Source organism: Chenopodium quinoa, unplaced genomic scaffold, assembly GCF_001683475.1.
Source record: "Chenopodium quinoa cultivar QQ74 unplaced genomic scaffold, ASM168347v1, whole genome shotgun sequence".
NCBI classification, from domain to species: Eukaryota; Viridiplantae; Streptophyta; class Magnoliopsida; order Caryophyllales; family Amaranthaceae; genus Chenopodium; species Chenopodium quinoa.
The window spans coordinates 1897534-1969622 of record NW_018743285.1 but is presented as its reverse complement, the minus strand read 5'-3'; the positions used below and the strand labels follow the sequence as shown (position 1 = coordinate 1969622).

At 35.8% G+C, this 72089-nt stretch overlaps 8 protein-coding genes and 1 non-coding gene across 9 annotated transcripts in view; 5 read left to right on the top strand and 4 right to left on the bottom strand.

The window, feature by feature from the left end:
- The window catches only part of LOC110735695 (protein SET DOMAIN GROUP 41-like), a 10773-nt gene extending 5521 nt beyond the window's left edge, over nt 1-5252 (top strand). The window contains exon 5 of the mRNA XM_021915882.1: nt 2543-5252. Coding sequence (XP_021771574.1) covers nt 2543-3499 — 957 coding nt within the window. The 3' untranslated portion in view covers nt 3500-5252. The remainder of the gene's footprint in view (nt 1-2542) is intronic.
- An 11936-nt stretch (nt 5253-17188) lies between these two features.
- LOC110735690 (glycine-rich cell wall structural protein 2-like) lies at nt 17189-18887 on the top strand. Its single transcript, XM_021915877.1, has 2 exons — nt 17189-17806; nt 18376-18887. The coding sequence occupies exons 1-2, from the start codon at nt 17294-17296 to the stop codon at nt 18568-18570; spliced, it is 708 nt and encodes a 235-aa protein (XP_021771569.1). The 5' UTR covers nt 17189-17293; the 3' UTR covers nt 18571-18887.
- An 8937-nt stretch (nt 18888-27824) lies between these two features.
- Nucleotides 27825-28945, bottom strand: LOC110735694 (abscisic stress-ripening protein 1-like). Its single transcript, XM_021915881.1, has 2 exons — nt 28646-28945; nt 27825-28116 (listed from the first exon to the last, which is right to left on the bottom strand). Exons 1-2 carry the CDS (start codon nt 28775-28777, stop codon nt 27940-27942), a joined length of 309 nt encoding a protein of 102 aa, XP_021771573.1. The 5' UTR covers nt 28778-28945; the 3' UTR covers nt 27825-27939.
- A 2436-nt stretch (nt 28946-31381) lies between these two features.
- On the bottom strand, nt 31382-32488 carry LOC110735693 (abscisic stress-ripening protein 1-like). Its single transcript, XM_021915880.1, has 2 exons — nt 32240-32488; nt 31382-31897 (listed from the first exon to the last, which is right to left on the bottom strand). Exons 1-2 carry the CDS (start codon nt 32375-32377, stop codon nt 31721-31723), a joined length of 315 nt encoding a protein of 104 aa, XP_021771572.1. The 5' UTR covers nt 32378-32488; the 3' UTR covers nt 31382-31720.
- A 4503-nt stretch (nt 32489-36991) lies between these two features.
- On the top strand, nt 36992-38243 carry LOC110735692 (abscisic stress-ripening protein 1-like). Its single transcript, XM_021915879.1, has 2 exons — nt 36992-37244; nt 37768-38243. Exons 1-2 carry the CDS (start codon nt 37092-37094, stop codon nt 37942-37944), a joined length of 330 nt encoding a protein of 109 aa, XP_021771571.1. The 5' UTR covers nt 36992-37091; the 3' UTR covers nt 37945-38243.
- Nucleotides 38244-49252: 11009 nt separating this feature from the next.
- Nucleotides 49253-51099, bottom strand: LOC110735691 (abscisic stress-ripening protein 2-like). The gene is made up of 2 exons (XM_021915878.1): nt 50719-51099; nt 49253-49780 (listed from the first exon to the last, which is right to left on the bottom strand). The coding sequence occupies exons 1-2, from the start codon at nt 50848-50850 to the stop codon at nt 49526-49528; spliced, it is 387 nt and encodes a 128-aa protein (XP_021771570.1). The 5' UTR covers nt 50851-51099; the 3' UTR covers nt 49253-49525.
- A 10185-nt stretch (nt 51100-61284) lies between these two features.
- On the top strand, nt 61285-62550 carry LOC110735689 (abscisic stress-ripening protein 2-like). Its single transcript, XM_021915876.1, has 2 exons — nt 61285-61645; nt 62184-62550. The coding sequence occupies exons 1-2, from the start codon at nt 61391-61393 to the stop codon at nt 62364-62366; spliced, it is 438 nt and encodes a 145-aa protein (XP_021771568.1). The 5' UTR covers nt 61285-61390; the 3' UTR covers nt 62367-62550.
- An 8751-nt stretch (nt 62551-71301) lies between these two features.
- TRNAH-GUG lies at nt 71302-71373 on the top strand. The gene has a single exon. It is a non-coding gene; the product is annotated as a tRNA-His (tRNA).
- Nucleotides 71374-71487: 114 nt separating this feature from the next.
- LOC110735688 (transmembrane protein 230-like) overlaps nt 71488-72089 on the bottom strand; it is a 4991-nt gene continuing 4389 nt past the window's right edge. Inside the window, exon 3 of the mRNA XM_021915875.1 lies at nt 71488-72089. This exon is cut by the window's right edge and continues 237 nt beyond it. The gene's annotated coding sequence lies outside the window, so the exon portion shown is untranslated.

Below are 72089 nucleotides of genomic sequence, written 5' to 3'. Positions count from 1 at the left end.
TCTTCTGTCTTTCATATTGTTTCTACTCTTTGTTGGCCCTTATGCAATATATATGTAAATATGTAATGGTCTCTTACATAAAATCTCTTGTCTCTGTTGTGAGGAGATATTTCTTCGCATCACTTGTTTTTTCTACTTTGGTCAAGCCCCCAAAAGTAAGCAAATGATGTTCGAACTAATGGATTATATAGATTGGTATTTATCTATCATCTATCACCGAGGATTAGATCCGTGGGGAGGGGGGTGTGATCATCAAGGACAGAGTATGTACTATGTAGCCATTGGGTTAGTGAGTGGTAAAAAATCAACACTAGTATGGAAGAATTTCAACACAATTACTTGAAGAGCAATCTTAGACAGTTAGAAAAATAGGATGGAAGTGGATAAGAAGAAACCCAAGTGGAACTTAGAACAGGTTTACCAAGACTTAGTGTGGTAATGGGCAATAGGAAACCTGAGCAGTCTGAGGAGTGACCCTTTAGCACTAGTAAAAGTAACAACTACAAGTAGAACTGTAGAAGTCAACTTTCACACAGTACAGTTTGGTATTAGGAAGAAAGTATGCTAGATTGTGTCTGGATGACTACCCCTTTGGTGAAATATGAGTGGAATAACTGGACTAATGGAGTTCCAAAGGAAATGGGCAAATGAGTTACAAAGGATGGACAAAATAGTAAACACCCCCATCTAAATTGGTTGTAATTTCTAACTGGGTGCTTTTCACCACAAAAATAGAATCAAATGACAAAGGGATTAGTGGTTTATTTGTTTTTTTCTTTTCATTTTGTAATAGCTTTTTAAACCTATGAAGGGGATGAGTTGATTTTGTTATGGTGAAGATTATGGATGGCCAAAAATTTGATTCAGTCTAACAAATGGTGCAAGTTGAGTTCTATAATTTGATAGGATAGAATGAAAATCACAATATATGTATATATACGATTTATGGTTCAAATTCCATGCATTAATTTCTAATATTAAAGGATCAGTCAAACAAGATGACTTTAGGTATGGAGAGAGCATGTAAGTACGTAATATTTGTATGCTGGATTATCATTAGAAATGAACTGAAGATGAAAATAAAATAGGAAAATTTGTCAAAAATAAGTCAAACTTTGCTCAGTTAGCTCAAAATAAGTCAACATTTTGATTAACTTAGAATAAGTTGATCTTCATGAGGTATTTTCTTTGAATGAGTTTTAACCTGTTGAAAACCTGTTAAGCAAGTTAATATGACAAGTGTTGCTATTTTATTGGTCTGACATTTAAAATTTTATTTTAATTTTTTTAACTTAATTTTTTAAAAATATTTTTATTGCATTTCAATTATTATTTTTTTATTCCTTTCTATCTCCTACTTCAACCGTCCCCTTCTTTCTCTTCCTTCCCTCCACCCATTTCTCTCTCCTCCTTAAAGCTACCATTAACAAAGGAGGCACTACTTAACCACTGGAACCCAATTCCTTCCCCCTCATCCAAAAGGACCAAAAGGAGGCAGCATGGGTAGGTGGCTATTACTTGCATTGCAGCGAATCAACCACGATTACCAGTGCCTGGCGACACAGGTGGTGGCGGCAGCCACAATGACAGTGGACAGAACGGCCAGGATTTCTTTTGGGGTAGAGGAGAGAGAAAAATGAGAGGCTGATTTCTGATTTGGGGATCAGTTTAAGGTACGGTTTTGGTGGTGGTGGCGATTTTGGGTAGCAGACCATATATTAAAGGTGAGAAAGGAAATTTGATTGACGGTTATGGGGTTTAGTGGGAAATTCGGGTAGTAGTGGAGGTCGATATCTAGCGAGGTAAGGTGGCCTGGTGACCGGGGTGATGCGGTTATCTGCATCTTTAAGGATTGACATACGGTGGTTGGATCACTGGATGGCTTGATGGTGGTGGCTGGCGGGTGGTGGTTCATAGGGGAGTGGAGGACTTTTCCCATAAAAAATCAAAACAAAAAATAAAAAAGATAGGAATGTGACTTGTTAGTCAGGTTCAAGGTTACTTGACTTGATTAAAAATAATATCTTATAAAGGTTAACCTACTCTTAGTTAATCAAAAGGTTGTCTTGTTTTGAGCTAATCGAACAAAGGTTGGCTTATTTTTGACAAATTTTCAAATAAAATATCCATACTTTTTATAATCAAGTATCAATCATTAAAAGCTGCTGTAAGGAGTGTGAGGCATGAGCATGGTTATAAACATAAGCCAATCAGATGCAAGAGTTGTTTGGTGTAGTACCTCTGTACCTGGATTGTCTGTAGTCAACCAATTAATTACTTAATTGAGTCATAGATAGTTGGATGTTTCATAACTTTTCTGGTTGAACTGCTGGTGTTTTACCAAATAGGCATGTAAGTAGTTTGTTTGAATTTCTCTAATGTAGTGCTATAATTTGCCTCTACAATTGATAGTGCTGCCTTACTTTTGAACTTGGTGGCACCTCCTTAGTTTCCCACTGGAGCTTTGCCTTTGTCAATTTTCCTTCATTTAGAAGCAATCATGCTTACCAAGGAAAGATTAAAGCATGTCTTACTTTTTCAGGAGATGTTTTGTGCCAATTTTACCAAAAGTTGCTCAAAAACTCCGGACAATGATTATAAGGATCAAGCGATTGAATTGTTGAGTGATGTGTTGGATAGTACTATAGAGGAGTATATGGAGGTAGGTGATCCTGTATCGTGCTGTGAGAAGCTCGAAGGACTCTTTTCTGAAGGCCTGTTAAATCAACATTTTGAGCAAACTAAAGGAGATTTTGCTATAGATGTCAAGTTGTCACCCTTTCATTATCTCTCTTTGAATGCATACACTACATTGATTTCTACATACAAGATGCGTGCTAATTTGAGTGGCAAAATGGACCACTTGAGCATTGACATGAGCAGAACTAGTGCAGCATACAGCTTGCTGCTTGCTGGTGCAACTCACCATCTTTTTCTGTCTGAGCCATCTTTGATTGCTTCTGCTGCGACTTTCTGGATAGATGCTGGACAGTCCTTACTATCTATTGGCTGTCCATATTGGAATTCTTTTGCAAATGGCAAGTTGCAAAATCTTTCAGCTGCTCCTGATGTTAATTGCCCTGGCTGCTCCTTGATGGATAACTTTAAGTCCCACTACATTTTTACTCAAACTCAAAATAAGTTTTTTGATGACATGACTCAAGAATTTCACAAATGTACATCAATTATCACTACACAGGTTTGGAGCTTCTTAATTCAAGGTTGCAAAAACTTGAAAGATGTTAAAGATCCCATTGATTTCAGCTGGATTCAAGTTAAGAGGAATTTTGAATATACTAGGTCACAGCAAGCTGAGTTCAACTTATGTCATGGAAGTGAGAACATTAGCAAATGTGTATCGGGCAACGAGTCCATGGATGTAAGGACAGCTACCTTTCAACTAGGTGTGCATTGTTTGTTGTATGGTGGCTTCTTGTTAAGCATTTGCTATGGTCATTCATATAGCACTCAATTGATACGAAATGTGATTCATATATGATCATTTGATTTCAACGCCAGTTATACGTATGACTACAGTGGAATACATTGAGCATTTTTGGATAGTTGATTGAGATTACTAGAACACTTCAGTCATGATTCCAAACATTCTACCCAATTTTTTGGTTAAACCGACATTATGCCCTAACGTAGACCAACCTAAGCAAATCACATTTGAGAATCTTTTTGTTGGAGCTTTAGGCTAAATTTTTACTTCCTCCGTTTATTTTAGATGCATTACTTTTTATATTTGCAAGTTTCAATTTAGATGCATCACTTTTTTTTTGGTTAATAAATTCTCTTTATCTCTCTCATATCACATGGGTCCACTTTTTTCTTTCTCTCTATCTCTTTCCTCTCCAAAAATTGCTTAGGAGTCTGTGAATTTAAAAGTGATGCATCTAATAAAAAAACGGAGTAAGTAGTTCAGTTACTATTCAAATTTGATTCCTCATTCGGATTCAAAATGAATAATGAGACGATGTTTATTGTGTCATACTATTTCAAGTTAGGGATTGGTGGATGCATGACACATTTGACACCTGACCCGGGGAATTACTAGAACATTGATCTGATGCTTGTCAAATACTCCTTTGTGCCTTTGTCATCTTTTATAAGGATTTAGCGTAATTCATACAGAGATTCTATATGTCAACTGTCAAGTAAAATCAGGGATTCAGGGCAGCAATGATCAAACTCAGAACTTCGGAGGAGCTGTGGATTTGTGTGGTTTCTGTGAGGTACAATCTACTGCATATGCTCACTTATGATAACAGTCTGCAAAAGTGTGCTAACTTCATGTTGAGTGTGTGTGTAGTGTGTTGGGCTAACCCGTAGGGTGGATATTATGCTCTATTGTGCTGTCCTCTAGCTGTAGCAAACTAGCAATTTGGGAAGCTGGTGTCTGTTAGAGGTCTTTCAGGAGTTAGAGGAGGAGATGAGAAAGCAGGTTAAGGTGTTATGTTGGGCCGTTAGGGGAGCTCGTTGCAAGGGTGTTAGAGAGCATGATTGGCGCACCCCCTCCGCTACTGCTGCTAATGATAGCTTATTGTTGACATGATCTCAACAAAATCTTCTTTGCACCTTCTTGCTACTCTGCACTTCTGAAGTGCTGGTCTGCCCCACCTGTGGGTAGAGTCAAGGTTAATGTTAATGCGGATTTACTCAGCTTGGTTGGGGTGAGTATTGGTGTCGTACTCCAGGATGATAGTGAGGTAGCTCTGTGTGCTTAGTGTGCAAATTTCAGAAGCTAAAAGACAGTCTTGGTGGGCATGAAACTAGCAGATGAGTTTGGTTATCAATTAGTGAAGTAGTGGTGATTGGTGAAAGCAATTAACAACTGAGAAGCCCAGATAACTCATTCCATCTTGTGTAAGATGTTCATTTTTGTAAGAAGGAAGGGCAATATAGTTGCTTATGAGTTAGCTTGTACATTTTCGTGGGATATGGATTGTAGTTGCTTGAGGATTTTCCCTCGTCGGTTTGTATTCTTATATCATACGATCATACTCGTATGATTTGCAGATAAGTATGAATAATTTTTCCCCAAGGAGGGCTTCTTTTGTATATAAACAATATTAAATCCGATAATAGTAAGGAATTTAAGATCAAACATCAAAGTATGTACAAACAATGCAAAAGTTAAACTGGTACCAGTTTTACAAAACAGTGGTTGTAATAAAATACCAGGAATAATAATGTTACCGAAAAAAGCAATTGTAATTGGGCCACTATGCATAGGCACGAGAAAAATATTATCTAGGCAAAGGGCATGAAGGTATGGCCTGTAATTCTGTAAACTTTGGCTAAACTACCAATATTGTTAAATTGGCCGGGCTGTCATTTTGTGTTGGGCATGATGGCCCTAAGCTAACTTAATTATGCTAACATAATGTTTTCCAAGTTCAAGTTTATACTACTACCTTAATTTTTTGTCTGATTTAAACTATGAAAGTTAATATGATGAAACCATAAACTAGACAAATTTGAAAAGATCTCATATAAGATAATTTAAGATATATCGATTAATAATCATAGTTAAATAGTTACTACGTATATTTCTACTCTATATTTATTCAAATGTAAATCTATGTAATAATTCAATTGGAACAAACATAAAGACGTAAAGAGCACAATTTTTAAAAGTTGGGCAAAAAACATTAAAATAGTCATACCGACGGTTTTTTTTTTTTTTTTTTTGAATGAAACTTAAAATGACTTTTATGAATATGTCCTACATTGCCTCTATTTTAAGACTTCATATGTAAGTTCACTTTAACTTTTAGTGGCTTATAATTTGTGAAGCACAAGTTCCTGATCCACTTAAGAAAAGAAGATATTTTAAATATCTGGTATCTAGAAGCTCTCTTATTACCATTTGTAAATAAAATAGAAAAGGGGAAGTTAGTTGGGTGAGTAAATGACGAAATAGATGTTGATACGCATTCACTTTATTTTGTGGGTCATAGGGATATCCGTTTAGCACAATAGCATCCTAGACTTGTGTTGTGCTCATATTTCATAAAAGGAGCTCATATAGCCATAGGCTAAACTGTTCAACATGTTGTGTCGTGTTATCGTTTCTCCTTAATTGTAACATTAGTTGACATGTCTATTGATTTATCATGCCGATAACATGTCAACTTTTGAAATTGATACCTCTACATGACCCATCAACATATCTCTTGTGTCGTGTCAACTTTGTGACAAACTATTGTCGGACCAAGTCAATTTTATGTCGTGCCTAATCGGCCCTTGTACCATACCAACCCATACACAACTTTAATCGTGACTTCGTTAGTATGATATTTTGGGAGTGCCTTCACGTCCATAGACGTGGCATCACGCCTCTACTTTCAAATGAATTGTTGAGTTCCCTACCACTTGAGAAAGCCAGGCCAGTATTCATGCAGTTTGACAGTTAGTTTCTTTATTTATTTAATTTGAAAGATACAGTTGAAAGTTAAGAAATTAAGACCAACTTGTATTTGCCGTATTCGTTACAATAATACAGGTGGATCCACGGGTTTGGACAATGGAGACATAGATTAGCTTAGCAACTGATTAGACTTTTATTATGTTTGTAATACATGTGGCAATACAAAATCTTCCATAATTTTTTATTTTGCTTTTTTATACAAGCATATCTTAATCAATGTAAATTCATTACTACATCCGTTTCATATTTTTTGCAACTTTAGAATATTTTATATCTCACAAATAATACCCCAAATTTGCAAAAAATATGAAACGGAGGTAATATATTTTGTCTTTTTGAAAGTATGATATGGATATAGATTTGTCACGTCAAGGATACAATTTGATCTCTTCATAATTAAGTTAGAGCTTTGATTAAATGATGAGTAATGATCCACCTAGATGGGAGAAAGGCAACCAGGGAGGCCCATAGTTTGGACATTGTAATATACTTCATTTTTTATTTATTTATTTTTTTTCAACTTTTTAGAAAATAATATGTTTAGTTTACATAACATGATCTAATTCTTAATAGTTTAAACATGCATTAATTATTACATTGCATATCTTTACTATTAGATCAGATATGTATAAGTAGAGGTGTCAATTTGGATAACCGGATGGAGTTTGGATCGGGTCTATTCGGCTCGGGTTTATTTGAGTCGGATATGTTTGGGTCAAAATTATTCTTTTAATTCGGATCGGGTCGGGTCAAATTCGGATCATGGTCTATCGAGTCCGGGTCGGATATGGGTCGGGTCAACTCCAGATCGGTTCATGTTTGGTTCGGATAAATTCGAATCGGGTTCAAAACGGGTTTGACCCGGTTAATTTCGGGTCGGATGAATTTGGGTCGGGTTGATTTTGGTTCGATCAAGTTCAATTTGATTTAGATAAGGTTGATCAGTTTTTGGTCAATTCCGATTCAAATCATTTCCGTGTTAATCTAGATTTTGGTCGAGTTGACTAAATTCAATATCCAAATAAGGTCATTTTTAAACTAGAGTAATTATTGAATTTTTATCTTATTATTGGGTCGATATCAAATCATTCATGTGCCATTTCTCAAATTGCGTGGTTAATTATTATGAAATGCGAAGAATTAGTTTTTTCATTCAACCAATTCTTGTGTAATATTTATCTTGGAGCCAAATTTAAATTGAATAATTATCGATAACTTATCATACCTACATACATAAGTGAGACGATTAGTAATGAACTAGTGATAGACTAATAGATTGATAGATGATAGTCACATATGGTGATAAACAAAAAAGAATGTCCTCTTTTTAAGGTACTACTCTTCAATTGTTTAATTTCATGAGGCTACAAGTACTATTAGTTTGTTTTATTACTAATTCAATTTGTATAAGATATTTGTTAGAGTTTTAGACTTTCTAACTTATTAATAATTAGTAAATTTGTAAATATATAGTAGTATAAGAACTTGGAAAAAAAAGGTCAATAATAGGATAGGTTTAAAATTATGGCCGGGTTATTGGATCAGGTTAAAATCGGACCGGTTTAAAATTGGGTCGGGTTAATATTAGTTCGGGGATCAGATTAAATCAGTTATTTGTCGGGTCATTTTCGGATCGGGTTGAGTTCAATTCGGGTCAAATCGGTTCGTTTCGAGTTCAAGTCGGGTTATATCGGAATCAGGTTGAGTTCAAGTCGGGTCAAACCGGTGTCGGGTTAAGTTCAGATTTGGATTAAGTTCACGTCGGTTACATATCAGATTTGGGTCCTGAATTTCTAGGGTCAAATCGAATCGGTTACAGTTTAAAACGGATGATTTTTTTCGGATCAATTCGATTTTGACCTCTATATATAAGAGCATAATGTCCGATCCATGTACCCTATGCTTCAAAATAAGGATTTTGTGGGCAAGCAACAAGTAAAAACCGCTATTGGCATATGAGGCTTCAATTTGCAAATATGCCAAAGTCAATTTCACTTGGTTACTTAGTTCGCAACAAATCCGGAAATTGTGATTGTGGTTCTTAACTAAAAACTGCTAATGATTATTGCAGTTCTATGCTAAGAACCACTAATTGTCGAACAAGGTAATATAGGGGAGTTTTGTTTGAGAGTTAGGGAAAAACAATTTAACACAAAAAACTAACTGAAACCTTATATATCGGTTGAAAGAAGGCTGAGAGTGAATTTTGAACCCAAAAGGCTATTTGAAGAAACTATGAGTGAGTGTTAAAAAATTAATTCAACTATAAACTTAAGCTAATGGTTGAAGCTTAAGAATATGTTGTATATATATATATATATATATATATATATATATATATATATATATATATATATATATATAATATATATATATATATATATATATATATATATATATATATATATATATATATATATATATATATATATATATATATTCCATCACACCCCATCATACAAGAGCTTGTTGAGCTTGAAGTGTAGATGTTCCACTTTCAAAGGAGGAGCAAATGAGATTGATCTATGACCTCTTTGTCACGTTGACTTCTAATACCACATAATTAAAAGTTTCAATTAAACCAAAAATTTAATCTAATACTTGAGGCTGAGAAATATGTTATATTCCTTATAATAACGTATACTTCGTATAAATTACTATTATAGCTAACAGTTGACAACTAATAGTTACCGCTATATTTACATTTTGTCGAACAACGCTTATAAAGCATAGGGTCGGAATATAGGGTCATAAATCAACCAAATAACTAGCATCAATTTATAGATTCGTTGACACATATAAATGGCTTGTTAAACTAGCTAATACAATTAATTAAAAGCTAACTATACGTGACGGAGTAAGTCAAATAACTAACCGCTAACCTCAAAGAAGGCGATACAATTTCGATAAGGCTAAACACGTGTGAACAACTACCTTTAACTATTTAAGAATACAATGACGTTGCATGTCCAAATCAAAATCCTAAATTCACAATTAATATTGTAAGATGTAAGTCATGTAACGCATAAGATAGTACGTACTATTACAAAGTTATACCAATTACAATTTGCTTTGGTGAAAGATCAGATGTTGCCGACAGTGGGCCAGTCACCAAAGTTCCATGAGATTGGGTAATACCACCGTCCAATTATGTCTTTTATTTGTGTTAAAGAGATTTGACAAAAAATCAAAGTTATACCAAAATTAAACAGTTTATGCCCTTAGGAATTTAGTTTGTTTTGCCCTTAAAATTATCTAATTTCAGGTCTTCCAAAATATCTTTGGATATAAAAGCATAGATTTATAGGAAATCTCGTGTCACATTTTCCTTGTTTCGTCGCTACTTTTTTATGTAGACCGTTATTATTGAAGAGGTAATGTATCCTACAAGGCTACAGTTATAAACCTTAGACAATTAAAGCATGATTCATGCTGACTAATTTACTTTTCTCACCGATAATGTGATAGCTATTCCAAAAAATAGAAAAAAGGAAATTATGTTTTTGTAAAAGATGAATATATTGATCAGGCCTCTATTAAGATTACTTGTATGTTGTTAGAATATGCCTTGAATCAATTTAGTTTGCATCAAGTGATTGTCATGGAGGTCATGTTATGTGGACTAGTAGGCCTATTTTTCTATCTCTTGCGTTTTTGTTTAGGAAATAAAATATATTACCTCTGTTAATTGTTATCTGCAACTTTGGAATTTTTTATATCTCACAAATAATACCCCAAAGTTGCAGATAACAATTAATGGAGGTAGTAAAAACTTCTATTTAAACTAATCACTATTCTATAATTTGTACTATTACCAAGATTCTCCATCCTCTCACTTGTATGCGGATATAATTAACCGTTAGAGATATGCTATGTAATTATTATGGAAAATATTATATTTCAATATTGATTACATAGCAATTACAATTATTAGCTAACACTAACGAAATCGTTAGTTAATTACTAAATACTCGTTTGTTGATTTTCGTTAATATTTTATTAATTTCTTGCATTTTTAATAACCATATGTCATTGAAGCCCTACTCTACTAGGGTTGAATCTCCCATAAGAGCGAGGGGGTGTTTTGAGACCATGAAAATAAAATTTTGATGATATCATACATTATTTTGAATAACCAAAATAATTTCATGCATATATTTATTGAAACCTACTTGTAACCAACAATAACGAATTACAACTAACCATCATTGGATTCATTGCATAGTGTAGTTTATATATCAATATTTCATATAATTTGGCCAAATTTACAAATTGGACAACTCAAGAGCATAAAATTAAAGGAGTAAAATTCAATCAAATATCCACATCCATTTGGTAGTGTACTAGTGTATACTTGGCTATAGATAAGGGGTACACTTGGATGTGAATAGCAGGAACGTACCAAACTAACTTAATCTTGTATGATAGCAATTGCCTCATTAGCTTAAACTTTACGACCGTTGATAAATCGTTTCAAATGATGGAGATTGTCGACGAAAGATTTGTTTCATGAGTTCATGAATCGTCTATGCAACGGTCCCTATTCCGATCTAGTTCACACAATAGGTGGCAAACAAATCAGTCAAATAAACAAGATTATACATTAATCACTGTCTCAAATTAATTACAACATTAAATTAAATGAAACTTGTATAATATAAGGTCTCGTTTGGTTGCATATGGGAAGTATTCCCATAGGCAATTAAAATTCATGAGAAATTAGAATTCCTAGGAAATGTTATAATTTTTTTTTTTTTTTTTGAATGAAAACAAGCACTCAATAATGTTAATCAAAGAGACAAAGTGTCCATGAGTACAAAAGGAGCGACTTCTTGGGGACAATGATTAATCCAAGATTGTTCATCGCCATAAGAGACTAGCTTAGCAAGAGAGTGAGCAACGCAATTTTCCATAGCGTTTTACATGAAAGTAAGCAACTGATTTATATCTAGTGCATAAAGACAAGATATCTCCCAAGACCGTATCAAGTTTAGCAACATACTAGCACCCTTTTCCAATCTATCTATGATCAGCTTGCAATCGGACTCAAGAATAATATCCTGCCAGCCCTGATTCAGACCTAAGCGCAAAGCGAACAACAAACCTTTGGCTTTTGCAATTTTAGGAGCCCAAAAAGCTTGTGACCTCCTTGTAGCTGCAACCAGCACCTTGCCCTCGTGATCCCTGGCCACCATAACGAGCCCAACCCAGCCTTCATCAGTTAGAGAGGCGTTTGAATTAATTTTTATAGTGCCCGCAGGAGGAGCCATCCACTTGTTTGGGCTTTTAGGCATACCCAAACCAACAACACTATAATTTTTTTTAGCATACAAACCTTATTCCTCAACATGCCTGAAGACATGCTCAATGATCACAACATTGGGGGTTGATTTGTCTTGAAACACTTTGTTATTTCTGTCCCTCCAAATTGACCGCGCAAGAAACATACCTCTTTGAATCTTTTTCACATCTAGCCAGCTGACAATCAGATCACACACCGAAACATGGGCACTCCAGTTTACCATCTCAGGGCAGAGAGCATCATCCCACAGCCCTTGAACTCTGCTGCACTCCACAAACGCATGGTGTATGGTCTCAATTTCAGAGTTGCACCAAGGACATAAGGCATTATCAATCATATGGCGATGTAAAAGAAGGCTCCTAACAGACAACGTGTTTGTGCATAATCTCTAGAAAAAGTTCTTTACCTTGAGGGTAACATCGGCTTTCTAGATCTCAACCCATGCTTGGTGGAAATTGTCGAGGTTGCAGCCCTTACCAAGAAGATAAGCAGATTTTACAGTATAATCGCCACTTTTTGAGAAAGCCCAAGTGATTTCATCCTGCTACCTGCTTTCACTAGGAGGAATGGCTAAAATGCAATGTGCATCTCTCTTTGTAAAATTCTCTTTAATAAATTCACTCTTCCACTCCATCCTTACTGGGTCAATAATATCACTCACTGTATTTAGGCCTGGGATTTCTTCACTGGCAATGAAACACCCACCATCATTCGCAACCCATGGATCATCCCATAACTTTATGCTTCTCCCATCACCCACCTTCCAAAATACTCCCTCTTTTATGATTGCTTTTGAAGACCATATACTCCTCCAGGGATAACTACCAGTGTGACCTAGGTAGGAATCAAGGAAATCAGAGTGAGGATAGTATTTAGCTTTGTATACTCGCCCTAAGAGAGAATCCAGAGCCTTCACTAGTCTTCAAGCCTGTTTTCCCAAGAGAGCATCATTAAAGACCGTAAGGTTCCTGAAACCCATACCCCCAAGACATTTCAAAGTGCACAATGAATCCCAATTCTTCCAGTGAATCTTTCGTCTCACCCCATCCGAACCCCACCAAAACTGTGCCATAGTAGAATAAATTCGTTGGATGATTGAGAATGGAAATTTGTATACTCCCATAAGATAAGTTGGGATCGCCTGGATTACCGATTTCAAAAGGATTTCTTTCCCAGCACGGGAGAGAATTTTTTACTTCCACCTTTGAAGCTTCTTCCAAATTCTATCAATTACAGCTCGAAAATTTCTCATGCCTGTCAACTTGCCTCATATTCAGAATTTCCATTAAACCCTCCCTTCGCTCAATAGATACACCTTTACTATAAGAGACCTCCGACTTTTCATAATTAATTTTCTGCCCGAATGCTTTTTCATACTAGTTGAGAATATCAACTATAATTTTGCATTCCTGTCAGGTGGCTCTGGTAAATAGGGGACTGTCATCTACAAAAAGAAGATGAGAAATTTCGGGGCCATTTCTGCTAGCTTTGACCCCATAAAAGATCACCCCCCCGTACTTTTTTCTGTAACATACTAGAAAACACTTCAGCAACCAGAATAAAAAGATACGGGGATAATGGGTCTCCCTGACGGAGACCTCTAGTGGGAGTGACCGAACCACGAACTCCTCCACTAATGACAAAGGAGCAGGAGATTGTTGAAACACAGTCCATAATCAAATTCACCCATCGACCATCGAAACTCATAGTGAGAAGCATTTTCCGTAGAAAGCCCCATTCAACTCTGTCATAAGCTTTACTCATGTCAAGTTTCAAAGCCATAGAACCTTTCTTACTCTTACTCCGATTTTTCATGGTATGGAACACCTCCAGAGCTATTAGAGCATTATCAATAATAAATCTCCTAGGCACAAATGCACTCTGATTTTCAGAAATAAGAGTAGGGAGCATGCTCTTGAGACACAAAACAATCGACTTAGACACCAATTTGTAAAGTACATTACATAAAGCAATAAGCCTATAGTCTACTGTTTTGGTGGGTTTCTGAATTTTGGGAATTAAAACAATGTTCGTATTATTCACATGATTTAAAGGGGAGGAACCATGTAGAACACTACAAACAAATCTAGTGATATCATCACCAATAATATGCCAGAAACGCTGATAAAAGATAGCATGCATACCATCCGGGCCGGGGGCTTTGCAGGGGTGCATTTGTTTCAAAGCTGCCAAAATTTCTTCTTTTGTGAACGGTCTTAGCAATTCCCTATTCATCTCATCAGAAATACAAGGACTAATATTTCCGAGTACCTCATGAATGTTACTGTCGGTTGGTTCACAAGAGGCGAATAAAGCCCTAAAATGTTGCGTGATGGTCTTCTCAATGATCTTCTCATTCTTTTGCCACACCCCATCCTTATCAAAAATCCCACCAATACGATTTTTCTTTTTTCTCTGGGAAGCTTTATGGTGAAAATAATTGGTGTTTTTATCGCCATCCCTTACCTCGGAAACTTTATTACTCCTTATAAACCAATACGCCTCAAGTTTGTCATTTAAATCATCCAGGTTCTTCTCAAGACAAGCACACTCTTTCACACTTTCCTCTGTGACAGCCTGAACTTTCGCAGCTCTTAGAGATTTCACTCCCTCTGCAATCTGCTTATCAAGCTTGTGGAATTTTTCACTACTCCACACTATTAAGCCCCTGGCAACAACAGTAATCCTTGCAACGATGTCCTCCCCCATTGCCTCCTCCCACGCCTTCTGGACAGAGAGTTCACAAGTATCATCAAGCAACCATCCAGTTTCAAACTTGAAGCTCTTCTTATTTTTCTTTTTCTTCGGTCTCTGAACCTCTTGGCGGAGCAAAATAACTGTACGGTCTGATTTGTATCTTACAAGGTGTTCACCATAGAATTCGGGAATATACAATGCTAAGCTCGAGAAACAAGAAAACGGCCGAGATGCTCTCTAACTCGATTACCAACATCATTCCCCCTCTCCCAAGTGTACCAACTGCCTTCATATCCCAAGTCTCGAAGCATACAATCATCCACCATATCACGAAAATTGGCCACCTCCCTTCTAGTCTTATCCTCCCCTTCCTCAATTTCACCATAACTGAGGATCTCATTAAAATCCCCTCCGAAAAGAATAGGGAGGTTTGTTTCTTCACAAAGATGACAAACTAGAGCCCACGTTTTATGCTTTTCTTCCTCCTTCGGCCACCCATAAACGCCTACAAACCTCCATGCACCTTGAAGACTCGAAACATCACCACAAATATGGTTTTGTGAAAACGAAACCAGATTGAAATCTATCTACTCCTTCCAGTATAAACATAAGCCTTCAGCCTTTCCTAAACTAGCAACACCAAACGCATTCTCATATCCCAAACGCTCCTTCAACTTCTCCACTTCATTCTTTTTAATCATAGTCACCGACAAAGAGATCACGCCGGGGGCATACCTATTACTCCATCGACGGAGCTGTCGAATTAACCGGGAGTTGCCCAATCCTCGACAGTTCCAACATAGACCAATCATTGATTGAGGCGGGGTTAGTTTGAGCCAACCTCCGCCGCTACAGCAATGTCCATAGAAACCAGGCCATCTTGTTTACTCCTTTTCCTCACCGTCTCACCATCCTCGACATCCATACCATCATCATCAAAAGCTCGCTTTCGAGTGAGTTTATGAGTCACCTCCCCTGACTTGGCAGTAACATGTTTGCGAATTTTCTTCTTAACACCTGTACCATCAGATTTCTCAACTATGAAGCTTCCAATAGAGAAGCATTCATCATGTGCCAAAGTGTCCTTTATAGCCTCACTTGCATCATTGAACACTCCAGCCTTATCTACCCCATTATTTAAGGGATCATGGCTGATGAGAGGAGTCAGAACAAATTTTCCACCCCCACCCTGTATCTTGCAGAGGGAAAGGTCATCATCAGGTTGCTTAGTAACAAAATTAAGACGTTTGGCAGCCTTAAGTTCATTAATTTCTGCTTTCTCCTTAAGTTCACTTGAGATGATCACCAGTAAATCGACTAAGTTGGAGATGAAATTCAAAAACTGAAGCCAAAGAAATGTTGCTATTAATGTTTCAAATCCTATCACAAAACGTCTTAGCTTGTTCTCTAGCATTTTTTTTTTTTTTTTTTTGCCAACAGCAAAATCAACTATAACAAACTACAAAACACTTAAATGAGCTGAATTAGCTCTTATAAACCAACATAAACAAAAGCAAAAACTTAAAAACTTTATGTCGACAAGTCTTGATTACTTGTTACCAAATCTGCTTGTCTTGAATCATACTTCTTAATAGGCACCATAGTTGAGATAAGGACGGAGTAAACATTGTTGTTGAAGAGAAAAACACATAGAGGCATAAGGGTTGGTAAAAAGAGAGTGTTATGGGCCTCATGGCCACACCGGGTCAAACAAGTCGCAACTTGCGACCCCGGCCATAAACAGGTACTCATATTCTCTCCTCAAGAAGAGGGACTACAAATGACATGTTATGAACCCCCAAACTTTGCATCTTGGGAGCCGCTTTCAGGGCAACGATTTGAAAAACCATTGCTAAATTATAAGGACGAGTTCATAAAGAACTTTTTTCATGATTGAGCATTTATTTCTCATAAATTATACTCCGTAGATGTGCTTTTGACTTTTGAAATTATAACAACTAAGCCAAAAAAAAAAAAAAAATATCAAAGTCCAATAATTTTTAGATAAAATTTTGTAAATAGATTAAGTAATATCTAAATATTGTGATTTTATTAATAAAATAAACGGTCTTTTTGTAACTACACAAATACATGCAATAAACGAGTGAATCATGAACGACTTTGTACCTTTGTTATTGTTAAAGCTCATTTCCTAATCAAGTTTCAAATCTTGTCCAGGTTAGCTTCGAAGTCCTCGATTCTTTTTATAAATAAACATAAAAGAGCTTTAGATAAGCTTGCACTAAATTGAATAGTTCATTGATTGTCTTAACTCATTTATATATATATATATATATATATATATATATATATATATATATATATATATATATATATTTATTTATTTATTTATTTAATTTTATTTTTTTTTTGTTTTTGGTTGATGAGTTTAAAGCTTTAAACTCCACTAAAATATTAAGGTTATCTATACTAGATAATCTTACAGTTGGAATGTTGGATAGATGAAAGAAAGAATCGTACTCTCAAAGTTGTTATTATTTGACAAGTCAGTACACCCTTCCAAAAAAAAACAAATCAAAATTTTAAAATTTTAGTTAAAAAAAAAGAAATCACTTGTCATTGTCATCATTAAATCGTGAAACTCTCATACGTACTACTTGCAACACAATAATTCTGTACGTTCAAACTTGCCAAATATACGTACGTAGTATTGACGTGGTATTTCCGTAGTATTATACGTAGATTTTCTACTCATCAACTTACTATAAATAGCTCCTAAAATATGATCATACACTATCATTCAACCAATAACACTCTCTATATAGAAACCCTAGTAAGCTCAGTGATAGTACATCCTTAAAATTTACTACATTTCCCTAGCTACTCTTTTAAACAAAATGGAAAGAGGTGGTTACGGTTCAGAAAACACCGGCTATGGTGCCACTGAAGGCAACCACTATGGCTCTGGAGGCTATGGTGAGACAGAAGGCAACCGCTATGGTTCTGGTGGTGGTGGAGGCTATGGTGGTGAGTCAGAAGGCAACCGCTATGGCTCTGGAGGTGGTGGTGGCTATGGTGAGTCAGAAGGCAACCGCTATGGCTCTGGAGGTGGTGGTGGCTATGGTGGTGAGACAGAAGGCAACCAATATGGCTCCTCAGACTACAACACCGGTACTGGTGGTGTTGGTGGTGGTGGGTATGGGTCCACTGAGGGTAACCAGTATGGATCCGACAACACCACTGGCGGTGGGTATGGTGGTGAGACAAAGAAGTATGGAGAGGAAGATGGCTACAAGAATAGTGAGATGAGTGAAGAGCCAGCTAGGGATTATGATAAGGAAGAGAAGAAACATAAGCATCTTGAACAACTTGGTGGCCTTGGTGCTGTTGCTTCCGGTGCTTATGCTATGGTAATTTTTTCTTTACCATGTTTTTTTTTAAAAAAAAAAAAAAAAACTTTTTCTACAATAACTTCTTTTGGTTAACATTTTCAATTAATATGTTATAAATAACTATGAATGGTAATATGGTATAAATACACCACGGTTGTATGTATATATTAAGGCCCTGTTCACTTCACCTTAATAAAAATAATATTCATTAGAAATAATTTCAGTAATAATCTTACCTTAAAAAAAAATATTTACTTGATTTTTACTTATTTAAACTTCTGAATTTCTTAAAAACGTATTTTAGTTTATAATTAAAATTGGTAATCATTATCACTCTTATAAGAAAATTATCAACCTAAGCAAATTTATCTAGAGTTTATTTGAATTAATAATGTAAACTTACTAACCCTTATATCATTATGATCAAAACAATGATCAAATTAAAAGTTGTCTGTTTATTTATTATGTTATAATTTTAACTAAATATGATTGCCTATTATCATGTGATCATTAGTCGTTAAAATATGGTTGTATTATTGATGCTCAAATTAACTATTGTTATATTTGTTTTGGAATGAAAATCATAGTATGAGAAGCACCAAGCAAAGAAGGACCCAGAGAATGAACACAAGCACAGAATAGCTGAAGAAGTGGCAGCTGTAGGCGCGGTCGCGTCTGGTGGTTTTGCTTTCCATGAGCATCACCAGAAAAAGGATGTTAAGGAGGACCGAGAGGAGGCCGAGGAGTCGGAGGGCAAGAAGAAGAAGCATCATTTCTTCTAATTTTAATCAACCCCTTTAATATACTATGCTATGAAAAAAAAAATGTTTTAATTTTCCCATAAAAACAAAACAAAAAATTAAAAAAGATGGTTTTTATTTTGAGTACTCTTTTTATTGTTTTGTCAAGGGGAAAATTAAAACACGTATGTTGTTGGTGTATTTAAGTGATAAGCCTCATGTTATTATCTTAGTTTCAATATTGTTTGTTGTAATTAAGTGAGTGATATGTTTGGCTTGTATCTTAAGCTCCTTATCTCTAAATCGGTTATATCCGGTTGATTGTGATTAGTGTGTTAATAACATTATTATTATTATTATTATTATTATTATTATTATTATTATTATTATTATTATTATTATTATTATTATTATTATTATTATTATTATTATTATTATTATTATTATTATTATTAAATAACAAAAACCTACAAAGTCAAAAGATTTACAAGAAATTAGTGGGGAGCCGAGATACAGTCTGGGCCCCAACCCCTCTAGCTATAGCGAACCCAATCCTGTTAAAGATGTGAGCAGCCGCACGAGCTCCAATATCCTGAGTCCTAGCGAACGCCTGAACCCGCTTCAGCAACGCAACGACATCCTTCTCTAATTCCCCCAATGAAGAAAAGGAGAAAGGAAGAAAACCATAGCCAATAGCCCTGCAACGCGCCCCATACTTGTCTCGCTTCCGCTGAGCCGCAGCCGACATAACACGACCAGGAACGAAGTCAGACAACCCAGATTGAGTCAATGGAGAAGACCCCGTCAAGTCAACACATACATCTAGGCCTCTATCCCAGGAGTTAAGCAACACATCTGCTGGCCGAAGAGCCCCGTCGTTCCCTCCAGTTAACCCAACGTTGACCTCCTTCCTTGCAGAAATCTCAGAGCGGAAACAAATATCAACAAGGGTATCACAAACAACGTTATGCCGATGTATAATACCCACCATCCCAGCATAAGACACTGCATGATCCCCATAAATATCCCCATAAAAAACTCTTGAGCAAGCAGAACAAGGTGCCGATACGGAGAACAAGGGAACACCCAACCGGTAGCAAAGAACACAACGGTAAGTCTTACCATTCATAGTCTGACCCAGACCTGATATCGGGACCGCTCGCAACCAGGCAGAAGAGTAATCCCCCTGCTGGGACTTCCATAAGGAAACCTGACGCGGAGACAAGGAGAAAGTGGATTCTGCAGATGCAGTGACCTTTGTGAAATATATATCTGCCAATTTCTTCATGAGTTTGGGGGCAGCGATCTCACCAGGGTAACGCAAAAGGTCAGTCTCCACAGTCCTATTAAAAAGACTAAGAGCGTCGTCGAAGGCCGGACCTGGACCAACAATACCAGAATTGCGAAGAAGCGAAGCCTGTAGACCAGAAGACTGCAAACGCGACACAAGGAAAGCATAGTGTCGAACATCACCCGCTGAATAGACACCCAGTCCTCCATAAGAAAAAGGTAAGGTGGCAAGGCGCCATTGCCAATCACCAAAACCTGGCCCCGAAGCAGTTACAATGCGCTCCACAGAACCTCGAAGGGCCACATCAAAAGAAATCTGGGCCGCTTCAAAAAGACGAGGAGGACAAGTGCGCATAGAAAAGTAGAGTTTTGAAACTCCAGTACACGCACGAAGAAGTAATAACTCACATTGGGGATCCTCAAGCTTAGCAACAGCATCCATGAGCACAATGGTCTTCGACACCCTCTGCGAAACAAGCTCACCACAGAAAGAGGCATCCGCACTGACAGGATCCCCAAGCAACTTAACACCATGAGCAGGACGAGCAATATCTGGAGGAAAGACACCGGCCAGACGGCTACGAGGGTCCTCCGTGGGCCAGAAAACTTCCGTTTTCTCAACGTTAACATGGAGACCAAGACGAGGTCCCTCCACCAAAATCAACTCCATAACCTTCCCTACCACCAAGGTGTCACCAATAATAGTGCCATCATCCAAATACCAAGCCTGCAAACATAAGTTTAAAGAATCCCTAATTTGACAAACCAACGGATGGAGCACCAAAGCAAAAAGCAAAGGGCCAAGTGGATCACCCTGCTGCACACCCTGACATGACCTTAAGGTATGCTCCCCATAATAGAGCCTGGCTGGAGTAGAGTAACAGAATTCAACCCAACGCGAAAGAGCTGGACAACGGAGACGAACCTCACGCAGTAAAGCCGTACGATCAACCAAATTAAAGGCATTCCGGAAATCCACCAGCAACATAGAGAGGCCAGCATCACCACCTCGAGCCTCAACCAAACGATTAACAGCATGAAGAATAGCCTCGCCACCCGCCGGTACCCCAACACCAAACTGAAGACCTCCTAAATAGTTCCCCATACGCGGACCAACTAAAGCAGCCCCAACCTTTGAAACCAGACGCCGCCAAACAGTACCCACAGCAATAGGACGAATACCACCACCAGGCTTAACAAGTGGCGTGAGAGGAGCACTAGCAATATACTCCCCCAACTCAGCAGGACAATTTCCTGCGAGAAAGAGATTAACCACCTGCGTAATAGAGCCCACCAACTCATCTGAAATAGCAACCGCAGCACCACTCAAGCAATCCAGAAGGTGCTGAGCACGCAATCCGTCTCTACCGCATGACGTACCACGCGGAAAACCCCTAATTTGATCCAAAACAACAGCAGATGTAGCAATAAGGGGCTGATCAACGGGGATATCCGGTAAGATAGGAGCCGGAAAGGAAGGGTGCTTAGCTTGTAAATCAGCAAGAGTAGCATCATTGTAAGGGGCAAGACCAGAAGACGAAAGAACCCGAACCGCAGCAGTGTAATGTCCGTCACAAATCTTTCTCTTACATTGCTTAATATTTCGCTTAGACAAATCATGCTCATCATCAGCTTCCAACAAAGGAGGAGACACATCTGCCAACGTATCTCGCACAAGATGCACAGAACCACCAGGCTCACACCAAGAACGAATAGCAGCGGTGATACTCTCTTCCTGCCGCCGCCGCCGGACACCCGAAGAACACTCACGACTACTCCTCGGGGTAAAAGTTTTAAGAACACAAAGAGGCAACACAAGTAGTTGAACCCAACAAGAGACGTCATCAGGCTTGCAAATCACCTTATCAAGCGCTCCTTTGAGAACCCGAGAAAAACCCAAGCGACACTTTGGAGGAATAGATTTCACCGAACGGAACCGCTTAGATAGCAAACTATCCAGGAGAGCAACATCGAACGCCAAAAGAGGCTGACGAGGCGCACTAGAAACAAGATCAGATACCTCCGAAGAAAGACCCTGAGGTTTAGGAAAACCATAAAGAACAAACCGAACAACACCATCCCCCAAATCAGGTGGGTCCACAATATCATCCGAATCACGACCATGTCGACACTTCGTACGAAAAGTATGAGTCTTGAAACACTCCCCACAAATCCAAATGCCCATACGCCGAAAAGTTGACTCCGCCTCAAAGAAAATAGCCAGATTAGAAGCAAGAGAGCATCGGGTCATATCCCGCGCATCCGCACAACAATGACGGTCACGGAGATGAGTGATCAAAGAAGTTTTAGTGAGCCCATTACCCCTGCCATCTTGACACCCATTAAGACCCACGAACGGGCAATGAAAGAGAACACTAGGAGGCATAACATCCACCACAACTTGCCACAAGAGAACCGTAATACAACACAACGCAAACTGCACCAAAAACTAACCAAAAACTGCACCCAAGAAGCACTAGAAACCGCCTAGCAACTGCAGCCAAGAAGAACACACAAGAACGCAACTGAAACAGCTCGGAAACTACTCCGAAACCACCTGAAAACAGCCTACAGAAACTGCCCGGAAACTGCTAGAGGTACTGCAGCAAAACAACCCTATGAAACCGCCTAAAAACTGCACCTGATCAACCCAAAATCAGACCATAAAAAAGTCCTGAAAACAGATGCCGCGAACCACTTAAATACTGCCTGAAAAACGGCTGTAATCGCCGGAAAAGAGAAGCCCTCGCCGGACCTACAAATGCCTGGTTAATGATCGCAGAACCAGCCTGAAAATGAACGTGGAACGAGCTTGAATTTTGCCCATAAACTGCCCTCGAATTGCCCTGAAATTGCCCAAACAATGAAGCCCGAAACAGCCTGAATTTCGCCCCAAAAGAACCGAGGAAACCGCCGGAAAGAAGCCTGACCTGAAGGCGCTGACACCGAGCACCGCCGCCTGATATTAAAGGACTAAAAGCCGCCGGAAAAGCTGCCGGAAACCCCCCCTACGCCCAGCCCTAATCGCCCTGATATTATTATTATTATTATTATTATTATTATTATTATTATTATTATTGAAGTTACTTGTGGGACATAGATTTTTTTTTAAAACTTAATTTATATAGATGTATAATTATTGTTTTATTAAAAGATTGAATTTGACAATTTCACTATTTGTTGTGGGACAAGTACTCATAGGAAGTACGGAGTAATTAACTCTCAATTTATACTTTTTAAAATTCAATATAATTACCTTTGAATGAATTTCACAAATATTGGATCATTTCTCTTAAAAAAAAAAATAATAATCCAAAATCCCCTTTTACGCTACGATTACCCAATATATCCTAACTATATACCTTAAAGTTTGTTGATCACATACTTTGCGAAAACATAATTAAAGACGAGAGGGAGGGATAGCTCAAGTGGTTAAAGCTTCCCTCCCGATTTTAAGAGATCCTTGGATCGATTCTCATCTCGCCCTTGTGGCCCAAAAAAAAAAAAAAAAAAATTAAAGCCACAAGTTCTTGATATTTTAGATTTTTTTTTTTTTTTGGTTATTACTGTCTCGTGACATGATAACAAACATAAAGATTCTACTTGATGTACGTTGATTATCTCCTCTCCCATTTATGTGGTGATTTACTTTTTAATATTAATTTTCAAACAAAAGTGCCAAAACTCTAGCATGCTAGCATAATCAATTAAAAGAATGATTGGCAAGTGTGATTTCACACAATTGCTCTATATTCAATAGTTAGTCAATTTTTATTAGTTATTGAAAACGATCTCTATTTTAAATAAAAATATTTGAAATCAAACATTGTTCCTAACTTCCAATCACTTATTAACTTGCCAGCTCTATCTTTACTCCAAACTACAATAATTTCTTTGTGTGGAATTATTCTTACCAATCTTTTAAATTTGCAATCAACAAAATATTTGATTTTATAATCATATAAAATAAATTTTATTAAGAGTAATCCCTAAATAGTTACCAATTACTTGTGTTTCGGGTGTAAACAATGGGTCCTTCGGATGGACCTTTCTTGTGGGTTGAAGACTGGACTCGACCCAAGTGATGACTGGAACGAGGATTTCCTGCACATCAAAAACACGTAAACCGACCTCAGGAGTTGTGTCGAGGAAGGCCCCTCCGATGTCGAAGTAAGTACAGTTTTTAGAGAGAGAAAGCTATGCAAGAGAATTAATTGCTTGAGACTTAATGTGAATGAATTGAGAGAGAAAGAAGTGAAGGCTTTTATACCTTAATCAAATAGTTTTAATGGGCCTCTGAGCCAAGTGGGTTTGCCACGTTGAGTGGGCCTTAGTTGACTTACTTGGCATGCTTGTAGAGGGTTGAACCTTCTTTGGGCTTTAATGTAGTTATTTGGTGATCGGCCCAATTGGAATAAATTGGACCCAAACAACTTGCCCCCAAGACCCGGTTCAGAAGTTTGATGAATTGGGTTTTGACTTGCAATTTGGAGGGAAACAAATAATTTATTTAGCACTTGAATTTTTGGAGTTATTGAGGCAATAACGGCTGTTTAGTAGTTAATGGGGAATGTGGAGAGTTTAGTGGGTAGTTGTTTTGGGAAGTAATGGAAGGGTGAAGCATTGAAGTGGAGTAAGTGGGGTTTTTTATGGCGCGGACTCCCAAGCTTCTTGAGCTGGCAGGCACTAGTGGAAAAAACGCTATTAGCAACTGACGATAAGTGTCTTTTAACAATTGGCGCGTGGGGCTGCTATTGCGGGGGCTACTAATGAGAATATTATTTGCAACTGACGCTTGTTTGTTGCTAATAGTCATTATTCACAACTGGCGTACTTATTAACCAGTTGCAATTGGTCTTTTTTTAAAAATAAAAGTATTATTCGCAACTGGCCAATAACTAGGCCCATTGCTAATAGTATCTATTTGCAGCTGGCATATAGTTCGGCCAGCTGCTAATAGTACCTATTTGCAGCTGGCATATAGGTCGGCCAGCTGCTAATAGTATGTATTTGCAGCTGACATATAATTCGGCCAGCTGGTAATGGACGTTTTTTTAAAATTGAAAAAAAAAGCAATTTTGTATCCAAATTTTGCAGGAACTGCAACGTATATCATATACTTATAGAAGTTACCATTGTAACAAAATTTGTGTTAATTTTACTGTATACATTAAATACAAATTTTTAAAAAACACAATAGTGACATCGTCCCGAAGCGACAACATTAATGAGAAGCAATGACTCAAATCAACTACATTAGCCATGAATTTTGCTGCTAAACATAAAAGTACAATAAACAATTAATTTTCCTACTAAACATAAAAGTATAATAAACTCATTAAAAATCCAGAACAATAAATCAAAAAAATCCTCACATTATTCGTTTTAAGGGAAGAATCACCCAATTGAGTATCATCGGAAGGCGAAATAGCCTCATCTGTCGTCACCGCGATAGATAGAAGAAACCGAAACGAAAACTTCAGGAGGAAGAGGAATATCACGAGAGAGAAGATTGTTTCGCTCTTTTTTAATTCTTGGTCGGCTTGGTCGAATTCAATGGAGAGGAGAGGTTCAGAGGATGATTTCGATCGAGTGTAGCATGAGATTAGGGTTCCGTCCTACTTCAATGAAGTGCAAAACAAATTAGGGTTTCGTTCTTCTTTAATTCTTGAGCAAAAATGAAAGAGAGGGCTAAGTAAGTACAGCGACAATGGAGGCGAGGGCTAATTGAAGTTCAGCAACCGTCGAGGACGGCTGAGTAAAGTTCAGCGACCATGGAGAGCTTAGTGAAGTTTAGCGGGATATTTGAGGGTTGTGATGAGAGAGAATGAGGGTTATAATGAGGGAGAAGGTGGGTGGGTCAAAATTATAACTTTATTCTATTGTTTTAGCAGCTGGCCTTTCAAGGTCAGTTACATATAATGTGGACAAATTTTAGTTGATTATAGTATTTGTAGCGGACTTATAAAAGGCCAGTTGCGAATAAATAACTAATATTAGCAGCGGGCAACGTTACGCCAGTTATAAATTTGTAATTGGCATCTAACAGGTCAGTTGCTAATATAAATTTTAACTTTTACATACCAATTATTAGCAACGTTTATATCTATGCCAGTTGCTAATGACATAGTATTTGTAACTGACATTATTTTAGCCAGTTGCAATTAGTGTTTTAATAACTAACGTATTTAACGTCAGTTGCTAATAGGGTGTTGCTAGTAGCAATTTTTCTACTAGTGAGGTATAAGGGCCACACGTCCTATTCTCTCTCCTTACTTCGATTTTTGCTAATCATTTCTTCCTTTTCGCTAATCACCACAGCTAAACTGTTTCCCCTTTTCACTCGTATTCAGCTATTCGAGACCAAGAACTGAAAGTCGTTGCTCCGAACTCATAGATCAGGTCGGCAAATTTCGCATCTAAACAAGATGATTTTCGTCGAAATCCCTTCGTTTTTTCTTGCTTTTTCAAGAATTTCTCTTTTTTGCTCCGTCGCACAACCACCCTTGATAATGGGCGGTGGTCATGGAAAGAGAAAGGTTGAGGCTGAGCCGAGTGTAGAGGAAAAGGAGGAGGCTCCGCAGTTGATTCTACGACGGAACCGTCCTTTGGCGATGATGCCAACTCTCAGCGGCCAGAATCCTAGGGTTAGGAATGGATCTACTGCCGCTTCTGGCGACTCTGCCATCAGTGTCATCCCAATTAGTGTTCTCCCTCCCAGGGCCTCGGGCTCGGTTAGCACTTCTGGCCGAAGCGAAACTTCGGCGTCTAGGCCGCTGCCCCTTGAGGAAAGGTAGTGGCTGGACGATGCTGCGAATTCGGGCATTATGAGTTTCGTCCTGTATGATTGGTGGGTTAGAAATGATGTCGAATACAGATTTGCTGGGCAAATTGAAATTTGCTATGGGGTTATGGAGGAGGATGGGTATTGCTGCCGAATGCCCACTTTGGAAGATCGGATTCATCGTCCTCCGCTGGGTTATATCGGCGTTTATGTCCATTAGCTGCCGTACGGACTTCGGCTTTTATACATTACTCAAATAACTTTAATGGGCCTCTGAGCCAAGTGGACTTGCCACGTTAACTGGGCCTTGGTTGACTAACTTGGCATGCTTGTAGAGGGTTGAACCTTCTTTGGGCTTTAATGTAGTTATTTGGTGACTGACCCAATTGGAATAAATTGGACCCAAACTTGTATAATTTTAGTACGGAAAACATCTAAATAAGGATATTTAATCCAAGAAACAAATATCCAATTCATTTCTATTACATCTAGATATTTCAGATTAGATATTCACATTTTCAAGATCGAACTTTACTCTCAATATAAAGTTGTTTAGTTATCCAATAGTCAGAATCGAATCAGATCAGATATCCAATGTGCTAGGCCATCATGCATGGCTAGCTATAATTGTTAGGCAAAAACTGAACACTGGCCTTAAGGTACACAACTTAATTGAGGACCTTAGAAATAAGTTCAGATGTAATTAATTATTAGGGACTCAGGCCTCAAATACTATACCCGGCTACTGGGAGCCAATGGACCCTTGGATCGGACCCCATACAAATTAAATTAGAGGTCCACAGAGCACTATTAATAGTCTGCTACTATACCTATACCATATTTTCTTGTACAAATAATACTACCTCTATTTTTCTAGTTGATACTTTTCTTTTAATATATGCATCACACTTCTTGCTAATGCATAATTTTAATGATTAATATTTCTTCAACATTATAAATTTATAAAAAGTCGTATGACTATGTTTTCTTGTAGCTATAACTCATAACATCTAGTCAAATTGTAGTTCGTGAATGATGCAAAATTTAAATTATTGTCACTTGAATAAAAAGGAGGAATTATACAATGAGGTCGAAAAGTTAATAATGCGGAATAGAATAGCAGCCCCAACAGACCAGGCCACCAATTAATTAATAAGGCAATAATTTATATCAAATGATGCTAAAGAATGTAATTAATAATTAAATAATCATATAATAAAAATAAATTACAACACATAATCAATCAAATAAAATTATGATATAAATTATACAATAAAATAATAGATATATATACTATATGTGTGATCATAAGCCAGGGCATTTAATTTGATATAATACTAGTGTTTAAGCTGATGGTGCTTGTGTTTCTTAAGTTCTTCCTTGGCTTCCTTTTTCTTGTGATGTTCATGGAATGAAAATCCAGCAGCCCCAACTGCAACCGCGGCGGCAACCCCTTCTTTCACCTTGTGCTTGTGGGCATGCTCCATATCTTTTTTGGCTTGATGCTTCTCGTGCTACATATATTCAAAGGGGAAACACAGTACATTAATTTCTGTGAATTAATAATATTTCATTCATCCAATATACTTCGTAGGTAAAATGAGTTGGAATGAAAACATTTTTTTTATAACAAAAAAAAAAAAAAAAAAAACCAAATTAATCTAATACAGTTTGAGAGAGTTGATAAAAATTTGGAAAATTAAGAGCATTTTAATGTCTTACAAAAAATCAAATATTCCAGATGATAAAAGGGGTTACAACTTACAAGGCCTTAACTGATTGTATAATTTTATAAAATAACTAAGCTAACTCCAATAAATTAAAGTAAATACGACTATACGAGTATAATTTACATTTATAAATGAAACGAATATCATTACAATAAATTATAAAATGTACTCTGTAGGTATATTGTATATAAATGAGCAAGCCTAACTACAAAAACCAGATTATTGATCAAGAAATTGAATTTAACTTAATGCAACTACTTAGCTAATAAATACGGGCATTATTGCTCATTGGCAAATAGATAGCGACACTTACTAGGGCATAAGCACCGACGGCAATGGTAGTAGCTTGGCCGAGATGTTCAAGGTGTTTGTGGTGCTTCATTTCCTTCTTCGGGTCTTTAGGTGCCTCATCCTTGTGATGGTTGTGACGGTGGAGACCAGTCATGTTGCTAATAACAAGTGTTTGCAGCGTAAAGATAGATAGAGAAGTTGAATGAAAGATATTAAGATTGAGTTTGTTATAAATGAGAAACAATTATATCTATGTGCTATTTTGAGGATCTATATATAAGAAATTGGTATTCATTTTCTTCTTAGCTAAGCATATATTTACGTGTGAATGTGTGATGAGATATAAAGATGTAAATTCAACAAATTAAATTTGGAGGCTAATACTTGACGCGTTAAAAATTACGTACGTAAATGTTCATGTTTAAGAAACTGCCCTGCACCTTCTTAGCATGCATAGACGACATCCTTAAGTTTTTGTAGGATAATTAAACGACGTAATTGGTCATCAAATTGTACTCAGATCATCCAGATTAAATGTAAATTATCCGCGTAAAGTAGTTAGAGTTTTTTGGACTTTTTTTAATATATATTTCACCTAACATTTATATCATTGAATGATAATTCAATCAAAATTCAAAACCAAGCCTAATAATATAAGCTATTCCTATTAGTGTGCATACAGGTATTGTGGATAATCAATTACCTTCATTAGTTGCTTAAAGTATTGTGGGTGGTATTCAAGGCTTGGGATCAAATCATGACTAAGCTACATCATTTGCCCTTATGGCTTTGTTTACACCATAAAAAAAAAAATTAATAATAAATAAATAAATATTCATCTTACCATTTGAACTTAATTGATGTGTGTATTTTATTTACCTGATTTTCACCTATCTGAACTAACTGAACTTATGACCTTATTAAACTTATTTTGGTTGTAATTTATTTTGGGATAACTAACATTCGTAAGAACTTATTTTTCCTTAATTAATTCTATATGAACTTAACTGAATTTCAACTTAATAGACTTGAAATAAAAGAAAATTAGGTGAACATAACAGACTCTAAGGCCTTATTATATGCTCACCTTATTTTCACTTATATTAGGATTAATAAGTTAATAAACAAGCTCTAGATAAGATGAAATCTAGAAAAAATAAGCACGGACTGTTTATGATAAATGTACGTTAATAGGTATTACCCAAATATAATTTACCGCCAAAATAAATTAGAGTTAATAAGCTCTAATAAATTCAGGTATGTTAAGATAAGTTCCAATAAGTTAAGTAATTACATTTAATTGATTATATATATTTAGAAAAGATAAGACAAGTTCTGATAAGTAAAAATCAAGTAATAAATAGAATGCACCCTAATGCATGTGTAGCATATATATGATGTATTCCATTTCCTTTTTTTTTTCTTTTTTTTTTTTTTATTTGGTGTTTCACCTGGTTGACTCTTTGGGCTAATTCGTGTATTCCATTTCCTATTAAATTCACTGTTTTTCAATCTTGATAAAGAGTAGTTTGTTCTATTCAACTTACTTCAAAAAGATAAAAGATTGGCATTACGTACTACTCACTTTATCCCTTTTGGTTGACGCTTCCCCAAACCACAGTTAGCCAACAAACAATCCATAGCCTGGTTACTAGTCGAAAGAATTGAGCTCACCATCTACTATCCTTCTTGGTTGACGCTTCCCCAAGCCGCAGTTAGCCAACAAACAATCTAAAGCCTGGTTATTAGTCGAAAGAATTGAGCTCACCATCTACAATGGATTTGGATCCTAGCATAGAGATCAGAGCTAGGATAGAGAACTGAACTTTGATCTTACTAGTGATTGGTAATGGTCATTAAAGGGAACATATGTGTAGTTCTATTTTGATTCTCAATTCTAGGGCTTATAGATCGATAAATTAACTTATTACATAGCTTATTGACAAACCATGCATGTGAGATTTTGAGAATTATGAGCAAATAATTAATTACTACTTGTATATAATTAACTTATGTGTTGAGATGTGCATGACGTAGAACAACTCACTTAATAAATAAACTTATTTTCAAGTTTTATGCAAATTAATAACGGTTCTTTTGTCATAAGTTAGATTCTTAAGGCCAAGTAAACAAAAGGCACGCTAAATACCTAGCAATTAGCTAATATTGGTAAGTCTAAGAACACAAGAATGAATCATTTATATAGAAACAAAACTTTTACACAATATATATGTTCTGATATATTGATCAATATACTAACACACAATCAAGTTTGTTCAATTCCAATTAATTATGGCTGATATTAGTTCCCAAGAGCAAAGCATATACGATCATATAAATCCTTTTGTCGTATTTTCTTATAAAGACTTATAGTTACGTTATATGATGATCTCTAATCGAAGTATTGGAGGTGCAAAATTAAAGTCATCAATAACTTAATGGAGTTAACAAATTAAAGACGAAATAAAATTCAAAAGGGAGAATATATGCTTTATGCTTTATTAGTTAGTTTTTAGTTGTATCTCCTTCAACTAATCTCGTAATCACAATTCATATACTTAAAACTTATAGAATTTCATATTCTTATTAGATCATACCCTTAAAACTTATACGCGGGTTAAGAATCTTAAATTAAACAAATTCAACACAGACTCAAGTAACACCATTAGCTTGCGAGCCTATTAAGGTATCCCTTGGACTCTTACAAATCAATGGAGCACAAATACTTTATTACCATTATACAACTTTATTTCTAGCTATTATATGACATATGTTGTTGCGCTGACACTAGTCATGATTTGATAGATAATATATTGAGAAAAGTTGATGATATAAATAGAGAATACTCCGTAATAGTCACAAAAATAAGACAATAATTGATCACATGGTACAAAAAGAATTTAAATAAATCATCATATAAAAAATAAAAAAAAAATAAATAAAATTACAAAGATAACAATGGTTCATACAATCAATCACAAAAAACAATATATGATAAAAATTATACACCTAATCGTATAATAGACAAAAATAAAATAATGGAGGCTCATCATCTACTATGTAGATCGAGTTATTATAAGCTAGGGCATTTGATACACTAGTGTTTGTGCTGATTGTGCTTATTTTTCTTAAGTTCTTTTTTGGCTTCCTTCTTCTTGTGATGTTCATGGAATGAAAATCCAGCAGCCCCAACTGCAACCGCGGCGGCAACCCCTTCTTTTACCTTGTGTTTGTGGGCGTGCTCCGGATCTTTTTTGATCTGATGTTTCTCATGCTGCAAATATTCATGGGTAAAAGAGATTATTAATATTTTAAAATAATAAAATGTTCAATGTAGGTAGAAATAATACTAAAAAGACTTATAACTCACTAATGCAAAAGAATAATTTTTAAGAGTTTGGATATAACATTATTTTATATAATTCTTTGTTATATCTTAACCATGCACGTACGTTATTCAAAAAATTATAACAAGCTTATTGAATTTTTTTTTTTTATTTAGGTATATATTGTACAATTAAATAAAATGTTTGTATCTAATTATAAAATCCAAATTACTGGTCACAAAATTTATATGTAATTTAGTATTGCTTAGCTAAAAGATACGGAAACTTACTAGGGCATAAGCACCGGCAGCAATGGTAGTAGCTTGGCCAAGATGCTCAAGGTGTTTATGGTGCTTCATTGCCTTCTTCGGGTCTTTAGGTGCAGCATCCTCCTTGTGATGGCGGTTGTGAAGGTGGAGACCAGTCATGATGCTAATAAAAACTTGTTTGTAGTGTTAATAAGAAGTTGAAAGATATCAAGAATTTGCTCGAGTTTGGTTATGATTAATATAAATGGAAAATACTTATATCTATAAGCTTGTTTAATAATCTATATATAGCCAAGTGATATTAAGTTACTTCTTAGTTAAGTTTATAATTACGTGTGACAAAGATGAAAATTCAACAATTTCGCAAGCTTAATTACACTTAACGCGTTGAATTTATACGACGTACGTATATGATCATTTTGGAGAAGGTGCCATGCAACTTCGCATGCATAGACGACGTTCTCAAGTTTTTGTTGGGCAATAAAAAATTCTATTTGGTCATCAAATTGTAATTATCCTTCTAATTTAATTTGGATTAGATGTTCTATACTAAGTAAACCTTTTGTATTATTATATACTACCTCTCTATTTTTTTTTAAATTACAACAATGTAACATTTACACTATTTATATAATTTACTTTGACTAGTTTAGATGATTTATACCTAAGAAAAATAAAGTCAGCTTGATGAATTCGTTAGGATTTATACTTTCATACTACCAAATGTTAATAATTTTCACACATTGATAGTAAAAGATATTACTGATAAACTGATGAAATAACGAATTGACAAGCGTAAATTAAGCAAATTGCTGAAGAAGTATTTTTATGGAACACTCTTGCGTAAATAGTTGGAGTTCTTTGGACTTAATTATTATTAGTTTGTCTAGTCAAGTAGCCATATAAATCACCTAATTTTTAATTTCATTAAATTAAAAATTCACAACCAAGCCTAAGAAAGGCCTTCACATGAAATCTAATCACAAAAATCATTTCTCATATTAAATAAATGTTCTTCCTCATTCTTTTTGTTGCTATGCTTTAACTTATGACGATGCATTATTCATTACAAGTATTAGCTTTCCCTATACTAGACTATTTTTTATATGTTAAGAGTTTATTCATGAACTCTTACCTGAACAATTGATTAATTTTTCAAGTGAAAAATAAGAAATTATTGTACTTTTACTTCTTAGAAGGACTCATCACTAATTTCTCTGACAGTGTGTAGTAAATAATTGTTTAATTATGGCATTAATTGTTTTAATAAAAATCTTGTAATTATTGCAGATGAGCTAACTATTCTATAAATATGCAATAATTTAAGGGCTAATCAAGCATTCAAAACAATTCTAAAGCATAGTACATGTGATTAATAAAACAAGTAAGATGATATTTTAAAGTGATAGATACAAGTACCAAAATTCTCTCAACTAACAAAAAATCACAAACAAATGGTTTCAAACAAAAGGTGCCAATTAAACCGACCAAAATTATAACAAGTATTGAATGATATCCTTTATTGATAGCAACTTAATTAGTGATGTTGATGACTTTCATTAGTTGGGCCAAGTGTCCAAGAAATATTATTGCATTTCAACAGCAAATTAGAAAAAGATAACCACTCCACGATTATATCATCTCATCGGCCCCTTGTACATCCTACGAAACCATACACTACTGCCCCCTCAATGTCCACATTTTTATCTTATTTGCCCTCATTTTCGTCGGTGGATCATGATAGGTGGATGTTTTGTCCGGCGTGAAACTGATTTTTTTATGGGTTTTATCTGATTTGATATTAAACTTATTTGGAATAGAATTTTTGTGAAAAACTACCTAATAAAAACGAAATTTTGTAATAAACTATCGAATAAAGAAAATGTTGTAAGAAACTACCTAATAAAAAGTAAAATATTGTAAAATACTATCTTTGACCGAATTTCCACCGTTGACTTAATTTTACGACGTTAATCCACCTTAAAACACCGTACCCCCGAAATCACCGTGAGGGTTGGTTTTCAAGGTGGTAATAAGGTTATTTTCGGGGTGGTTGGAAGATATTCCGAGTTGGTGATGAGGGTAGATTAGTGCTTCGGGATGGTGAATTTTGGGGTTAAAGGTGGTGGTTTTGGGGTTGAAAGGTGGTTTAGGTGTGGTGGAGGTGATTTCAAGCTAGTTGTGTTAGTTTTGGGAATGAAAGCGGTGGTTTCGAGAGTGTTTTGAGGTCGGTCAATGGTGGAAATCCGGTATAGGTAGTATTTTACAACATTTTACCTTTTCTAAGGTAGTTTTTACAACATTTTACCTTTTCTAAGGTAGTTTTTACAACATTTTACCTTTATTAGGTAATTTATTACAATATTTTTTTTAATAGGTAATTTCTCACAAAATCTGGGTTTTATTAGATAACTTTTGACAAAAAAAATCTTTTGAAATATTATGTTATGAGATTTTGAATTAAAGTGAACGAAAGTGAACTGTTGCCTTAAGACGGGTTGATCATAGTTGCTTTTAATTTGAATAACTGTGACAAGTGTATACTAAAAAGATATGGACACGTGTTGATGTAAGGTTTTCATCTCATGTGTGAACTTGTTCAAATTGGAGAAAATTGGTGCACTTGAGCAATAATAACTTATTCATCAAAGCTTTAGGGTAAGTTTATTGGGGGGTTGGAGTAGAGTCTGGAGATAGTCTCACTCCAAACTCATGCGTTAATATAATAAAAGACTTATGTTAGTCTTGGTCTGGAGTGAGTTTGGAATATCAAAACTCATCTTTAGACTTTGTATGGGATATAAATGCTGCAACATTTGGTCATGAGCCAATGAACACTTGCCACCTCACCTAACAAAGTTAATGGCAATTCAATCCAAAGATTCCCAACGGCTACTTGCATGTTATTTGAATGTGCTCCAATTGCTATATTGCAACGGCTAAAAATTAACGGCTAAATCCTGATCAATTTGTATATATACATATGATATATGTATATATTTAGTGCCAAAAAAAATAACCTCTATCAAAATATATAAACAAAAAATTTCCTCCAAAAAAAAGAAAAAAAAAAATCATGGATCCAAATCAATATTTCGACTTGAATATATTTTTTGAGATGATAAATTAGTCTAGAGTAAGTCTTGGAATAATGTGTGAATTTAGAAAAACTCTTGTATGAATCTGAATAATAAAAAAAAACATTTAAAAGTTAGTGAAAAACTGATGTGACAGAGTTTGGAGTCTAGGTCTGAGTCTAGGGATAAATTAAACTCACCCTTAGGCTCCAATACCTTGTTGAATTTGAGAAAACTTAAGATTGGGAGTTTATTTAGTTGCCATGTTTATTATTTTAGGATGCATTTATTTCGCCTAATATAACCTGAACTTTTATTACGGTGCCACGTGGCACTCTTCAAAGTATATACCACGTGGCACTCTTCATTTAACAAAGTATTCTTCAAAGTATATACCACGTGGCACTCTTCATTTAACAAAGTATATGATTTAGATTCAAATCCGTAACCTCCAGTACATAAAGGTCATACATTTACCATCTCAACCAACTTTGACTAATGTTTTAAATTTCACATAATTAACATTATATATTTCTTTCATTTATGAAGTAAATTAGAGGTTATATACTTATATAATTTATTTTTTTCACAAGATTAGAAAATAAATACATATGAGGTAAAAAAACAGTAATACTCGAGACAATGCCCGAACCACACACTAACTATACAAACAGTCGAACATAATTATCAAATAAAAGAAGTACAAACTTGCAACTTGGGACATCGCCCGTGCCTCACACTAGTTGTTTGATTAAAATATGTATGATTGTTAATCTGTATATATCCTAATCCAATATATTGTCAAGTCTTAATTTTTTTTTCCTTCGATTAAATATAGTTTTAATTATAGGCACACATACTCCAACTATTGTTTAAAAATTTTTGATTCTTATCATATGATATGTTGTATAATTAGTCATTATGTATTGTTAATTTTTATCAGAATCAAATTGGGCGTGCTTCTAGTTACACATTTTTATTAGTTATTACTCCGTACTACTACGTATAACACCACTAATCTCCTCCCTGGCCTTCCTAGAACTCTCCTTGAAACAAACCCAATTTCATACTAGAATTGTCTAGAATTAAATCACAGAAAACATAAACTACTTATCTATATTACTTCTTCTGTTTTTATTTACATGCTACACAGCCTTGTGACATGCACTTTGAGATCATGATTATACAATGAAAACGGAAAAATCAATTAATCTAGTTTTTACACATGGTACCTAGCTCTTCTCTATTTTCGGTGTTAAAATTATTTTGTCAAAATCATTCATTTACCTTCACTAGCTAATCACCTACTAATATTGTGTGTCTAAAAGTTATGTTGCAAGTAAATAAATATGGAGGAAGTATTATTTACTGACTAAGAGTTTCAACAAGTGAAATTTCCTTTATTAACTTTACTAGATTCACCTAAACTTTTTCATTTTTACCCTTGCTTTCATCAACTTCATTCAACAACAAAATGAATAGGGTTAACTATTTTTTATGTGAAATGTGCACCCAAATCACATGAAAATTTCTTGTAGATCCATTCTTACAAAAATCTAAAATAATGTAACTATTAAATTATATACTTCGTATATATATCATGACCCACCATTCTAAAAAGGATAACAAAAATTTGAATTTTATGTCGAATACGGAACCATCATAGAAAACATTTCATTATATATAGAGGTATTAACATAATCTCATAACAAAACATAAAGTGTTAGTGTTACATAGAATTAGAAAAACAAAAAACTTGTAGTTTTTCACAATATACCAAATTAAAAAATATAATCATGTCGGAGGAGAAACACCACCACAGCCTCTTTAACCACCACAAGGATGGTGATGAAAACAAGCCCGTAGACTATGAGAAAGAAGAAAAGTCGCACAAGCACAAAGAACACTTGGGTGAGCTTGGTACGGTCGCGGCTGGTGCTTTTGCTCTTGTAAGCCACCTTACTTTGATTACCTATGTATCAATGTCTAGCTATTATATTTCTAAGTGTAGTCTTAATTTACTAGTTGCGGTGTCATAGTCATATAGGAGGGTCTAGGTTAAATATCGCGATTTGGAGTTTTATCAATCTCACACACAACAAGGTTATTAATTAGCCTTCTTGTGTGTGAGATTAATTATTGGTTATTAAGGCGATTTCTTTTACTCTATTTTTACTTGTTTTGGAATATATATATAGATAAAATCTGATAAAATTTGAGTTTAAGAGAAGTAAGAGCTACTCAACTTTAATTTACAATCAAAATAAGATTAAGTTAAAAACAGCTGATAAGTGAAAATCATGTAAATAAATTAATGCTCTGTTATGATTTAATTTCTTCACTCATCAATACTAGCATAATTTTTTTGATTTATAGTGTCATAATATAATACTTAAACACTTTTTCTGTACTATATAACCTAGATTATTAGTCAACTAATTAATTCTTGTGGAATCGTAATGTTGTATATAGCATGAGAAGCACAAGGCAAAGAAAGATCCAGAGCATGCACACAAGCACAAACTAGAGGAAGAAATCGCTGCTGCCGCGGCTGTAGGGACCGGTGGCTATGCCTTCCATGAGCATCATGAGAAGAAGGAAGCCAAGGAAGAGAGGAAAGAACATGATGGAAAGCACCACCTCTTCTAAGGCCGTTACTATACCGTATTTTTCTATACGATGCTCTACTTGCTTTTCCTACGTTACGGCTTGAGAGTTCATGTGTACGTACTTGATTGTGTAATTAATATGTATGGAAAATAAGTGATCATCTCCTCAGTGTGTGCTGTTTGTGTACATATATGTAATTAGTTTTATTTGGGATTGCATCATATTGTTACTACTTTTATCAAAAAAGAAAATATGGTGTTGTTTGCTTAAGGATTGATGTTTTTTTTAATACAAAATACACTATATGGATTGGTTATTATTAGAGTGTTAACTGATAAGGTCTCAATGTTTCTTTTCTTATGTGATAAAATAATTATTCAGCTTATACATATATATATATAGACATATATATATAATATTTTATTTTTTTACCTTATTTAACTTTTCACGCACGGTTTTTGAGACGCATTTTTAAACGTATATAACTTTATGTTTATATGCGTAAATATTATAACCAGGTACAAACCCTTCATAACCTGGTAAAAATTATTAGTTTAAGCAATTGAGGTTTGTCAAACCCTTCATAACTAGGTACACCAATAACTAATTGTATCCATAATACTCTGAAATAAACCTAAATCTAAATAAAATTTGTAGATTTTTGAATTTTATATTGATATACTGCCTTCGTTTCACATTATGTGTAACAATTGGGTAATTTTTGTGAGATATAAATTTTTTAATTATTGCGCATAATGCGGAGGTAGTAGCTATTCTTTTTTATTATAAAAACAACAAAACGATAAAAAGGGAAAAAGAAAAAACATGCAAGAGGGAATTCTATTAGAAAGAATTGCTAGGATTAGAAGAAAGTTAGACTCAAATTTTACACAAATTGTAATGTGAAACTCAAGTTTATGCTACGTATAGTAATCATGTTAAACTACTACACCATAGGGCCACTCTTTGAATATTTGTCCAATCTTAATATGCAAATTACTTGGGCCATCCATTCAATTTAATCTTTTGATTTTTTGCATAGCATAAAAAATCTTAGATATTTTGCAGCAATTTATAAAGTCGGAAGATTCATTGAACCTAGACATTTTTATAAAATTCACAACCCTCAACTCCACAAGTTCAGTTAAATAATTTTAATTTAGTAAAATAAATTAAGTTCACCTTTAAAAAATCATATTCAGTAAAAATAAGTTCAATTCAATTAAAATCAATAACTTTAAAGAAGAAATATGATAGAGAATCAGAAAAAATTATTTTAGTTCAGTAAAATAAATTTCAGTTCAGCAAAAACAGTTTCAATTCAGTAAAAAATTATTTCAGTTTGGCAAAAATAAAGTGAAGTGAACAAGGTTGCAATCTTAATATCCTAGAGTGGCATTGGACCAAGCCGACCCTAAAAAAGGACAACACAACATAGTCATGATATAGGTACGACACGTTACCGTAGGTCAAGCCTGGGCCATCTTTATTTGGGAGAAGTACGACAAGGCATGGTACAACTTGACTTGACATAACACGACGAATTGTAACACCCTTAAATCTTTAAATAGTTTAGGCACAAAAGCCTGATACCATGGCATATGGAATAGGCCAATACAAGATTTGAAAATTTTGGCATGGTACGACACGCAGCTTGTATGTTGGGCCGTGAATCGGACCTAGCTAACCCCAAAGCACATGGACTGGTTACGAGGCACGGCTTAGCATGGCCCATATCTACCTATAAATATGGAGCTGAAAATCCTGATATATGGAAAGTAACAAGCACGGAGTATGTTGTGTGAAGTCCCAAAATTCAAGCAATTTAATGAGGAACAAAATATTGTATGCATCCTTACATTGTTCAAAAGAATCATAAATGATGTGTTGCTACTAAAATTATATGTTATGGAAAATATTTTAGTGTAAAGAGAGTTTTATCCTGTCAAAAAAAAAAAAAAAAAAAAGGGAGTTTTAAGGAGTAAATGGTGTACACAGTACACACAATTTGATCAAAGCTATTAATGTAGAATTTGCAGATCACAAGATCTTCTAGAACTTTCATTGTTAAAGTATTCAATTCCATGCAAAAGCTTGTTATATAAATTTCTTGGTCAGATGCTTCAAAAAAAAATTATAATATATAAATTTCTTGGTCAGATTTATGTTGGAATTTTTTTTTTTTTTTTTGACAATAGCAAATTAACAAGAAAAACAACTAAAGCTCTAAATTAGAGAGAGTACAACGGCACTTTTTGGCAATATTATTGGCCCGTTGCACCTTAGCTATAATTAACTATCTCCCACGGTAAAGCGCTAAATTTAAATATATTTGCTTATCTCTAATGGTTAAAGTCCAAGCCTAAATACATTTAATTTGTTTCAAAAGTTCAAAAAAAAGCATTGATGATTAATATCAATTAGTTGACTTTGGTCACCATAAAATCTTCTCATTTACCTTAACCGGGCATATAGTAATATAGTACCATAGTTTTTATGCATGCAGTTTAGTTAAAAAGCTTAACTACATTAAGATCCCAATAGTTAGCGCACTCAATTTTAGTGTTTGGTGTTTTGTGAACCGGTCACAGACAAGCTCAGTCAAAACATGTATGTGTACAATTAAAATAACAAGCTTATACGGAAAACCCAAAAAGCGCGAGTGACAAACACCATTCTGCTGAAGAAACAGATCAAATGATCCGTTCTAATAAAAAACCTAAGAGGAAAATCACACATTTATTCTTCAATAACAACCATGGGGATGAAGAAATGACGGAGATTGATGGTGAGAACATCACCAAAGCTAATCAGTCCCAAGGGGCGCTTCAGCCACCACATAATCCGCAAGGTGGTCCATCATTCAAAGATAAGGTGCAAGGTGGACAAGGTCTGCAACCTCAAAACCATCTAATTGTCAATCTGGAAGATGAAGAGGAAGAAAACATTTCAGATGATGAGAAGAAATACTAAATGATGAACGATGTCATATCATTAAGATAAGAGCTTGTGCATGGGTCAAATTCTGGACCAAATCTACCTTATGACCATGACTCCCCTGATACATGCAACTAGACTCTATGCTACCACCAATCTCGAATCCTCCTGAATTGGTGGCTACATTGAAGATTCCCAATCAATTTCAACGTTTGTTGCAATTCATTAGTCAAGCTTATATGTCCTCTTTAACTTCTATACCTGTTTCTATGGAAGAGAGTATTCCTAATTTGGCTCCAGGTTCACTACCTATCACATGTATGGTGTTGATTGTGCAAGGCGCGGGGAGTAGAAATTAACCTTACGTTCTAGCTCTAGTTGAAACTCATGTGGGAGGTGAACAAGCAACAAAAATAGCCTCGATGTTGGGGTATTCGGGTCATACGAGAGTCGATGCTGTTGGATTTAGTGGTGGCATTTGGGTGTACTGGAAACCCGAACTTATTACTGTTAATCCAATTCTTCACCATAAACAACACATTACGATGGAAATTTCGAGAGTAGGGGCAATGCCACGGTATTTTTCTACTGTATATGCTAGCCCTAACCCCTCACAAAGAAAAGATTTATGGGAAGAACTCCACAAATTTGCGGTGACTCACAATAAGCCATGGCTCATGGCAGGGAACTTCAAAGACACTCGCTTTCCATCTGAAAGAAGCAGCTCGTGCTATGAAACAACTAGGAGGTCAGCCCTTTTCAATTCATGGATCGAAGATATGGACCTCCTAGAGGTGGAATTCGGGTGCAGCTCACACTTGGGCAAGAGGGCTAACTCCCGAGACTCGCCAAAGTGGAAGGTTGGACAGGGCACTATGCAATGAGAACTAGGCAATGCGTTTTGACAGGGCTGCTATGAAGCATCTCACGGCTTTTCACTCTGATCATTGCCCTTTGTTTATTTCCCCAAATGGTTTTTCTCCTTTACAAGCTCTCCACCGTCTTTTCAAGTTCCAAGCCACTTGGTTGTCACATGAAAAATTTCTTGATTTTATGACTGAAAAATGGGAAACTAACACACCCTTAATGCAAGCCTTGAATAAGCTTTCTAATGAGCATTTTTGGAACCGAGACTGTTATTTTAGATGAACTACTACAAGAGGGGGGGTGAATGGTAGTAGGTTCCAATCGCGAAACTTATGCGGAAATTAAAAACAAAACGTAAAGGAACTTAAAGCACAAAGCAAGTTTTACGAGGAAACCATCCAGTGCCTAACTGGAAGTAAAACCTCGGCCCTATTGGGACTTATAAACAAATTCCACTATAATAGGCAACTCTCCTAGTACAACCTATTACACAGACCTTTGCTTTGCAAGTTCCGCCACGGACACTTGACTCTATGATAGGACACTTCCTACCAGACCTAAGACACTTCTCAGGACCCTTTTTCTCCCTTTACCCAGGAAACTTCCTAGGTGACCCAAGACACTTCTCAGGTTCCTTTCACTCACTGTGCACTCACAGCTACCACTCGAATTTTACCAGATTTCAAACTCATACACAAGCGTGAATTTAAGAGAATTCACAATCTCACCCCAAAATACAAAACACTCAAAACCCTTTTTCCCATTACAAGATCTCATCGAATATCCCTAAATACATATCTATGAATAAAGAGATAAAACTAATATGTTGAACACTCAAGATCTGTCTGGAACTCACTAGACGTATTGTAACCAAAAACCTGATAGGAACTTTGACCAGGAGGACTGACTTAGCTTCGTGGTGAAGGATAAAACCATTAAGAACGACCACTACACTTCGTCAGCCTCCTCTTTGAATGAATGCATATGAGCATATTTATAGTACACTCAAATTATTCATTTCATCTTGAAAAAGATAGATTTTCTGAAAAGATAAGTTTAAAAGATATTTTCTAAAAATCAGTTTTCTGAAAATATATCTTTTTGTTAAGAATAAAAACTGTCAATAATAATAAGATAAACTTAGCATAAAATCAGATTTTATTCAAAACTTATCTTTTTGTTTAAAATACTTTTTAAACAATCTTATCTTTTTCCAAAAGGGATTTATTAGAAGATAAATATCTTTATTCAGTAAAACCAAATCCCTAAAAGATATGCACGTATAAGGTAAATATATATATCATTAAAACCGACTTTTAACGACGTGCATACTTAAGTTCCTATTAGGTTCCTGAACTCTGTCAGTCTCCGAGTTCCTGACAAGTCAGTTACTCTAATTTCATTGATTGTTTGGAGTTCACCTTGGTTCTATATAGACTTATTCCAGACCGAATTTTATGTCCAACATACTTACATGAATCCTAGAGCAATATACTTCTATTTCTCTGTCTTCATGTTGCTTCTCTGAAACTCTTGTTCTGGAATCCTGTAGTCTTGATATATTCTGGATCTTAGGGTTTGCCCCAGCATTACACCGGAACCAGGTCGTTACAACCCATTTCGAAGTTCCTATTAAGAAACTTCTGGAAGTTCCATTTCTGGAACTCTTCTTCTAACTTTACTTGTATCCTCATGGATCCTCTAAAGTTCCTCTGTTTCAGTTCCTAATTCAGCCCTCAACGCTTACTGAACCTTATGAAGCTAACATATGTAAACACATGTTTACATAGTTACCTTCATGGTTCCTTAGCCATCATCATGCTTATCAACCACAACACTTATCGTTGTTCTTGTTCCTCTATTGCTTATCCTATATTGCTCAATTTCCTTACATATATACATGTCATTACTCAGGTTCCTTGTATCCTGTTCCAAGCATAACTTGCTCTTTCTATGCACAACTTAACATACACGTTAGATAGAAAATCATCATTAGTTTATAATCATCAAAACCTAATTGCTCAACAGAGACGTCTTAGGTAACATCTTTAAATAGAAATGGACATTGCTTGCTAGATTGGGCGGAATTCATCAGAGATCTCTAGCTTTGAAAATTGATCGAGGCTTGTTAAAATTAGAAGGGAAATTAAGAAAGGAACTTGATGAGATTCTTGATAGGGAGGAGACTTTGTGGTATCAAAAATCCCGCATCGATTGGCTCAAAGATGGTGATAGAAATACTACGTTTTTCCATTTGAGCACAATTGTTAGGCGGTGGAAGAATAAAATTTTTGCTATAGAAAATTCAGAGGGTATTTGGATCCAAGACAAATGTGATATCCAAAGTCATGTGGTGGAGTATTTCAAAATTCTGTTTAAAGAGGAAGGAGAGCCCGACTTCGATGATATAGCATAAGATGTTTTCCCGAAGCTCTTAAATGAGGATTGGAGTATACTCACTAAGCCTTATTCTAAGTTTGAGATTGATGATCATAAAAGAGATGGGAGCACTTAAAGCACCTGGTCCAGACGGATTTCAAGCCCTTTTTTATCAAAAAAATTGGGACTTAGTGGCTCCTACGGTCTATAATTTTCTTCTGCCTATTCTTTTGATTTCAACAAGACTTTCATTGTTCTTTTGCCGAAAGTAAAGCAACTCGAATCGGCCTCTCAATTTTGTCCAATTGGTTTATGCAATGTAGCATATAAAATTGTGACTAAGGTGATCATAAACCGCTTGAAACCTGTGCTTCCAAACCTAATCTCTAACACTCAAGCGAGTTTTGTTCTAGGTCGACAAATAACTGACAATATCGTCATCATGCAGTGGCAAAACCATAAAATTTATATAGAGGGGGCCATAATCATAAATTTCAGTTGTATTTCTTACTGTATATTTTAAAAGTTGGAATTTTAAAGAGAAAAATAAAAAGGTCATGTGCATTTTGCTAGGAAAAATGAAAATAAAAAAGAAAGATAAGAACATGAGGACAAAATGATGTATTTTTTGTTCAAATCCAAAGAAAGCAATATAAATGTTCTTTGCAAGGATCGAACACACCTCAGCAAAAAAGCTCTACACTATTTACACCTCATAGAAAACCTACTTTGCCGAGTTTACCACTACATTTTTTTATTTTACAATTAATAGAGTTTATCATTTACAAGGGTGGCCATGGCTACCCCCAGCCACCCCCCTAATTCCGCCACTGTCATCATGCAAGAAGTCTTACACACTATGAGGAGGAAGCAAGGAGCTAAAGGATATATGGCCATCAAGATCTATTTTGAGAAAGCTTATGATAGGCCACTACAAGAAATAATCTTGATTCCGACGGTTTTTTTCCGTCGGAAACACCGGAAAATCCGCCGGAAAACGGTCTTTCGACGGAATTCCGTCGAAATCAGTCTGTCGGAAAACCCTTTGTAGGAATTCGACCTTTTCCAACAAAATTTCCGTCGGAAGACCGTTTTCTAACGGAATTTCCAATGGATTTATTCTGTCGGGCTGTTTTTTACTTCCGACGGAAAATTCCGTTGGAATGTACCTTTTCCGACCCACCACCCCCACCACCAGCCCACCCCCTACCCACAAAAAAAACCCACAAAAACCCCGGAACACAAACCACCCACCACCACACATACCCCCTATTACCACAACACCACCGACACCACCACAAACCGAAACCACCCCAACAGCAGCCCACCCCAACACCACCGACACCACCACAACCCCACCCAAACCAAACCCCAAAAATAAGGAAAATCAATCCCACAAAACCGAAAATTAACCCCAAACATACGAAAATTAACACAACATAATAAAAAAAAATACCACACAAAAAAAATCAAAACCAGTAGATCTACAAATTAATCAGAATTTCATTAAAAAAAATTCAAAAAACCAAAAATTAAACTTTGAAAATCAAAAGAAATATATAAATACACAATTGTCTAATAAATTTTATAAACTAACATTACAATTACATACAAAATTCACTAGATCTACACTCAAACCTAAATTACAAGATCTACAAAAACAAAAACCTTGAAACAGGTGGCTGGCGACGGTGGTTGTTGGCTTTGTTGTCGTTGTTGCGGTTGATGCAGTTGTTGTTGATGGTTGTTGTTGCAGTTGATGTTGATTGTTGTTGTTGATGGTGCGTCGTAGAAGAGGAGAGGAGAGAGAAAGAGAACAAGAGAGGCGAGAGAGAAGAGGACAGGAGAGAGAAAGAGAAGAAAAGAGGAGATCAGAGAGGAAGAGAATGAAGGAGGAGAGGAGATCAGAGAGGAAGAGAATGAAGGAGGAGAGGAAGAGAATAGGAAAGAGGAGAGGAGAGAGAAAGAGAAGAGAGGCGGAAGAGAGGAGAGAGAAAAGAGAAATGAAAGAGAAATTTACTTTTCCGATGGAAATTTAATGTTCCGATGGAATTTTTCATCAGAAACTTCCGACGGATTTTATTTCCATCGGAAATTGAATGTTCCGACCTAATATTCCGTCAAAAAGCCCATATATTCCGACGGACTTATATTTCGTCGGAAGTTTCCGACGAATTTCCAACAGAATAAAAATCCATCGAAATTTCTGACTTTTCCAACAGAAATTCTTGTCCGTCGGAAACAGTCCGTCGGAAATCGGCCTATTTCTAGTAGTGGGCTTCGGTAAAATTTCATTAGAGATACACTTGTTCAAATGAACCTGCCCATTACGATGATTGATATTATTATGGAGTGTATCAACACCGCTTCCCTTCGTGTCTTATGGAATGGTGAACCATTTCAAAAATCAAACCAAGTAGGGGAATATGACAAGGGATCCACTTTCTCCCTATCTTTTTGTCATGTGAATGGAGCGTTTCTACCAAGTCATTGAAGAAGCTATTGCTCATGGTCATTGGAAGCCCATTTGTGCAAGTTGTGATGCTCCTACCCTTTTAAATTTATTCTTTGCAGGTGATATAGTCTTGTTTGCGGAAGCAAGTGTCAGTCAAGCAGAGCTTATTCATTCTTGCCTTTCCTGATTTTGTACTGCCTCGGGTCAAAAAGTGTCTCTGCATAGGTCTATGGTGTACTTCTCGAAGAATGTCTCACAATCGGACCAAGCAGAAATTGGAGCGGCTTTGGGGATGGAAGTTACTGATGATATGGGCATGTATCTTGGGATGCCTACTCTCTCGAGTAGGGTCACAAGAGAAACTTACAGTCATCTATGTGAAAAAATTGATCGTCGACTTAGTGGTTGGAAGTCTAAGTACTTGTCTTTGGCTGGTCACATCACTTTAGCCAAGTCTATGCTCTCAACAATGTCTTTCTATTCGATGCAATCGGCAAAAATTCCTCGTACTATTTATGAGGATATTGACAAGAAAACTAGAAGGTTTATTTGGGGAGGTAACGAAGACAAAAAGAAAATTCATCTCCTTTCTTGGGAGATGTTGCAGCGACCTAAAGTGCTAGGTGGAGTGGGTATTGTATCGGCTAAACAAGCAAATGCAGCATTTCTCACCAAGATCGGCTGGCGTATTTTGACCGAACCAAATGCCCTTTGGTCGCGTATTCTTAGTGCCAAGTATTGCAAATGGCTGAACAAAGGTTTACGGACTGCCATAGGGAATGGTGCGCAAACTCTCTTTTGGAATCACCTATGGGCCACTGATAAGCCGCTTAGTGATCTGGCTATTGAGCCCGTCCCTTTAGAGTTGGCTGGGGCAACTGTGGAAGAGATGTGGGTAGAAAATCATGGATGGCGATGGAATGTTTTTGCGCCTTTCTTGGATGCAGATACTCTCAAATTAATTCAACATCACGAGGTTCAGCTTCACCCAACGGTGGGGGATTTAATTTATTGGAAGAGCGATTCTAAAGGTAAATTCACCATTAAATCGGCTCTTACTATCATGAGGCATGAAACTGATTTTCTAGATGAAGACTGTTGGAACTTAGTGTGGAAAGCTCCGGTTCAATAACGTATCCGTTCTTTTATATGGCTAGCATGCCATGATAGAATACTTGGAAATCTGAATCGGTTTAAGAGGCAACTAGTTGATGATCCTAAGTGCTTTATATGTGGTCACAATGAAAAGAGTACCCTCCATATTCTGCGAGATTGCCGAGCAGCCAATAGAAATTGGAGAAATTGCTATGTCTTCAATAGAAGTGAGGAAATACCAGTTGACATAGGAGCATTTATTCGAATCAAAGTAGATGAAGCGTTTCGAAGCATGAACAAACATGATGATAAGAACTCGAAGGCTATTAAGCATCAACGATATATTTCCTAGCAGCCCCCTAATTATGGATGGTATGTCCTCAATTGTGATGGTGCAGCAAAAGGAAGTCCGGGTCCAGCAGGGGTGGAGCTATAATAAGAGATTATGAAGGCAATTTCATCTCGGGTTTCTCTGCAAATTTTGGGAGGTGTTCAGTGTTTAGAGCAGAAGTATTAGCCCTCACTCGTGGGATAGAATTGGCAAGAAATCTACAAATTGAATGCTTGGAAGTACAACTTGACAATTTGGCTTGTGTACAAATTCTGAGGCAGGGGACAGCTCCTAAGGGTGAGAGTGTACATGAGATCACTCAATGCATTAATATGCTGAAGAATGACACTTGGGATATCAAAGTAGCTCACATATTTCGTGAAGGAAATCGCACGGCGAATTGGTTGGCCAACCGCAGAGTCACTCAAGACACCGATTTAGGTATTCTTAATTTTATTCCTTTAGGCCTTAGTAATATTTTGGAGGAGGATGTTAGGGGTGTGGCATTCCCACGCCTAGTACCTCTGTAGTTGTGTTTTTTCTGTTTGTAGTTGTAGTAGTTTGCTTGTTTTCTTTCTCTTGGCTTGGCCTCATTTGAATCCCAAAAAAAAAAAAAAAAAAAAAAAAAAAAAAATTCTAGTAAATGAGTAAAAGTCATACGATCAAAAAATTAAATTAACTATTGTAGCCAAATAGAACAAGATGAACAATAACTTAATTGTAGTAGATCCCAACTGTAGTGTCTTCATGGATGATCCAGTATCCCAGATTCCCAGGTTAACTAACAAAATGAACTTCTAATCTTCATACCAATTAAGTTTAGGGAAAAGATTTAATAACATTGATTCTCATTATTATTTTAAGCTATTTATATATTAGCAACATCGATTCTAATATATCGGAGTAATACTATAGGAACTTGTTTTCCTAAATTCCTAATAACACACAAACTAAAAGCTTAACCAATTGGTTGTTGGTGTAGTGGTGATTGGGATTACACTTGGTAGGGAAGACTACGTATTCAATCCCCCGCAACAACAATTGGGAGGAGACTGGAACCTAACTACCCAGAACTTATCCTCGACTCCGGATTAGTCCAAAAGGGTGAATCGGGTGGAACACCAAAAAAAAAAAAAAAAAAAAAAAAAAAAAAAAAAAAAAAAAAAAAAAAAACTAACTAAAAGCTTAATTGAAATTACATAAAAACTAACGAGATATCCTTGATGAAAATGAAGGAGTCAATTGATCATCCAGTCAACCAATTCTTTTTATTGCATTAGAACTTCAATAAGCAACTTGTTTAAATCTCACTCAAACTTGGAAAAAATCTTTGCAGTTTAAACATAACTTTAGTTTATTTCATTTGTCCACCTTATCAAATATAGCTTGATCAAGCTTAAACTCGACTTGATTTGACTCAGACTCAATAGTAGTAAGTTTGTAACCCTACACAAATTAAAGAGACCAAACACTAGTCACCCTTACATCACATAAAGGTCCAATATAGTGATTATAGGGAAAATTAAATAGAGCAAAAGCCCAAAATAATGGACAAATTAAAAATGGTAATGGTGACCATGATGATGACCATGGTGGTGATGACCATTATGATTTCCATGGTGGTGATGACCATGTTGATGACCATGGTGGTGGGAATGTGAAGAATGTAGCTCATGTTTGGCTTCATTCTTTTTTTGGTGCTCGTACATAGCGAAACCAGCAGCACCAACCGCAACCGCGGCTGCAATCTCTTCATTCACTCTGTGTTGGTGAGCATGCTCTGGGTCTTTCTTTTCCTCATGTCTCTCATACTGTATAGCACGAAAACAAAGATTCGTTATACAACCAAATTAAGTACTTTACTTAAAAATCGATTCTTTTTCGATATGTTTAGCTATTGCACTCTGATTTTTACACTATTTTGAAATCGTACATTGATACATAGGCATAATCATTACAAATTACACGAGAATCAACTTTTTGAAAGATTAATTGATATGTATTCCCTCTGTCCCATAATACATGACACAGTCAAACATTGCACACATGTCAATACGCTAGTTTGACTTTATTTTATATAATTAAATATTAATGAAAATTATTTTTAAAATTATATTATGAAACTTTATATTAAAATCCATCTAACAACATATTTTATGATAAAATATATTTTTATTATGTTAGTAAAAAATTGTGGTCAAACCTAATGCATGAATAGTGGAAAAAAGTCCAACATCTCATGTATTATGGGACGGAGGGAGTAATTAAATTAGGTGACTAAGTCTACTATATTACTTCTTAGAATAATCTCATAACCATACATAAAACCTAAGCAAAACTACCTACGTCAAATTATATTATACACAATAAAAGTGTATAACTATTTCAATTATCTCAGACTAGGAATCAAAGGAGGATTTTAAATTAGCATATACTTGGGAAAAGGAAATAACTTTTCAAATCAAAGTTCCAAGATTCACCCATATACATCATAAATAATTGATGAAATTAAAATTTTTAATTTGTTTCGTCTTTGTTGAGTCAATTTATGTACAAAAACATAACAATAATCACTTTAAAAGATGCCCTTAAATTCCAAAACAGTAAATCTAAATAATCAAAAGTATTAATTAGAAAAGATGTAAATTGAACGATTCATGTCAATATTTGTAACAACCAAAAAATAAATTAAGCCAATAATAATTGGTAAAATTTTAATTTGTACAATAATGCATCCTTAAGCCCTTACCAAGGCATAAGCAGCAGCAGCAACGGCAGCCGTCTCACCAATACGCTCAAGGGTGTTGTGATGCTTCAGTTTCTTCTCGGGATCGACGTGTTTGTTCTCATGATGGTGGTGACCGTGGTGGTGGTAATCCATAGTGTATTAGTTGAGTTTAGAGGACTGTATACTGGAGTAATTGTAAAGGCAAAAATATAATCAAAGACAAATTTTTATTTATTGGCTATTGAGCTTTTTTTTTTTATAACGTTTATATAGGCAGGCAGGCTGGAAATACTTGTAGGTTAAGAAAAATTTCGTTTGATGAATTTGTTAAGAATTAGCGTGTAAATAGGTACAGACTACGGACGTACAGATGATGTTTTTATTATCCGCGTTAATTTGCTAATAAACGCCCTCGAGCATTAGATAAGCATTTAGAATATTTTCTAAAATAGTGTTAATTTGCGAATGCATGTCAAAATTACGCGTCAATCAGTGTAATTAATGTTCATTTTAATCTAATATTTCTACTTTTAGTTATCTTATCCAACGCTCTCGAGACGTCTGTTAGTTTTTGCCTATATCTAATAGTATCCAAATTCTTAACTACATTCATTATAATTATGAGTAATTGATATTTTTCTTAATATGTGATGGTCCAATGCCTTATCCCCACTGCCACATCACTAGAAGTGTTCAAGTACAAATTTATCATATCATATACTTTTTTTTTTTGTTTTTTGAATAATATCTATCATATACATGATACACTAGTAATTTCCAATATTTATCATATCATATTATTCATATACCAAGCTAAGATTGGTTTAGTGGGAAAGATTGTACCTTTCAACCTTGAATTTGGGGGTTCAATCCCATTAGAGGCACTTTGAGGGTGGGGATCCCTTATCCTTCCCCCCTCAATAGTGTCTGACCCGCAAATACCGAATCAAAAAACCGTGAGGGTTGAGGTTTGGTCATGGTCCTTCTCCTTACCAAAAAATTAAAAAAATATAGTATTTATTAACTATTACTAAAACAGGCCATGATGACATCATTAATAGACACACGTCAATTTCTTATAGAAAAAATATCCATCTAAATTATTTTTGACATCATTCTTTTTTACCCTATTTTTCTCCTCCTAAGTTCCAAGACTAATTAATTGTTTCTTTCAAAAAAAAAAATTCAATGAGATAGGACTACACATTCTTCAAATAAAGAATAATAACTTCACTATTTTAAGCAAACAGTAGCTATTTAATTCGTGCAATGCTAAACATTTGTAGCCGTGTCCTTTTCTCTCTTCTCCCTCCTCCATCCTTTCTTCTCTAGGGTTTTAGTTTTCTTGGCTATTTAGGCCGAAAATAGTCTAAGAATAAATTAGACTATTTCCGACCCTTTTCCTTTAATTTAATTCAGTTTTTTGTTTGGTTTGCTTTTTGTTTGTTTTGCTTTGTTTGTTTCTCTCCATTTGTGAGAGTCCGTCCCAAATTTTTTTTGGGTTTTTACCAACTTTTTGGGATTTTGATTCTCATCTATGGATGAGAACTTTATTTTTAGGTTCTGATAATAATTGGGGAGGTGATTTTAATTCATATGGATTTAGGGTTTGTCATCAACTTTACGGTCAAAACATTAGCGCGGATTGCGAAGGTCTCTACTAAGAAAGATGTAAAGATATCGAAAATCACTATTCGCGTCAAGTTTGAAGCGGTGGAGGGGGAGCTATGTCAAATATGCGAATTAGTTATAAAAAAAATTGTGTAACGCACGAGACTAACCTAGTATGGAGTATAATTATATGACAATCATTGCTCATAAATTTATGCTTAAGTTTATTCAAAAAAAAGAAAAGCTTATGTAATTTTAAAGGACACTACTCGAAACATTGGAAATATTATAAAATTTAGAGGTGATCACGGGCTGGGTCAGGCTTTGCCCGAAAAAAAAAAAAAAAAAAAAAAAGTTCGACCCATTTCGGGCCAAGCTATGCTAATATCAACCTCTTTTCTTAAACATTAGTCCTCAACCTTTTCTTCCACATAAAAAGAAAAAAATTAAAAAATAAAAATTAAATAAAAAGTGGCCGACCACTATTAAAATTTGTCCTATATAACTTGTTCTATTCCATATTTCCATGTGCTAAATTGTAAATTGAGACCGGAATGAAGGCTACATTCAAGACCAGAAAATTAGATTTATGTGTGACAAATATTTCCAAAATAAAAAAAATATTTGGCAAACTAAAAAATACTTCAATATTCATATGTGAAAAGGCCAGGCCAAAGGAGATTATGACAAGCTGGCAATATTGGTGGAAATTAGGAACATCTTTATACGGAGTATTATAGATCGATTTTATAACTTCATTTAAGTACCTGTTAAAAAAGTAACAAAAACAAAGACATAAAAAGAAAAAAATTAAAATAAAACCTTTGTTTAAGTACGGTTAAATAACCTCATTATTACCAATTGGTTGTTGGTGTAGTGGTGATTGGGATTACAACTTGATAGGGAGGACTACGCGTTCGATCTCCCGCAACAACAATTAGGATGGGATTGGAACCTAACCATCCAGAATTGATCCTCGAATCCGAATTTGTCCAAAGAGTGAAGCGGGTGGTACAAAAAAAAATAACCTCATTATTACGAAGTCAATTCTCTCCTCTCCTCTTCTCTCATCCTCTCTTCCTTTCTTCTAGGGTTTTCGAATTTTTAAATTAATGACTTAATTGGCATGTCACATCATACAAGAATTTGTTTCGCAATTCAGACTATTGAATAGATTACAATTAACAAGTGTTTATCTATGATTGATTTTGACCAAGATTGAATTGGTGTTTTATAATCCTCGATAATTTTCGCTTTTAAATCCCTTTAAAATTTGTATTTGTACAAACGCAATTATTTTTTATAGGGTTATAATCTAGATTTGAATACCCCTTCATTTATAGAAGTTTCACGTTTGAAATTTTTTAAAAAAATTATTTGTTATTACTCATACTAAACCATTGAGGTTTTAAAATGCATTTCTTAAAATTAAGATTATTGTAGGACAATTATAACCTCAAGTGCAAAACAAAATAGTAAGGATTATAAACTTAAACCGAAAAAATGAACAACTTTATGGACTATAGGAGAACAAAAAAGAACAAGCTAAGACAAATTACTTGTTTGTAGACTAATGAGCTTTGTTTAGCTCATGAATTGATAGTTCTTTGTTTGCTTAGCTCGTGAATCTTGAATTATGATCACTAACTATTTAGTCTTAACAAAAGCATTACCATTATGATGCTTTTAGTTGGTGAAATCTTATCATGAGTGATCTACTTTCTTTACACACTAATTAATCCTTTATGCTTCTTTTAATCTTATTCTTATTTGAGGACAAAACTATACATTAGATGTTTAATCATCATCAACTTGAACTTTTACTCTAGTTATCAAATCCATAAGAGTTGGACAAAATTGCTATCATGATAAGTACAATAATTCAAAGAAAATTAATAAAATTATTATTATTATTTTTTTAATAAAATAAAGTTACCCATATTTCTATTATTATGAGGACACAATGTTTTAACATAATATTCCTCAAAAAAAAAAAAAAAAAAAACAAAATGTTTTAACAAACTAAAATATATATTCTAAAATTAATACATCGCATACTTATTACTAATATATTATGTGGCTAATGACTAAACAAAGATGGTTTATTTATGATGAAACATTCCAACACCTTTATTATTTATTTCTTTACTATTTTTTCTCTCTCTTTTGATTCCCTCTTTTTTCTCTTATCCTTATAATTACTGTCTCTATTTCTATTTTCTTAATTTAGCTTTCGTTTTCTCTCCTTATATGCCCCCACCAAAATGTACCTTGAATAACAAAAACAACACTTTGAACTAAACCAATAAAAAGCAGAGTTTTTTTCATCCAAGCAAAGGCTAATTTAGTAAGTTCATATACTCTTTAATTTTTTTTTTCTTTTGGCCTTTGACTACTTACCCCATATAAGTTTATAATACATTTTATTTTATATATATGTAAGTTTTTAAAAAATATTATTTCAAATATTTATTTGTATTCATTAATTTGCCATAGAAATCGCTTAGTACGCCAAATGTTCCACTCTCGTGAACTAGCTTTTGGCTCATGCTTTTAATATTATTTAAGACATCGATTATTATTATACTTAGTACATTATTATATAAAAATAAAATAAAAAAGTAATAGAGAATTAGTACTATCTCCGTTTCATATTTTTTGCAACTTTGAAATATTCATCATTATATAAAAATAAAAAAGTGATAGAGAAGATACACAAAAATATTATCCTTCATTTTTTTTTTAATAAAGTAAAATACATGGACTAGATTAGGAACGTCTTTTTACAAGATCGTGTCCTAATCTATCTAAAAGTATAAAATAAGAAAACTTGTTGTCCATAAAAGAATTTATATATAATCATATGTTTAAGGTATACTTGTTGTATTTTATAAGATAATATCTTTACAATACCTTTATCTATCTTTTCAGATATCTCTAGATAATATTCAATGTAACAAGAAGAAAAAAAACATTTTGATTTCATTCCTATATAAAAATTATTTCTATATAAAATTCCTTTTGATTTATTAAATAAAAATCCCTTTTGAATTATTACCTTTTGTTTCAAAAAAAAAAAAAAAAATCTCTTTTGACTTATTAGATAAAGAAAAATCTCCCTTTAATTATTAGTAATTAATAAAACCATTGAAAAAAAATATAGAAATAATTTTATTGGAAAAAAAAAATCAAAAGAGATATTCTTCACAATCACAAAAACTATGTGGGGGAACAAACCGTGTGGGACAGTGATCATTAGGCGAAATGAACGCAATTACAAACCTACTTTTTGTTGATAAGTATATTAGGTGACTCGTACTTCGTAGCTTTGTCCGCCCGATCGGGCGGACATTGCCCGGTCTGACCGGGCGGAAGAAGAAGAGGTGCCTGGCAAATTCGTTGAAGAAGCTGCTCTCGCGCCCGACCGGGCGAGCCTTCGCCCGATCGGGCAGACCTTGCCCGGTCTGACCGGGCGGTGGGGGTTGGATACGTTGAAGCATTCGTATGGAGTTTTCTTCTCGCGCCCGATCGGGCAGACCTTGCCCGGTCTGACCGGGCGGAGAAGGAAAAATACGGAACGCGGATTTTGCGGTTTTAGGTTATCTTATTTTATTATCTTTTTGCCCAAGTATCTTTTAATTAGGGATTAATATAAAACCTCCCTAATATCAGTATTAGGGTGAAGAGAGACAGAGTGAAAGCCGTTCTTGAGAAATACAAGAATCATCTTTGTAATCTTTGCAGTTTATAGTGAAATCATTCGATCTCGGTGCCCGTGGACGTAGCTATCACATCGATAGTGAACCACGTAAATTCTTGGTGTTGTTCTTATTGTTTGCATTGAATTTCTTTATTGTTTTCTTGTTTGTTTTCGACCTTTGCTTCCGCTGTCGCACAACAATTGGTATCAGAGCTCAGGTTCAATCCTTGGAGAGTTTCTTGAAGATAACAATGGCAGGAGATTCAACAATAAGAATTGAGAAGTTTACCGGGAAAAATAGTTTCGGGCTATGGCAAATTAAGATGAAGGCTCTGTTAAAACAACAGCAGATATGGCGTCCGTTGGCTCCAAAGAGTACTACTTCGGAGTCAGGAGACGGACCGACTGACTCGCAGTTAGAAGTTATGGAAGAGAAGGCACACTCTACCATATTACTTAGTCTTGATGATCAAATCATCACGGAGGTTGCTGATCAGGAAACGGCGGCTGGATTGTGGCTGAAGCTGGAGTCATTGTATATGACTAAGTCGTTGACCAACAAATTATTACTGAAACAGCGGTTGTTTAGCCTCCGGATGCAGTCAGGTACTTCCTTACGGGAACATCTAGAAAAACTTAACTCTATTTTGCTTGATTTACGTAATTTAGATGTTAAAATTGATGATGAGGATGCTGCGTTGATTTTACTTGTATCTCTACCGTCTAGCTTTGAGAATTTTGTAGAGTCTTTTGTTGTTGGTAAGGATTCTATAACCTTAGAAGAAGTGAAGGCAGCACTTCATACTAGGGAACTCAGAATGAAAGCTACGAGTGATAATGGGGATAATGGTAGTGGGTTATTTGTTAAGTCCGGAAAGTCTAAAAAGAATAAGGGGTTTAACAAGGGGAACAATGCTGGGTCGGGTGCTGGAAACGGCAAGGATGGATCTAGTAAAACTACTACTAAAACATGTTATTACTGTAAAGAACCGGGTCACTTTAGGAATAATTGTCCGGTGAGGAAAAACAAGTCCCAGGCTGCTGTAGTTGAAGAGAAACCGAATGAGAGCTATAATTCAGAGGAAGATTTAGCATTAGTCAGTTCTGCTAGGTCTGATGATTTATCTGATAACTGGGTTCTAGATTCGGGGTGTTCGTTCCATATGTGTCCACGTCGAGATTGGTTTGATACATATGAACCTCGCAATGGGGGTATGGTTATAGTCGGTAACAATGCTCCATGTAAGGTCACAGGTATTGGTTCCATGAGGTTGAGGACTGTTGATGGGCGGAGGTTAACTTTGACTAATGTACGGCATGTTCCTGCTTTAGGAAAGAATCTGATTTCATTGGGTACCCTGGATGAATTGGGGTACAATGGTGTGTTTTCAGATGGGGAGTTGTGTATTTTCAGAGGTTCTGAGTTGGTACTTAAGGGTATCAAAAGGAACACCCTCTATGTTTTTGAGGGTGTTACACTGCCTAGTTCTGCGGTTTGCGCATCTGTATCTCACCAGGAGATGACTAAGATTTGGCACATGAGGCTTGGTCATATGGGGGAGAAGGGGATGCAGCTATTGTCCAAGAGGGGTCTTCTATCCGGGGTCAAGGTTGCCAACCTTGAATTTTGTGAGCATTGTGTGTTTGGTAAGAAACACAGGTCAAAGTTCAGCAAGGGTGCTCACATTACTGATGCAGTGCTCGATTACATCCATTCAGATTGCTGGGGTCCATCTAGAGTTGAAGGTATGGGAGGTTATCACTATTTTGTGTCATTTGTTGATGACAAGTCCCGATACACATGGCTTAGGTTGCTTAAGTCAAAGGATGAGGCCTTCAAAGTTTTCAAGCAATGGAAAGCTTTGGTGGAAAATCGACAAGGAAGGAAGATCAAGAAGCTACGAACGGACAATGGGCTAGAGTTTTGCAAAGACGAGTTTAATCAGTTCTGTGCAGATGAGGGTATAGGTCGGCATCATACTGTCAGGAAGACACCACAGCAGAACGGTGTAGCAGAACGGGTTAATCAGACACTGCTAGAGAGAGTCCGATGCATGCTCTCTAATGCAGGGCTTGGGAGGAGGTACTGGAGTGAAGCTGTGTTAACAGCTTGTTATGTCATTAATAGGGGTCCTCATTCTGGAATTGATTCCAAAATTCCGTTTGAGATCTGGAGTGGTAAGTTGCCTAATTTTTCGAATTTGAAGATTTTTGGTTGTGTTGCTTATTATCATGTTATTGAGGGTAAGCTGGATCCACGAGCCAAGAAGGGGTGTTTTGTTGGGTACGGGGATGGTGTGAAGGGGTTTAGAATTTTTTCACCTTCGGAGGGTCGGGTCATTCTTAGTAGGGATGTTACTTTCGATGAAAACACCATGTATTCAATTAAAAATGCAGAGATTTCAGATTTGAGAAGGGAAGGAGACAATTTATTACAGACAGATGGGGTACTTGAGGTACATCAGTCTACCATTGCTGATTTACCTCGGGTACAATATATTGATGATGATGCTGATGTTCCAGTGCCGGGTACTCCTGAACCTGAGATTACTCCTACTCATTCTAACTCTGGGGATGAGGTGGAGCAATCTAATCAGGGGTCATCTAGTCAACCTGACACCATTCTTGAGATGCCTAAACGAGTTATCAAGAAGCCTGTTAGATTGATTGAAGAGATGGAGGGAAGAAATTGCTGTGTTGATGCGATGACAGGTTATGCATTGAGTGTAGCTGATGATGTAGAGTCATTTGAACCTGCCACATATAAACAAGCAATTAGTTGTAGTGAGTCTGCGCAATGGCTTGCCGCAATGGGTGAAGAGATGCAGTCTCTTTACAAGAACAGAGTGTGGGAACTGGTAAAGGTACCGGAAGGGAGGAAGCTTGTGGGTTGTAAATGGATTTACAAGAAGAAAGAAGGGTTGTCGGAAACTGAGCAAATACGTTTTAAGGCTAGGCTAGTTGCTAAGGGGTTCAGTCAGGTAGAAGGGGTTGACTTTGTTGAGATATTCTCACCTGTGGTTCGACATACTTCTATCCGTGTGTTATTGTCAATTGTAGCACATTTTGATCTTGAGCTGGAGCAGTTGGATGTTAAAACGGCCTTCCTTCATGGCGATTTGGAGGAGGAGATTCTGATGAAGCAGCCCGAAGGATTCGAAGCTCCTGGAAAGGAACACTATGCCTGCAGATTGCTAAAGTCATTGTATGGACTTAAGCAATCCCCCCGACAGTGGTACAAAAGGTTTGATTCTTTTATGGTTTCACAAGGTTTTGACAGGAATTCATATGATTGCTGTGTGTATCATAGTAAGCTGGATAATGGTTCCATGATTTATCTTTTGTTATATGTTGATGACATGTTGGTTGCCACAAAGAATAAATCTGATATTGCTAGATTAAAGGAGATGCTTAACTCGGAGTTTGACATGAAAGACTTGGGTGCAGCTAGGAAGATTTTGGGTATGGAGATCTACAGGGATCGGGCTAGAGGTAAGCTTTTCTTGACTCAGAAAAGCTACATTGAAAAGATTCTGTCTCGTTTTGGAATGGAAAAATCGAAGCCTATAAGTACGCCAACTACTGTTAGTTGTAAGTTGTCTTTGTCTATGTCACCTCAATCAGAGGAGGAGTTGTCTTATATGTCTAGAGTTCCATATGCAAACGCGGTTGGTTGTTTGATGTATGCTATGGTCTGTACTAGGCCGGATATTGCGCATGCTGTTAGTGTTGTAAGCAGGTTTATGGCTCGACCTGGGAGGGAACACTGGCAAGGGGTGAAAAGGATTTTTCGCTACCTGAGAGGGACAGCTGATATTGGTCTTGTGTACGGGAATGGTAAGGAATGCTTGGTCACTGGGTACAGTGATTCTGATTATGCAGCTGATGTGGATACCAGGAGGTCTGTGACTGGTTATGTGTTCACTTTGGGTGGTTCTGTGGTTAGTTGGAAGTCTACATTGCAGTCATCAGTTACGTTGTCAACTACTGAAGCTGAGTATATGGCTCTAACTTCTGCAGCTAAGGAGTCTATTTGGCTCAAAGGCCTAGTAGGTGAACTGGGTATTGCACAGGATTTTGCTACAGTGTATTGTGATAGTCTAAGTGCGATTTGCTTAGCTAAAGATCAAGTACACCATGATCGGACGAAGCACATTGATGTCAGGTATCATTTCTTACGTACTGACAAGAGGATTAAGGTGAAGAAGATTGGGACTGCTGACAACCCGGCTGATTTCTTCACTAAGCCTGTTCCGTTTAGCAAGTTTAAACATTGCTTAGACTTGTTAAATATTGATTACTACGTGATGTAGTAGGCCCTGAGGGGCGAAGTTGGGGAGCTCCTGGTGTAGGTGTGTTGGCCTTAAGGTGGAGCTTGCCCGGGGCTTGTGATGCAGGTGGAGCATTATGAGTTGTTATACTTGGAGACGAGTATGTGATGGGTCTTGGTTGAAGACTTATCGGGATGTATGGCTTATGCATGAGTCTTGCATCGGGTTTGGCTTGAGATGTTTTTTCACTATGTCTTGATGGGGTCGTTTGCTGACTACGAGTTCTCGTCAAGGTGGAGATTGTTGATAAGTATATTAGGTGACTCGTACTTCGTAGCTTTGTCCGCCCGATCGGGCGGACATTGCCCGGTCTGACCGGGCGGAAGAAGAAGAGGTGCCTGGCAAATTCGTTGAAGAAGCTGCTCTCGCGCCCGACCGGGCGAGCCTTCGCCCGATCGGGCAGACCTTGCCCGGTCTGACCGGGCGGTGGGGGTTGGATACGTTGAAGCATTCGTATGGAGTTTTCTTCTCGCGCCCGATCGGGCAGACCTTGCCCGGTCTGACCGGGCGGAGAAGGAAAAATACGGAACGCGGATTTTGCGGTTTTAGGTTATCTTATTTTATTATCTTTTTGCCCAAGTATCTTTTAATTAGGGATTAATATAAAACCTCCCTAATATCAGTATTAGGGTGAAGAGAGACAGAGTGAAAGCCGTTCTTGAGAAATACAAGAATCATCTTTGTAATCTTTGCAATTTATAGTGAAATCATTCGATCTCGGTGCCCGTGGACGTAGCTATCACATCGATAGTGAACCACGTAAATTCTTGGTGTTGTTCTTATTGTTTGCATTGAATTTCTTTATTGTTTTCTTGTTTGTTTTCGACCTTTGCTTCCGCTGTCGCACAACACTTTTTTTTTTTATTTATTTTATATTCTTTAAATATCTAACTATCATATTAGATGTACTTAATCCATTATAAATAGGACCCTCTCTAAGACAAAATAAATCATCCATTTCACAAATCACATATATTAATCCTAGTTTTTCTAAACTATTATAATCTCTAAATTCTCTCTATTTATTTAATATTTCCCAAGGAAAACAACTATGTCTGGAGAACACCACCACCACCACCTCTTCCACCACAAGAAGGATGATGATGAGAACACTCCTGTGGAAGCTGTTGTCTTGACTGACACCACCACCTATCCCGACACCGCCTACGGCAGTGGATACACCGAGACCACTACCACCGCGGTGGTCGGGTCCGACGATAAGGACTATGAGAAGGAAGTGAAGCACCACAAGCATAAGGAGCATATGGGTGAGCTTGGTGCTGTTGCTGCTGGTGCCTTTGCTCTGGTATGTACTACTTTTCTTTTCTACGTAATTTTTGGACATAGTGTTTTACGTGTTAAATTGTTCTCATAAGTTTCACGTCATTCAATCTTAATAAGAGTATAATAATAAATGATCACACATTATTATTATTTGATCGAGGACTAGTGACTAGTTTATTCGGACATTTTAAAATTAATGTACTTGACTATTGTTATTGAACAGAGTTGGGAAGGATCGATGACTACTCGCATTTTTATTTTTGAAAAAATGATGTTGATCTATGGATCAAGGACGCACTGACATAAACTCGTACACTCTTGCATCTAATAATACTTAAATTGTATTATTGTAGTAAACTATTTGAAAGGTGGTATTAGAAATTGATACCACAATGTGACAAATACTACATGATTAATCTCTCCAATTAAATATAAATTCAATTTTGCCTCACAATTTTTTTAAAAATAAAGGTTTAGTTTTAAACATATTGAATTTTCTTATCATTGACTTTTTATTGTGAAAAACTTATTGATTGTGGTATATTTTGTGACATTTGTAGCATGAGAAGCATAAGGCGAAGAAAGACCCAGAGCATGCTCACAAGCACAAGATTGAGGAGGAAATCGCTGCGGCTGCTGCAGTCGGGGCTGGTGGCTACGCATTCCATGAGCACCATGAGAAGAAGGAAGCCAAGGATGAGCAGAAAGAGCATGAAGGAAAGCACCACCACCACCTCTTTTAAGTCAATTGAGCCTTAATATTAAATTTGTTCATTATTAATCATCATATGCTCAACTATGTCTTTGTGTTTTAGCTCTATGATGGCTTTGTAATTGAGATGATTAATTCGGTTTTTATATCCGGTTTCCCTTTCTCATGTAATATAATCGTTTATAATAAAAAATTACTAATAATTTTCATAAATTGATCCATTTGCTTAAACTCATTTTCTCTTAGGACCTTTGTATGATAAACTGTTTTTTTATGATAAGTTCTACTTGTACATCTCTTCCTTGTTGTTTGGTTACACTTTACACTTTCATCTTTTACATATTATTCGTCATATTCTCTTGCTATGTGAGGATAGTGAGAAATAGTGTGCGGGATAAGGATAAATTAATATTTAACCTTTGTTCGATCAAGTTGGGGAATAAAATTGGGATAAAAGACCAAGTTACATGGATAACCAATATTTATAAACAATTTTATACCAATAATTAATTACTTCTTCATGACACTATTAATAATCAATGTGTCTTTTTGTGACATAGGTCCCACTAATTAAGTGCGAAGGACAATTATTATTGGTCAAAAAGGCAAAGTGAACAAAGCAACAATGTAATGAAGTTAACAACGCCATAAACTGTGAGGTCGTGATCATTCAGAAGTTCTCTATACTGTACTTTGTATTGGAGTACAACTATTTAAGAGTTCATAATTATAAGGAAAAGATAGATTGATATTGTGAGATTGTTTACACTTACTCCTTTGTCTATTAATTGTATGATGTTACAAAAAATACAATTTTGTAAAATCTTTTTAACTCATGTCATTATATGGAGTTTATACTTTCAAAAATGATTTTATTTTTTAATGATTTTAACTGAAAAATAATCAAATATTAGTAGTACAAATTATTCATTGACAAGTGTAAAACTCCAATGATATAATTAAACAAGTACAGAGCAAGTCGTTGATAAAATATTTAAGAATTTTTTTTTTTAAATATAAATAAAGGTGTTAAAGTAGATCCAAATAAAATCTTAAAAGTTAAAAATGATGGTTACTATATCATGACCAGAATCACAAACAATCTCACACTGATCAACCGTTTTGTTAAGAACTAACGAACCTAACCAATTTTAAGCTTTTATAAAATTAGAAGTTTTGAAATTGACAATTCATTTTTACTATTTCTAAAACTCTATGTCAATACATGTCATCCCACCATGTATCAACCCCTCCTTAATTAAAAATGAAAAAAAATTGCCGATGACATATTTTATCACTATGAAACTTGGACACTTCACACATTATTAGTAAAGGATGTTTAATTTATTGGAACAATATTCTAAATTACGAACCATTCAAAAAAAAAAAAATAACAATATTCAATTCTAAACTATGAACTCTCGTCACTAAAGGCCAAAGAAAAACAATAATCATCTATACTAATATATTAAAGGCGTTTCTAAGAACGTCTATGTGTCACGTAAGCCCCTCATTGCGCCACGTCGCATATTCAATTTCTCAATACTCCACGTCGCCCACTCAATTCCTCAATACGCCACGTCGCCCACGCAACAAACAATAACACTCTATGTTGCCTCAACTAAATTTAAAAAATGTATGGTTGAAGAGGTTCGAACACTCAACCTCTTAGAAAAAATATCATTGTATAACCATCAAGACTAATTATCACGTACTCACATATGCTCTAACACACAAATATATATTGTACTACAAAATTATTGAAAACACATACAAACTATTAAATGTCTTTAAAATTTTAATAGTTGTAAAAATAAAAAAGGTAGCAACTTGAGGCAACGCCCCGGACTACACACTAATGCTATTATTAAAAGACAAATGAATTTGTAACAACTCTTTTCGTCAATAAATGTGTACTTGGTTTTTTTTTTTTCTTTTTTTTCTTTTTTTTTTTTTGTGTTTCTTTTAGTTCCTTATCCAACTAAATGCTTTGAATATTGTCTTTTATACAAACACTGGATATATGATTGATCATTCAGAATCATATTTCATTAGTCTTAAAAATTATTATAATATCTACTTTAAAAAAAATATATATTATTGTTAAAGTCTGTAATAGAAATCATAAAAACAAGTAAATATTTTAGTGAATTGAGATTGTTAAGATCACCACAATTTAAAAGAGGAAAACAAATATAAGCCTTAGAATTTCTTAGCAATATGTGAATGATTTCCTACCAAATGTGAGGGAGAAAATAGTTTTCTAAATTTAAGAAGTCATATTTAGAAATATAGGATCTATATAAACTTAAGTTATGATTTGTTATATTCATCCCAAAAACAAAAGAAAACATACAGCAGAGAGAGAAGCTTTAAGAGAATTTTTTAGAGAAAATTCTCGGGTGTGATTGGGGTACATATGGTTGTGAGTTATAATAAGTGTTGTGAACACTTGTGTATTATTTATCTTTTTCAATAAATTTTGCAGCATAATTAGAGATACAAATATTTGTTCATTTATTTGTGTTATTCATATATATTTTTTTATTCCCACTAATCTGATTCTAAAGGGAATTTACATAGTATTTCCTAACAAATGGTATCAGAGCCAAGTTGACATTTTCACTACTAGAAAACAGCCATTTTCGACGGCAAAATCCGTCGGAAACACCCTGTTTTCCGTAGAAAGGTGTTTCCGATGGAATTTCCGTTGAAACCAGTTGTCGGAAACCGTTTTGTAGGAAAAATGACCTTTTTCGTCGGAAATTCCGTCGGAAGAGGTTTTCCGGCACCGGAAAAATTCGTCAGAAACTTCCGACGGACTCAATTCCGTCGGAAAATGTAAAAAAAAAAATTAAAAAAAAATACCCACCTCACCCAAACCCACCACCTTACCCAAACCAACCACCGTAACCAAACCCACGACCTTAACCCACCACACCCACCACCGTAACCCATCACACCCACCACCTTAACCCACCACCTAACCCTTAACCCACCTAACTCTAACCCACAACAAACCACCAACCGTAACCCTAACCGAAATTTAAACCAAATCCACCAACCACCACCACCGATACCACCCACACCAGTCGCTATCCCACCCACATCACACACCACCATCGACACCACCACACCAAACATTTACCCCAAAAAAACATAAATTAGGCCAAAAATATGAAAATTAACACAACATAATCGAAAAATACCAAACAAAAAAATCAAAATCAGTAGATCTACATTTTTAATTAGAATTTCTAAACAAATGAAAAAAAAACGACAATTAAACAACAAAAATCAAAGGAAATACAATTATCTAATCAAATTTATAATTAATATTACAATTACATAAAAAAATTAACTAGATCTACAATCTAAACTAAATTAAAACTAGATCTACAAAACAAAAACCTTGAAAGTGAATGACGGTGGTTGTTACGCCGTTATTGTTGGTGTTGATGTTGGTTGTCGCTCGGTCGTTGTGGTTGTTGACGGTGGGTGGGTAGCCGTTGTTGTTGTTGACGGTGGGTGGGTTGCCGTAATTTGTTGTTGACGGTGGGTGATGGGTTGCCTTAATCTGTTGTTGTTGAGACAGTAGAGGAGAAGGGAAAGAAGATGGAAGAAGAAAGAGAAGAGGAAAAAGGAGAGGACAGAGAAAAAGGAGAGGAGAGGACAGAGAAACGAGAGAAAGAGATGGAAGAAAGAGGAGATGAGAGGACAGAGAAACGGGAGAAAGAGAGGGGAAAGAGTAGAGGCGAAGAGAGAAGAGAGAGAAATGAAAAATGAAAGTGAGGAGAAGAGAGAGGGGAGGACCGTGTTTTTAGGTAAGTTTTTTTTATTATTTAATTATATTCCGACGGATTTTATTTCCATCGGAAACTTAACGGTTCGACGGAATAATCCGTCGGAAATTTCCGACGGATTTTATTTTTGTCGAAACGTTAAGTTTCCGACGGAATATTATTCCGTAGGAAATCCGTCGTAAATTTCCGACGGAATAAAAATCCGTCGGAATTTACGACGGAAAAACATATCCGTCGGAACTGGTCCATCAAAAATCGGCCTATTTCTAGTAGTGTCTGTCAACATTCAGATAGAAATCGACATAAACGATTCTAAGAAGTCAAATTTGAGTGGGAGCAATGGCTGCAGACAAAGGAAAGGTAAGACTCGAAAAATTCGATGGTGCAGATTTTGGGTTTTGGAAGATGCAGATTTTGGGTTTTGGAAGATGCAGATTGAAGATTATTTATACTAGAAAAAGCTTTATGAACCTCTTTCGGAAAAAAAAGCCAGAGGGTATGAAAGATGAAGATTGGAATATTCTAGATAGACAAGCCCTTGGAGTTATTCGGCTAACTTTATCACGCAATGTTGCTTTTAATATAGCAAAGGAAAAGACCACGGCAGGTCTGATGAAAGCTCTCTCTAGTATGTATGAGATGCCATTGGCTTCTGATAAAGTTCATTTAATGAGGCGGTTATTCAATTTGCGGATGACAGATGGTGGGTTGGTAGCTCATCAACATCTTAATGAACTCAATTCAATCACAACCCAATTGAGTTCAGTCAAAATTGATTTTGAAGATGAAGTTCGAGCATTGATACTTTTGTCTTCATTACCAGATAGCTGGAATGCTACAGTCATAGTCGTAAGTAGCTCGTCGGGAAGCAATAAATTGAAATTTGACGATGTTCGTGACCTAGTTCTCAGTGAACAGATCCGACGGAGAGAGTCGAGTGAATCATCAACCTCTTCAATTTTACATACAGAGTTAAGAGGAAGAAATTCAACCAAAAGAAACGAACGTGGAAGATCAAGCTATCGAGGTAAATCCAGATATTGAAGATCAAAATCAAGGAGTCCCAATAATTCTCAGAACTCGAAGTCCATTGAGTGTTGGAATTGTGGGAAGACAGGGCATTATAAAAATCAGTGCAGGAGTACACCGAAAAACCAAGAAGTAAAGGCAGAGGCAAATGTTACATCTACCGTATAAGGAGATGATGCATTCATATGCTCTTTAGAGAGCAAGGAAGAATCTTGGGTGTTAGATTCTTGAGCATCATTCCACGCTACTTCAAAGAAAGAATTCTTTGAGAAGTATGTCCCTGGAAACCTTGGAAAAGTATACCTTGGAGATGACCAACCTTGTGATATTGTTGGTAAAGGTGTAATGAAGATAAAGTTAAATAGGTTAGTTTAGGAGCTGAAGAATGTCAGGCATATTCCCGATCTAAGAAAGAACTTGATTTCAGTTGGGCAGTTGGCCACCGAAGGCTACACTACAAACTTCCAAGATGACGATTGGAAGATTTCAAAGGGAGCAATTACAATTGCTCATGGTAAAAAGAGTGGTACTCTTTACATGACATCAAGGGCGTGTTGTTCAGTTTCAGTTGCAGTAGGAAATGAATACTCCAAATTGTGGCACCAAAGACTTGGCCACATGAGTGAGAAAGGGATGAAACTAATGCATTCTAAAGGGAAATTCCGAAGTCTTAAATCTATTGATATGGAAATGTGTGAAGAATGCATACTTGGAAAGCAGAAGAGGGTAAGCTTTCAAACTAGTGGTAGAACCCCAAAGAAGGAAAAGTTGGAGCTTGTTCACTCCAATGTTTGGGGTCTAACAACTACTTCATCTATCGATGGAAAACACTACTTTGTCACTTTTATCGATGATCACTCCCGGAAGGTATGGGTTTACTTCCTAAAACAAAAATCTGAAGTGTTTGAAACTTTCAAGCGATGGAAAGCAATGGTGGAAAATGAAACAGGTCTGAAGATTAAAAAGTTCATAACCGACAATGGTGGTGAATATGAAGACACCACATTCAAGAAGTTTTGCTATGAGCATGGGATCAAGATGGAGAGAACAGTGCCGGGTACACCACAACATAATGGTGTAGCTGAGCGTATGAATCGAACGTTGACAGAAAGAGCTAGAAGCATTCGTATACAGCTAGGTTTACCGAAGCAGTTTTAGGCAGTCAACACAACAAATTACTTGATCAACCGAGGACCATCAACTTTATTAGACTATAAAATACCAAAGGAGGTATGGACTGGAAAAGATATAAATTTGTCTCACTTAAAGTTTTTTGGTTATGTAGCATATGTGCATATTAGTGATCAAGGCAGGAATAAGCTTGATTTTAAATCTAAGAAATGTTCTTTCATTGGCTATGGCGAAGATGAGTTTGGATACCGCATATGGGATGATGAAAATAAAAAGGTGATCCGTACTAGAGATGTGATTTTCAATGAAAGAGTCATGTACAAGGATAGACACAAAATTGAAACTAGTGACTCAGTGCAGAGTGGGCCGATGTTTGTAGATGAAGATTATATCCCCGATAGAATGGTGAAAGACTTACCTGTAAGAGAACCTCAACAAGAAGAATCTGTTGGACAGATCCTTACACCACAATCCAACATGCCACAAACTTCTAGTCCAGCACCAGTATTGAGAAGGACTACTCGTCCACATGTACCAAACAGAAAATACGTGAATTATCTGTTATTGACTGATGAAGGGGAACCTGAATGCTATAATGAAGCATGTCAGGTAAGTGATGCTAGGAAGTGGGAGCTTGCAATGAAAGATGAGATGAATTCTTTGATTTTAAACCAGACATGCGAATTAACTGAGTTACCCTTGGGTAAAAAGGCACTTCACAACAAATGGGTATATCGAGTGAAAAAGGAGCATGATGGTTCCAAGAGATACAAAGCTCGATTAGTAGTTAATGGATTCCAACAAAAAGGAGTTGACTACATTGAGATTTTTAAACCTGTTGTGAAACTTAATACCATTAGAACAGTGTTGAGTATTGTTGCCATTGAAAATCTTCATCTTGAGCAATTAGATGTGAAGACTGCATTTCTTCATGGAGATCTGGATGAGGATATTTACATGCATCAACCAGAAGGTTTCTTAGAAAATGGGAAAGAAAATATGGTATGCAAACTTAAGAAAAGTTTGTATGGCCTAAAACTAGCCCCGAGATAGTGGTACAAACAGTTTGATAACTTTATGCACAAGGAAGATTTCCCCAAAAGTGCAATGCTGATCACTATTGCTACATCAAGAGATATCAATCCAGTTATATCATTCTACTATGTCGATGATATGTTAGTAGCAGGTTCAAATATGGATGATATAAGAAGGCTAAAGGAGCAATTGTCAAAGGAATTTGACATGAAGGACTTGGGTCCAGCAAAGAAAATTCTTAGAATGCAAATTACAAGGGATAAGCATAAAGGTACTTTGCAATTATCTCAATCAGAATATACCAAACGTGTTTTACAAAGATTTAATATGAGTGATGCCAAGCCACTTAGTACACCCTTGGCAAGTCACTTTCGATTATCCAAGGATCAATCTCCTCAGACGGAGGAAGATAATGATTATATGGCTAAGGTTCCATATGCCTCAGCCATTGGTAGTTTGATGTATGCAATGGTTTGTACAAGACCGGATATTGGACATGCAGTGGGAGTTGTTAGCAGGTTTATGTCAAATCCAGGAAAAATTCATTGGGAAGCAGTGAAGTGGATTTTGAGGTATCTACGAGGTACTACAGAACAATGCTTGTACTTTGGTAAAGGTGATTTAACAGTACAAGGTTATGTCGATGCAGACTTTGGAGGAGAAGTCGGTCGTCGTAAAAGCACCACAGGTTATATATTCATGGTTGGAAATACAACGGTTAGTTGGATGTCGCAACTACAAAAGATTGTCGCTCTATCCACTACAGAGGCTGAATATGTAGCGGTAACCGAAGCTAGTAAGGAGATGATATGGCTTTAAGGTTTGTTAACTGAATTGGGATTCAAGCAAGAGAATAATGTATTGTATTGTGACTGTCAAAGTGCAATACACTTGGCAAAGAATTCAGCATTTCATTCTAGAACTAAGCATATTGGACTTCGCTATCATTTCATAAGATCTCTATTAGAAGATGAAGTGTTAAAATTGGAGAAAATTAAAGGAACTAAGAATCCGGTAGATATGTTAACAAAGACGGCGACTATTGACAAACTGAAGTTGTGTTCAACTTTAGTTGGCCTACATAAGTAACATACGAGAAAGTTGAGCTGCATGAAGTAAGGTGTGAAGACAAATTAAAATTAGTCTTCAAGTGGGAGATTGTTAAGATCACCACAATTTAAAAAAGGAAAACAAATATAAGTCTTAGAATTTCTTAGCAATACGTGAATGATTTCCTACAAAATGTGAAGGACAAAATAGTTTTCTTAATTTAAGAAGTCATATTTAGAAATATAGGATCTATATACACTTAAGTTATGATTTGTTATATTCATCCGAAAAACAAAAGAAAACATAAAGCAGAGAGAGAAGCTTTAAGAGAATTTTTTAGAAAAAATTCTCAGGTGTGATTGCGGTGCATATGGTTGCGAGTTATAATAAGTGTTGTACACTTGTGTATTATTTATCTTTTTCATAAATTTTGCAACATAATTAGAGATACAAATATTTGTTCATTTATTTGTATTATTCATATATATTTTTTTATTCCCACTAATCTGATTCTAAAGGGAATTTGCATAGTATTTCCTAACATAGATATTGAGGATAATAATTACTCGTACAATATGTTTCATATTGTTGTTAATATCCCATAAATTTTGAATTGAAATCCACTTATTTCTAAATAATAAATGGCAACATCATCATCGTTATCGACTCCGTTCATTGGTTAATCTATGGTGTGAAATTTCTTGGCATTTGATTAACTTACCATGTGATGATTATGGTTTGAATTGTTGATTTTAATGGTGAATCGTCACTATCTCTGTGCTTTTATTAATCAATTTCTAATTTACTTTTTTTAAACTTAAATAAAATCTTCGGCTTTATACTAACAAAGGGAAGTATTCACGAAATTTATTAGATACTACGAAATTTAGTACATATTCTACGAAATATTACAACCTTGTGGCTGTAGTTTAGTGGTAAGAATTCCACGTTGTGGCCGTGGAGACCTGGGCTCGAATCCCAGCAGCCACATTTTTTGCTCTTGAATAAAGTTCATAAATATAGATCTCATAAAAGAATTTGACGTTTATTTAGGGACAAATGAAGTATCAACTTTTGTTGAAGTGCTACAATATGGAAGGATGAGACGAATGGAGTATTATTTAGTGAAAAAACATACGAGTGTATTATTTTCCTAGAAGGCTAGGGATAAGGGCGCCATGCCGCCATCGACACCATGCCTAGGGAGTTTGAAGGATGGGCCAGTACACTTCTGTTCTTTTAACCTAAAATTAGGTAAATCTTGGCTGATTCCGAAGACATATGGTGCTCCAACCAGCATAGAGCAATGTACTTTTGACAGTTTCACATGCACTACACATACCCAGCTTCAATCCAGACATGTGATGCTCAAGCACCGAAAGTACGTGGCTCTTCCACTCCTCACCGTAACAATTATGACAGGAATACTCTACTCTTATAATTCGAGGTACACCAATTGAGCCACACTACACCCTCTCCTACGAAAGGCTTGTGCACCCTTGTCCATAGTCCATACAAGGACAAATCGTTTCAAACCCCTCCAGAACCCTCTTCCACAACCGCATCCGAGATGATGTTCCACTGGCTTCAAATATACACAAGAACGCAAACTATATAACCCAGTGCCCATGACTTTCAGTTAGGGCTGAGTGTCATTTAAAATGTAATCAGAACAAAAAGACTGGTGCACTATGATCCAGCATTAA

What these genes read in the sequence shown, in the direction of transcription:
- LOC110735692 (XM_021915879.1), top strand. Translation starts at nt 37,092, where the DNA reads ATGTCGGAGGAGAAACACCACCACAGCCTCTTTAACCACCACAAGGAT. An exon ending in CGGCTGGTGCTTTTGCTCTT is followed by an intron (nt 37,245 to 37,767) that starts GTAAGCCACCTT and finishes TGTTGTATATAG; the next exon opens with CATGAGAAGCACAAGGCAAA.
- LOC110735694 (XM_021915881.1), bottom strand. Translation starts at nt 28,777, where the DNA reads ATGACTGGTCTCCACCGTCACAACCATCACAAGGATGAGGCACCTAAA. An exon ending in CCGTCGGTGCTTATGCCCTA is followed by an intron (nt 28,117 to 28,645) that starts GTAAGTGTCGCT and finishes GAATATATGTAG; the next exon opens with CACGAGAAGCATCAAGCCAA.
- LOC110735690 (XM_021915877.1), top strand. Translation starts at nt 17,294, where the DNA reads ATGGAAAGAGGTGGTTACGGTTCAGAAAACACCGGCTATGGTGCCACT. An exon ending in CTTCCGGTGCTTATGCTATG is followed by an intron (nt 17,807 to 18,375) that starts GTAATTTTTTCT and finishes TGAAAATCATAG; the next exon opens with TATGAGAAGCACCAAGCAAA.
- LOC110735689 (XM_021915876.1), top strand. Translation starts at nt 61,391, where the DNA reads ATGTCTGGAGAACACCACCACCACCACCTCTTCCACCACAAGAAGGAT. An exon ending in CTGCTGGTGCCTTTGCTCTG is followed by an intron (nt 61,646 to 62,183) that starts GTATGTACTACT and finishes TGACATTTGTAG; the next exon opens with CATGAGAAGCATAAGGCGAA.
- LOC110735691 (XM_021915878.1), bottom strand. Translation starts at nt 50,850, where the DNA reads ATGGATTACCACCACCACGGTCACCACCATCATGAGAACAAACACGTC. An exon ending in CTGCTGCTGCTTATGCCTTG is followed by an intron (nt 49,781 to 50,718) that starts GTAAGGGCTTAA and finishes CGTGCTATACAG; the next exon opens with TATGAGAGACATGAGGAAAA.
- LOC110735693 (XM_021915880.1), bottom strand. Translation starts at nt 32,377, where the DNA reads ATGACTGGTCTCCACCTTCACAACCGCCATCACAAGGAGGATGCTGCA. An exon ending in CTGCCGGTGCTTATGCCCTA is followed by an intron (nt 31,898 to 32,239) that starts GTAAGTTTCCGT and finishes GAATATTTGCAG; the next exon opens with CATGAGAAACATCAGATCAA.